The 72,089-nt window shown below is 53.0% G+C and overlaps 1 protein-coding gene across 1 annotated transcript; it reads right to left on the reverse strand.

Annotated features, from left to right (window-relative positions):
* Window positions 1-3,087: 3,087 nt before the first annotated feature.
* LOC144729032 (uncharacterized) lies at window positions 3,088-53,066 on the reverse strand. Its single transcript, XM_078608864.1, has 13 exons — window positions 51,718-53,066; window positions 44,132-44,240; window positions 38,714-38,885; window positions 35,121-35,290; window positions 27,494-27,562; window positions 24,183-24,292; window positions 23,458-23,699; window positions 20,649-20,787; window positions 18,101-18,206; window positions 17,769-17,924; window positions 17,199-17,456; window positions 14,266-16,694; window positions 3,088-6,745 (listed from the first exon to the last, which is right to left on the reverse strand). Exons 1-13 carry the CDS (start codon window positions 53,064-53,066, stop codon window positions 3,691-3,693), a joined length of 8,364 nt encoding a protein of 2,787 aa, XP_078464990.1. The 3' UTR covers window positions 3,088-3,690.
* Between the last annotated feature and the right edge of the window lie 19,023 nt (window positions 53,067-72,089).

Below are 72,089 nucleotides of genomic sequence, written 5' to 3' on the forward strand. Positions count from 1 at the left end.
CTACAAACACATCCACACTTTAATAACGGCGACAACGACGACAAACAACAGCCACGACACCCGTGTTTATATAGTCGTGGCGACACGATCAGACACGCACACACTGCGACCACACAGACACGCGCACACACACCGCATGTGAACGGGGTTCCCTCTGCACCAGCACCACCGGGGCTCCTCGCGCGCATTCGGGGGAAATGTCGCACAGCAGCTACCGGACGGGGTGGGGGTCACGGCACGGGTTGCTACCTGTTCTACTCACTCACTCTCGCTCGCTCACTCAATCACTCACTCTCGCTCGCTCGCTCACTCACGGACTCGCTCACTCACGGACTAACTCACTCACTCTCGCTCACTCACTCGCTCACGGACTCACTCACTCTCCCTCGCTCATTCACTCACTCACGGACTCACTCACGCTCGCTCGCTCATTCACGGACTCACTCACTCACTCTCGCTCGCTCGCTCACTCACGGACTCACTCACTCTCGCTCGCTCACTCACTCACTCACGGACTCACTCACTCACTCTCGCTCGCTCACTCACTCATGGACTCACGCCGCCGCTCGGTCATTGCGCGTACCGGGGATGATCATCCGTGGGAGCGGGCGGCGCTGGAGCCACGCCGCGCCGCTCGGAAGACTCTGAGGTGGGGGGCTCGCCGCGGCCCACGCGGCCCCGCTGTGGGGGGAGCGCGTCCGCCAGGCCGCTGCGTGTATTGCGTCTTGCCTGCCCGACGTTCACATTCATCCCCTGGGACAATATAATCAATCTACATATCTCACGAAGCCACGTTCATTTACTTTCATGGAACGCTAGCAACGAAACATGCAGTCACCTTCACAGATACCCATCTGTCAACGCAGCGTTCATTCATTATTACTGAGCCATGTCCAGCGGTGGACATATAAATACAGAGGTCCCAGCATGACACCTGTTCGCCCTGCACAACCACGTTCACTGCCGTCTCCCTCTGCGCAGACACCGCGGCATGGGAGCAGGAAGCGCGTCTGATGTCGAGCAGTGCTGTCCGGCATTTCTCCCCAACGCTGACCATGTCGATAAAGGTGACATTCACGCTCCAATCGAGCCCTATCGTGCAGGTCCAGAGACATCAATCTCCATAAGTGGCATGTGTTTTTATGAAGAGCTAATCGATTAATTTGTCACGTGGCATTCACTCTCATAGCGACGTCTCTATATTGAAGCGACTTTTGTTGAGTTTAATCGAGCTGAATTACACATACACCGACTCTATCTCCCATCGAGCCACAATGAAGCGACGATTCAAGCCCTAACGGGCTCAACGACTCCGGGTACCGAAGCTCGTTCCTCACCAAAGTGCACAAGATCAGTGACACGCGGCGAGCGTCTGAAAGTCGTGGGCCTCCCCTAGGTCAACTCGGCTTGAAATGGGTACCAGTTGTGGTGTGCGAATATCGCTGATTTGGGAAGACAAAAAGGGCGGCTAAGATGTGGCGCTGGCCACGGCATTCCCTCGTGTGCCGTGCCGGACTTCACAGACGCTCGCTAACGACACTTGCCCCAGCACTCTGTCAGGCCAAATTGGGGATGGTGTCTGTCCATGCGTGAGTGTGAGCAGGGAGTGGAACCCATTGATTTCCGGGTACGGTTCTCATCAACCCAACCCGTTGAACCGGTTACAGTTCATCGTCTTGGTTCTTTCGGTAAAGTCACGTAGAAGGGAAGTAATAAAATAATAAAAATAAAACATAATGAAACAATTCTCACGACGTTTCGGCCACAACGCAAGCAGCCGTCCTCAGGTGAAAACCAGGTCTGTCGAGGCGACAGCGTCTGAATGAAACAGCACACGTGCTTGGAGCATATATATAAGCCGGGTTGGAAGGGGGGAAAAGAGCGCCTTGACAAAAGAATATGCATATCAAGAGGCATTTAGCATATTTATGGGAAATGCAGGTATGTGATTAGTACTACTCATGCCCGTGCATTATGCAGGATTAGCAGCATCAAAGGGAAGGGATATGGGAATGCAGGTATGTGATTAGTACTACTTATGCTCGTGCATTATGCAGGATTAGCAACATTAAAGGGAGGGGATATGCGAAATACAGGTATGTGAATAGTACTACTTATGCCCGTGCATTATGCAGGATTAGCAGCATCAAAGAGAGGGGATAGGGGTAGCATTAATAAAGGGAAGACGTGTTAATACTATGTAGCTGCAGTAACTAAAACCACCACGTAAACAACTAAAGTATAAACTACATAGTATCATCAGTATACTAATGTATTGCTTACTGTTAGTAACTCAGCTTATTGTAGAGTATATTTAGTATACTGATGATACTATGTAGTTTATACTTTAGTTGTTTACGTGGTGGTTTTAGTTACTGCAGCTACATAGTATTAACACTCCTTCCCTTTATTAATGCTACCCCTATCCCCTCTCTTTGATGCTGCTAATCCTGCATAATGCACGGGCATAAGTAGTACTATTCACATACCTGCATTTCCCATATCCCCTCCCTTTGATGTTGCTAAGCCTGCATAATGCACGGGCATAAGTAAAGTAGTACTAATCACATACCTGCATTTCCCATATCCCTTCCCTTTGATGCTGCTAATCCTGCATAATGCACCGGCATGAGTAGTACTAATCACATACCTACATTTCCCATAAATATGCTAAATGCCTCTTGATATGCATATTCTTTTGTCAAGGCGCTCTTTTCCCCCCTTCCAACCCAGCTTATATATATGCTCCAAGCACGTGTGCTGTTTCATTCAGACGCTGTCGCCTCGACAAACCTGGTTTTCACCTGAGGACGGCTGCTTGCGTTGTGGCCGAAACGTCGTGAGAATTGTTTTATTATGTTTTATTTTTATTATTTTATTACTTCCCTTCTACGTGACTTTACCGAAAGAACCAAGAAGATGAATCCCTGCAGTCACGAAAGCTTTAAATCGAAACGGTTACAGTTCAATTGGGTCAAAGCGGTCTCAGACGGTTCGGTTTCTAGTTAACCAATTGCTAAAAACCGGTTAATGTGAATTCAAATTGCATCGCTCCCACGGTTAAAACGGATAACCGAAATATTCACATTTTTCATTTTGAAAGAAACATTATTTTATTTGGGTTTGCGTTTCAGCCGTAGGACACAAACGGTGAAGACCGTTTAGACTCTCTGGGTGTGAGACTGTCACGCTGCTGGGTGTGTGGTTGGGGAGGACTGCCGCTGTTCACTCACGACCACCGCGGGGTATACGCGAGTGGATGTTAACCACGGCACCTCACATTTAACGATCAAAGTTAGCACAGAACGAAAGTCAAAGTAAGAATGTGTGGGTAATGATAATTGAAAGGCCATGGGTCAGGGCAGCTCAATAATAACGAAAGGTCGCTGCTATATTCCTGTGCAGCCCGTGAGCTTGTAATCAGCAACACGCTGTGCTCTTATCGGCTCATCAACACAAAATCTCGGGTGCATACCAGGTCCAAGCAAGAACATCTGTTGCACTGTATCGTAGTAGAACAACAAATGTAAACCCATGTTTTTATTGTTAATTTGTACATGTTTGTGTTGTGTGCTGGTGTCTACGAGCACGTCTGTGTGCTCGAATGGGTGAACGTTTACGTTCATAAGAAAATCATCGGCATGTTCACTGCGCAACATCCCAGGGACAAGCCTTGGGTAAAGTACCACTCTACTTGGTGCTGATTCTACCACCCTCAGTATCTCCACCCTCAGCCTCCCAGGGGCAAACCGAGGCCAGTTTCTCACTGCTCTCGCCACTCTCCTTTGTGCTGATTTTACCACCCTCAGTCTCTCCAGCCTCAGCCTCCCAGGGGCAAACCGAGGCCAGTTTCTCACTGCTCTTGTCGCTCTCCTTGGTGCTGATTCTACCACCCTCAATCTCTCCACCCTCAGCCTCCCAGGGGCAAACCGAGGCCAGTTTCTCACTGCTCTCTCCACTCTTCTTGGTGCTGATTCTACCACTCCCAGTATCTCCACCCTCAGCCTCCCAGGGGCAAACCGAGGCCAGTTTCTCACTGCTCTCTCCACTCTTCTTGGTGCTGATTCTACCACTCCCAGTATCTCCACCCTCAGCCTCCCAGGGGCAAACCGAGGCCAGTTTCTCACTGCTCTCTCCACTCTTCTTGGTGCTGATTCTACCACTCCCAGTATCTCCACCCTCAGCCTCCCAAGGGCAAACCGAGGCTAGTTTCTCACTGCTCTGGCCACTCTCCTTTGTGCTGATTTTACCACCCTCAGTATCTCCACCCTCAGCCTCCCAGGGGCAAACCGAGGCCAGTTTCTCACTGCTCTCTCCACTCTTCTTGGTGCTGATTCTACCACTCCCAGTATCTCCACCCTCAGCCTCCCAGGGGCAAACCGAGGCCAGTTTCTCACTGCTCTCTCCACTCTTCTTGGTGCTGATTCTACCACTCCCAGTATCTCCACCCTCAGCCTCCCAAGGGCAAACCGAGGCTAGTTTCTCACTGCTCTGGCCACTCTCCTTTGTGCTGATTTTACCACCCTCAGTATCTCCACCCTCAGCCTCCCAGGGGCAAACCGAGGCCAGTTTCTCACTGCTCTCGCCACTCTCCTTTGTGCTGATTTTACCACCCTCAGTCTCTCCAGCCTCAGCCTCCCAGGGGCAAACCGAGGCCAGTTTCTCACTGCTCTCGTCACTCTCCTTTGTGCTGATTTTACCACCCTCAGTATCTCCACCCTCAGCCTCCCAGGGGCAAACCGAGGCTAGTTTCTCACTGCTCTTGCCACTCTCCTTTGTGCTGATTTTACCCCCCTCAGTATCTCCACCCTCAGCCTCCCAGGGGCAAACCGAGGCCAGTTTCTCACTGCTCTCTCCACTCTTCTTGGTGCTGATTCTACCACTCCCAGTATCTCCACCCTCAGCCTCCCAGGGGCAAACCGAGGCCAGTTTCTCACTGCTCTCTCCACTCTTCTTGGTGCTGATTCTACCACTCTCAGTCTCTCCACCCTCAGCCTCCCAAGGGCAAACCGAGGCTAGTTTCTCACTGCTCTGGCCACTCTTCTTGGTGCTGATTCTACCACTCTCAGTCTCTCCACCCTCAGCCTCCCAGGGGCAAACCGAGGCCAGTTTCTCACTGTTCTCGCCACTCTTCTTGGTGCTGATTCTACCACTCTCAGTCTCTCCACCCTCAGCCTCCCAGGGGCAAACCGAGGCCAGTTTCTCACTGCTCTTGCCACTCTCCTTTGTGCTGATTTTACCACCCTCAGTATCTCCACCCTCAGCCTCCCAGGGGCAAACCGAGGCCAGTTTCTCACTGCTCTCGCCACTCTCCTTTGTGCTGATTTTACCACCCTCAGTATCTGCACCCTCAGCCTCCCAATGGCAAACCGAGGCCAGTTTCTCACTGCTCTTGTCGCTCTCCTTGGTGCTGATTTTACCACCCTCAGTATCTCCACCCTCAGCCTCCCAATGGCAAACCGAGGCTAGTTTCTCATTGCTCTCGTCGCTCTCCTTGGTGCTGATTTTAAAACCCTCAGTCTCTCCACCCTCAGCCTCCCAGGGGCAAACCGATGCCAGTTTCTCACTGCTCTTGTCGCTCTCCTTGGCGCTGATTCTACCACTCTCAGTCTCTCCACCCTCAGTCTCCCAGGGGCAAACCGAGGCCAGTTTCTCACTGCTCTTGCCACTGCGCTTGCTGCTGATTGTTTTGCTAGATACATTCCCACTCTCAGTCTCCCAGGGGCAAACTGCACCTCGGTTCTCACTGGTCTTGCCACTGTCCTTAAGGGTGATTCTACCACCCTTCATCTTTCCACCATCAGCCTCCCAACGGCAAACTGAGGCCAGTTTCTCACTGTTCTTTCCACTGCCCTTCATGCTAGCTGTCATGCAATCCTGATCTGTGGTAGCTTCCCAGGGGCAAACGTTTGGCGGATTTCTGCTCATGATGCTACCCTGCTTAGTGGCTACTTTATTTCTGGCAGACTTCCCACTCACACTTTCCCAGGGACAAACGTTGGACAGTTTTTCTAGGTCCTCGGTACCAATTTTCCCACTCAAAGTGTCTCCATCACCCGTCTCCCAAGGGCAAACATAGGAGATGTGACTGCGCAAAGAGACCCTCTCTTTGGTGACTTTTCGACTGATGGAAGACTCAGTGGCTACGGTTTCCAATGGAAAAACTTCGGCTACGTGGCTCGCTGGCTGCAGGCCACTCCCAGGCAAATCTCCACTCTTTTTGTTGCTGTCCTTGGGGCTGACTGTGCCACCACCCTGAACGCTGGTGGCCTCCCAAGGGCACACCTCGGCCGCCTTTCTACTGGCCTTATCATCGCCTCCGCTTCCGGTTGCACCCTCGGCCTCCCCGTGGCCTCTCACAGCGGCGCTCCCCGTGGCCACTGCCGTGCACGCTCCCTCATCTTGCCACTTGGCAGACCCCATTCTTCCCCCCGCTCCCAGCTCTGCTCCATCTTCGGCTTTCGAGCCCTCATCCATTGGTAGCAGAAGCGGGGCCACCGGTGGTGCCGAAAGTTTTACGATCTCCGCGTGTAGAGAAGAACTGCGAACGGGGATGGCAGGCGGCCGGGACAGCGGCTTTTTATGCGCCACAATGAGGCAGGGGAGGTTTGGTAAGGCCTGAAGGGGTTCCCCGGTGGCGACAACGTGCCCAGGCTCCCCCTCGTCGGTCGCAGGGGGTCCGATCTCAGTGCTGTCCGTCTGGAAGAAGCTGTGCTGCTTGACGAGCCGAGCTGGCCCACCCTGCCTGCAGAAACATGCACGTGCCTGAATAGTGTGATTGGCTCACAAGTGACGACATAAAATTTACCCCCTCTATTTAAGATCAAAACAGGAGAATTTCTCCACATCTCTCGCTGTCGCCTGATGAGGCTGGTTGTAATAACCAGCTAAACGTCATACTCGAAATCTAAATGTTGTAGATTTACTCTCCAACACACCGGTGTGCTGAACTAGTAATGATTTGGCATGTTTAATTTACGTGCCAAACCATACTAATTGTCGGGTGGTGGTGGGTTTAATGACACATTTATATTTACACGACCTAACCAAAAACAACTCTATTATAGATTTAGTTCACGTATCTGTTAAAGTTCTTAAAGCACTCCGTGATAAGTCATCATGAAGAGTGAATGCGCGTGAACCGTGCGTTAGGCTTCAGTAGCACAAGGAGCCACCGCAGGACTGCTTGGCTGAAATGTGCTTCATTAGCTACCAACTTATCCAGCCGATCGTGTTTAAATAAAACACAAGGCGAGGCCCAATTTGCTCCTTTACACATTTTGGGACATTGACCGAATACGGCCCATGACGAGGCAATTGCCCGGGTGGAATGGGGCTTAAAAGAAGGTGGCAGTGCGACACCATGGACCAAATAGTAGTGGGTGCATTTACGCACAAAGCCAGGCCGACAATCTAGCTTTCGTGGTGGGATGGCCTCGTCAGCTGTTACCGTAAAGAACACATAACTGGCGAGAGAGTTGTAAAAACATAGTCTGCTCTGTATAGGCCTTCAAAGTCGGAGCAATGTCTAATAGATGGAGATCCCGTTGTCCATGGACCAATGGGTCCCAACATAGGACAAAACGTGTGATAATACAATCTGCGGTTATAACCTTCGGTTTAAAGAAGGCATGGTGGCAAAGGACCACTTTATGGGTTGAAAACCTGGAAGGGTTCATGACACCATAAAGCATACAGCGCATAAATATGCACTGCAGATGTGAGAGCTACAAGCAGAATAAGTTGCAATGTAAGGAAGGCAATAGCGATGGTATTGAACAGCTCAAAGAGGGAATCACGCAAGGCATGCAGCACCAATAAAATATCCCAGGGACAGCACCACCGATGCGCCGGTAGATGTTGACAAAAAAAGAGGTCTCAACTGAACCTCCGAATCGATGACTGAGCAGTCAGAATTGCGGTGTCAAAACCACAATGGAAGACGGTGATGGTGGCGAGACAGACTCTTGTGAAGAATGCAGTATGTCCCACCTGGAAATCCACAGCGGGTAGTTTAGCACAGCAGCCGGCGATGCCTGTCATGGTGGAATCTGGCAACGCTGGCAAAACCTCACAAAAGCCCTCCATAGACATGCTACGTGGAGGAACGACTAGCTATGAAGAGCACAGCTTACGCTGGGAGCGTGAGACTAACTCTCCAGACTGTGGGCTTGATAAGACCCAGCTCGGATGGCAGCAAGACAACTCTGTCCAGCAAGTCGCTGCGCTGTGGAAACGGCAGCGGAATTGGAGCACAGACAGAGACGGTGACACAAGACTTCCTGCGGAATGCGCTGCAGAACAAGCCTCACTGCTCACAGCTTTCTCCAAGCGCTGGAGTTTTCTGCCTCAGACGTTGACCAAATGCCTGTACCGTATGGCTGCCACAGATCCGTGAGCGGAGGCGTCGGAATAAACAAAGAACTCCGGCTCGACTTAGCCCAGGGGACACCCCCATCATAAAATGTACCGTCGCTTCCCACCACAGTAGCTGGAGCTTTGTGTCGAGAGTGAGATAGGTTTGATGACCCAGCCGTAGTCAACCAACACTGCTCACGTGCGACGAGTGGCCACAGAGCAGCCATCGGACGTCTCTGCCACCAGCAGCAGATCGACCAGGTAGGCAAAAGAGCAACCGTGTTCACGAACATCTTGGTGAAGACCTGAGGCAAGGACATGAGTCAAAATTAAATAACATTTTGAACCGGAAGTAATCATCCTCAAAAGCGAAGACTAGGAAACACCAATGTCAACTGAAGACTGGAACATGTCGGCAGGCATATTTTAGGTCAATCGAAGACGACCAATCTCATGGTTGGATCGCCGTCACCACCGACTGAACAAATTCCATCTTAAAATGTTATGTGACGATCTACTTGTTCAACGCCTTCATATTGAGAATGGGCCGGAAACCCACCATCTTTCTCGGGTACCACGAAGAGACGGCCGTAGAATCTGCATTGTCGCTGAAGCAGGCGGTGCCATGATGATGGAATGGATGTCGAGGAGGCGTCAAAGCTCGTCGACAAAAATAGTTGTCGAGCCGCTGACTGTAGAAACAGTGACGACTCGACAGCGTTGTTTGCCGGTGGACGCCGATGAAAACGCATGGCGCAGCCGTGGCGAAGAACTTGAAGGTAACTATGCATCGGCCCTCGATTAGGTACCACATTTACCAAAAGGAGGTCAGCCAGGTGCCCACAGGGCGACCCAGCGTGGGCGGCTCAGGCTCGGCATCACTTCGACTACCCTGCAGAATTGGGTGGAAATGAAGCTGTGAGGGGAGGAGCCGTTGCGCCTGTCCCAGCAGACTGGGGTCGTTGTCCATCACCCTTGTTGTTCTGTACCTTGGATCACCCCTGATGGGAAGGACCCGCTTGGAGATGACATTTTCCACAACCACTTCAGGCAGCTGTTTGATGGACTTGCACGAGGCGCAGCCGGCGCCATGCCACTAGGTTTGAATTTTCCAGGTCTTGATCAATGGACTTGATCACGTAGCGTGCTTCTGAACCGAAGAGTTCCATTCTTCCATGGGTTGAATGCCAATTGTCGCACGTGTGGCTAAGGGGACCCATCGCTTGTTGCCATTGCCATAAGGAGTCGACGACCCCACAGCGCTCACCGTAATTCCTCGCACAGACTGCCGCTGAATGCAGACTAAACTGGGCATGGTCGAAGCAGCTGAACAGTTGGAATCCCCTCCCTGGCAAGACCTGCAGTGCATGGAGCTACGACCGATGGAGGGGTGTTGCTGAGGTAAAGACCAAGGCAGTCAACGCCCCAAAGTCCATCCCATGGAAATTCCTTTAAATGTGTAGTGCCATAGGACGTCACTACTGTGTCGGCCGGTACGAGGGCTAGGGGCCCCAAGGGGGTGCCTGGGGGGTCACGTGGTGGAGGACCGAGACCTTCCCAGAGGTGGTGGAAGAGAGGCGTGGCCTTGGCGGAACCGGCCATGCCAGAGCGGTTATAAGCGGGGTGTGAATGCCGAGCGGGGCTGTTCAACCCCGAAGTGAAGACGACATCATCGGTCCTCAAGTCCCGGGTTGTCGTCTGTGACCAGCAGCCCGTTGCCCTTCTGGGTCACACTGTATAGTGTTCCAGGGTGTTAGTGAGTTGAGGGAGGTGGTCACCACCTTATGTACAGTGTTATAGTACTTACTGTTCTAATAAATAGTGTTGCCTCCAAGCTGTGTGTGCACCTAATTCGAACCCACTACATTTGGTGTCAAGAAGTTGCAGAAAAATAAATAATCCGAGGTGTTATCCGAGGGTAGTAAAATGAGCACACGAAGAAAACAACTCACCTGGACGCCTTCGTACGACGAGGACAGCGTGACGACCATCCTTCAGACAGCCCCGGGGATGGCAGCCCCGGTGACAGAGAGAGAGATGGCGCTGCACGTGGAGCGGCAGGACTGGCATCGCACCGCTGCTTCGCCGCCATCGGGAACGGAGCGCCGGAGCCGTGGGGAGAGGACGCCGTCGTCGCTGCGGGGGCTGGCGGGGGAAGCCCGGGCATGCGGGCCACGCGGTAGGGCCGCCATTTCGGCGGCTGGCCAGGACGCTGTTCCCGCCGACATCAACGCCTGCGGAGGGGAAGTTCCACACATTCGGGTGGCGCCCCCGTCTTCTGCTCGAGTGCGAGTGGCACCTGCGGTTCGCAAGAGGAGGCCGTGTTCACCATGCAAGATTCTTCGGGGCGTCCCAGTGTTCCACCTTGCCGCCCTCTGCTCTTCACAGCTTGCCAGGCGAGGCGTGACACGACACACACCGGCTCCTGTTAAACTTCATCCATTTTGTGTGCGCTGGGTTGGGGGGTCGTGTTATATATATTTTTTCCGGTTGCGGGGCGTCAATTTGCTTTCTATAAGTTGTGTCTGGCCACGGCGTTCATGTCGGGTGTCCGCGTGTAACATTGTTCATCTTGAGGGGCCAGTTAATGATTAATTCGGTTATGTGGGTGTACCGAGCTCCGTTAATATCTCGTGGGTTGCCATGTTAATGATCGCGTTGTGACATTTGTTTTGGTTGTTGTTACGGAGTTAAGCTTGTTGACGATGCTCTTAAAATTCGAATGCCCTGAGTCCCATGGTTAATGTTGAAGGGGATTTTGAAATGACAGGTTCGGTGTGTTTCAAACGCACTGGTTGGTTCCTGTCCGTTGTTGCACAGATGATTTATTTTGTGTAGGAATGCCCCTTGTGTTCTACATGGATCGGCGGTACCTTTCTGTTAATTGCCGCCAAATTGCGTTGCTCTATCAATTCGGTTGGTACAGCTTCATGCTGCAATGCGAGTCTCGGAGATGGGTGTACAGATACGGGATGTGAGGTGTATTGTTGTGACCATTGGGTATTCGGGATCGTCACAAATTGTGCGTACCTGTTCAGCATTGGATCAATTCAGTGGGGGATCCTAATTTAAATTGTATGTATTGTGATGGTGTGAAATTGTGATTGTGTGGGGGATGACTGCCTTGGTTTGTGGCTCTGCCGTCATTGGTTACAGAGCATTTAAATTGAGATGGTGACATGCTGCCAGCGATTTGGAATTGTGGTGCGGGCTGTCGAATATCTTGGGGCGCAGATCCTGACCAGGATGGCCCAGTGAGTGTTGCGTGTCTAACACGAGAGTTGTGGTCCCGTCATGCTATGGCTGACGGCTTGACCTGACAGCCCAGAGATTGAGACACTCCGTGGCGTGTCTAGCCTAGTGGGTTGTGCGCTCACATGGCTCTGAGAGTGTGATCCCGTCATGCTATGCTGACGGCTTGACCTGACAGCCCGGAGATCAAGACACTCCGAGGCGCATTGAAACAGTGGGCTTGAGATTCCTAGTGTTCAGGTGGAGTTGTCCCGTTACGTTGGGACTGTATCCCTCAGTTGTTAGGGTGCATGTTGTGCAGTGAGTGAGCGATAGGTCTTCTCAGCTCGGTCGGTACAGCTATATATTGCGATGCGAGTCTTGGAGAGAGACTGGGTTAAAATTCCCCCGATATGGCCAACGCGTGCGCGTCGGAAAGGCGGGGGGTGATACCGAGTGGCATGAGATGTCCTTCAAGGGAGGGCTGCTAAGTTGTGCAAGCGCGGGAAACCGCGCGTGCGGCCGCCATTTTTGTGCGAGCGCGGGAAACCACCAAGATGCAGTTCGCGCGTGCGGCCGCCATTTTGTGAGTGCGGGAAACCACGGGGATGCAGTTCGCGCCTGCGGCCGCCATTTTATACGAGCGCGTGAGGCTGTGGAGATGCAGATCACGCGTGCAGGCGCCATTTAGGCCCATTTTTACGCCGGACTATTTTATTTAACTAAAATGCAGATCCTGGGGGCATCCCTGAAGCGCGACTTCTTCGCCTCAGGACATGGGTTGGCTTTGACACATGATGTCTTGACCCTCGATGTCGGAAGATGTCCGCATTGGGGTGTGTGAGTGTGTGAGCGCTAGGTGGTTCTTCTATCCTCGCTCTATCACCACCTAGTGGATGGAACCGTAGCTGGGGGTTGGGGATCCTTGCCATTCATATTGTGTGGGTGAAGGTGTACATATTGGGTTTCATCGCCGTGTTGGATGCACAACAAATGCGTCTGAATCTGTTTATTATTATCATTATTATTTTCTCTTCTCTCGCGCCGGCTGGAATCCCCTCATCCCCACTACCCAGGGGCCGGGTGACTGTCCTGTCTGATGCGCCGAGGCGAGTGTTCGTGGAGTGATGCCTCAGGAGGGTTTGTGTTCTCGTCACTGGAGGCAGTTTCTACCTGGCACCTTGGAGTCGCCGGTTGTGCTCACCGGCTGTGGACTGGGGGGGGAGTGAGTGGAGCATACGTCAGCTACTCCTGCTCCTCCTGTTCCTGACTCCTGGGGAGGGGCCGTGCCCTTTGGGCCGCTTCTGGTTCCCCAGGGCCTCCAGCGGGGTGGGGGGGGGGGCGTGCGCGCCTCCCCTGGGGGATCCAGCCACATTGACTCGTGGAAGACTGGCTGCTCTACATGGCTCTCACACGCCTTGCTCATTGCTTATGCCGTCGTTACAACGGCCACACTCACATGTCGGTGCATGCGTGATTCTCACATGGGGCGGCTGTGCTGGGGAGTAAACGGGTTAGCCAGTTTTCATGTATATTTGTTGTTCTTAATTCCCCGTTTTCCATGCGTTTACTCTCCTTTTACCCTCGTCGATTCTGTGTATATTAGGTGATGTATTTATTATTGGTCGCTGGTTATTTATTGATGTTGCTGGTTCGGAGGTACACCGTTTCGATGTTTCACAGTTGTGTTACAGCCGGAACGGCTGTGTGTTTATACGGGGGGGGGGGGGGGGGGGGGGGTGGTGATGTTGTGACATACGACGTCACTGTGTTGGCCCGTACGAGGGCTGGGGGCCCCAAGGGGGTGGCTGGGGGGTCATGTGGTGGAGGACCGAGACCTTCCCAGAGGTGGGGAAAGGGAGGTGTGGCCTGGGAAGAGCCAGCCATGCCGGAGCGGTTATAAGTGGGGTGTGAACGCAGAGCGGGGCTGTTCAACCCCGAAGTGAAGACGACATCATCAGTCCTCAAGTCCCGGATCGTCGTCCGTGACCAGGCAGCCCGTTGCCTGCCTGGGTCACGCTGTGTAGTCTTCCAGGGTGTTAGTGAGTTGAGGAAGGTGGTCACCCCCTTATGTACAGTGTTATAGTACTTACTGTTCTAATAAACAGTGTTGCCTCCAAGCTGTGTGTGTGTGCACCTAATTCGAACCCACTACAAATGCACTCCACAAGACAGCACAGTAATCAGGGAAAGCCCCCAGCTGTGGCACTGACTGCAGTGCAGCGATCTTTTGACAAAATAATTAATTACAAATATTATGGCGGCAAAGCCACCAACAGTGACAAAATCGCAAATTATTGCCAAACAAGCGGATTCTCACTGAATTTAAAGATGTGTACTGAAGATCCTGGCAAACCGCAGGTGAAATTATTTTTATCGGAAGAATGTGATGATGTCGTGGATGATTGACGCCCATCTCATCATTAAAATTCATCATTTATTGTATGGGGGAGGACTGTGAAATTCCATCGAGAGTAGAGATAATTTAGTTTTTAACCATCACTCAAAAAAAATGTATTCCAACCTATCCAAGCCCAAATCCTAACCTTGACAACATTAGTAATAATCATACGAACCATCTAAGCCCGAACCATGATCTTGATCAGTCACGATCAATCAATAGTAACAAAGCATGTGGCCACGCATCGTCATTACAGAACCTGACCCACGACTCACCTGTGAACTCCAGGTCTGCGTGGCCCCGAGACCTCCAGGAGCCTGTTTCCTTGATCCCCTTGTGGCCCCTGGGGCCCAGTCTCCTCGTGCTTGGACAAATCCTGTAGTGGAGAGGCCACTTCCTGCCCCTCGCCACCGAGCGCCAGAGGCTGCTGATCTTTGACAATGAGGCTGCCCACAATGGCTCCCTCTTTCGATGCTGGACTGTCCTCTTTGCCATCCCCTGCAGCAGCTGAATTGCCCTCCATCGCCTCCTCTGTGGACACCAGGTTGTTATCAATCGTCTCTCCTTTCATCTCCAGACTGCCCTCCGTGGCCTCCTCTTTCACCTCCAAGCTGCCCTTCCCACCACCCTCCCCTGGCTGTCCTGCCACTCGCAAGCCGCCGCCCAGCACCTCGCCGCCGTGGGTGGTCGTGGCTTGCGCTAGCGGTGGCCTGCTCTGATGCTGCCCTCTCCGTGAGGAGAGCTCCTCGTGGAGGCGGCGCAGCTCCTGCTTGGCACGCTCCATGTCGTGCCGCGCCCGACTGCGGCCCATGGCCGCCATCCCGGCTTGTGAGCCCGGGCTCTTCTTACGAGTGTGCCCCTCCTCCCGACCCCGTGCCCTCTCGGTCTTGCCCTTGGCGTCCGCCCTCGCCTCAGACTTTCCGGCCGCCTTCCCGTCCGTCCGCTCCACTGGGTTCCTTGATCGCCTCTCTGCCCTCTTCTGCTTCGCCTCGCCTTCTGGGGGGTCCCGCAGGGGCCTGCCGGACCCAGTGGGCTGCTCCCGGCCTCGTGAGCGACCTTGAGGGGTGTTGCACGTTTCTGTTGCAGCGGCCCCAACACCGTCGGGAATGACCCCAGGAGACTGTTTGCTGGGTCCTGCTAGGATGACCTCAGCCTGGTATTTAGCCTCCTCTGGCACGGGGTCAGAAATCCCAGCCCGTTCATCTCCAAAAGCTGCCTGATCCTCCCTAAGACCGGACTGATCCTGAGTAATATCCTGATTAATTCCAACCTGATTCTCCTGAACAGCAGCATGATCTTCACTCTTCCCCACCTGCTCGTTTTGAACGCGAGTCTCATCCTCCTCGTCTTTTGCCAGCTCCTCTATAGTGCCTGGCCTTACCTCTTCAGCACGCGCCACATTCTTGCCAACATTTGCCTTCTCTTTAATATCACTCACAGCGTCTTTAACATCATCCAGGCTCCTGCTTATCTTTTCACTGCTGGAGTCCACTCCGATTCCCTTGACCTTCACCTCCTCGGGGCGCATCTTCTGCTTCGTATTTTCCTCAGTGTCTTCTTCCCTTGCAGGGCCAGTCTCCTCATCCACAATTGCCCTCACCTCATCCCCCATCTCCTTGTCACAGCTCACCATGACTCGAAAGTCGTGTGCCTCCTCCTCTCCACCCCTTCCCACTTCATCTTTACCTCTCGCCTCAGCTGCTCCAAACTGCAGTCTCCCCACTCCACCATCCATCTCCTCTTTCAGCTCCGCATCTTTCATTTCAACATCATTCACCTCCCCCTTCAGTTCCAACTCCTGCAGCTCCACCTCTTCCACATTTTTCTTTAGCTTCAGATCTCTCTCCCTTTCCTTCAGCTCCACCACTTTCAACTCCATCTCCCTGCTCAATTCCATCTCCTTCATCTCAAGTGTCCTCCTGATCTTCTCCTCCATCTCCTTTCGCGGCTGCAGCTCAATCTCTTTCTTCAACTGCATCTCCCTCTCGGTCACCCTCTCTTCCAGCTCCACTTTCCTAGTCAGCTCCCCTTGCATCTTCTTTCTCTTCAGCTCCACCTCGATCTTCAACTTTTCGTTCACCTCTATCTCCCACTCCCTCATCATCACCACCTCGTCCTTAATTTCCCTCTCCTGCATCTCTATCCCCATCGACCGGTCTGCCCCACCGGGTTTCCATTTCCCTACAGATCTCCCAGCGCCCGGCACCACCTCCGTCTCCGTCCCCCCTCCCGGGGGCCCCAGGCGCCCTTCCGCCGCCGCCTCTTGCGCCCGTACCATCGTCCCCGTGGCCACCCTGGCCAGTGCCCCTGCCTGGCGGGGGCCCACCAGGCTCAGCGACTTGAGGAGAGGCAGTGGGGGGGTGCGTGAGGTCAAGGGGGGCCTGGCGGGGGCCATGGGTCCCGCGGAGCCACGCAGCGCGTGCGCGCTGGCTGAGCGGCACAGCACGGGGGGGGAGTCCGGTGGCTCGGCCTCCCCACTGCTTCTGCTGCCCGGCTGTTGCTGCTGCTGTTTTTGAGGCAATGCCTCGGGGCCGGGGGGCAGCGCCTTGGGGCCCAGGGGCAGCGCCTCGGGGCCTGGGGGCAGCGCCTCGGGGCCCAGGAGCCCCCCCTCGAGGCCCCGCTCCCCGCCCAGTGAGCTCACGCTGTTCTCGGAGTTCTCCAGCAGCTGGTCGTAGGCGCTCGTGGAGCGCGCCAGGGACAGCACCTCAAAATTAAAATCAGAAAATGTATTTATACTGGAGGAGGAATATGATGAGCCATGAAGCGGGTCAGAACGTTACAACAAAAAAACACAATTGGCATGCAAAATATAGGAAATGGAAACAAATCACTTTGAAAAATTATAAAACTTTTATTATTTTAATCCTACCAGGTAAAGTCTTCTGAGCTATTAGCTTCTTTTTCAGAAGCAACCTGGCCACAAATGATAGCTCAACGAAGTGGCATATCATGTGGACATGACTAGCACCAAATAATCGAAATAATCTATGCTGTGAAAGAAGTTCAACATATGTACATATGCACGTTTCTAAATGTGGAGGACACGGAGAAAAAAATCCACGCGACCACGGGGAGAACATGCAAACTCCAAACATACAAGCATCAGGGTCGAGATCAAACCCCCCCAGACCTCCTGCATACCAGGCAAGGAAGTGAACATCAGACCATCTTTTCGCCCGTTAAGTAAATAAATAAAGCATACGAGTACCTTCTGGCGGAACGTGGCCTCCCGCACGCGGCTCCACGCAGCTCCCACCTCGGGCCCCCCCCCGGCCTGCCGCCCCCCACCCGGCGCCCCGGGCCCCTCTCGGGGGCCCTCGGGGCCGCAGTCGGCAAAGCGGCGCATGAAGGAGCGCGCAAGCCCCCGGCGCGAGGGGGGGCGCCGCCTCGGGAGGTGCGGGTTTCCCAGGCTCATCCGCTCGCAGCGGTAGAGCTCCAGCTGCGTGTAGAGGCGCTTGAGCTCACTCTGCGGGGAGGAGAGCAGGGGGAGCGGGGAGAGTGGGAAGGAAGAGAGAGAGAGATAGAAGAGAGAAGAGAGGGGAGAGATGGAGGAGGGGAGAGAGAAGTGAAAGTGGAGGAAGGCATAGGGTGAGATGTATATAACTTTAAACTCTGTGGCAATGGCCAGAGATGATATCAATAAAAGCTCACTGCTGGGATTCATTCCTTCTTCGACAACACGAACAACCCACAGCCTCAACACCGACTCATGGCCTCAGCCTCCTCGGCCACCCCTCGCACCCCCTGCCCCGCCCGCTTTCCTGAGGGCGCCGCTCACCGTGAGCTCCTCGGCGTCCAGGTGGTCCCACCAGCCGAGCGAGGCAACGCTGCCATTGAGGCAGGACGAGGTGGAGCGCCCCAGGCCGTCCAGCTGGTCCTCGTACACCTCCCCGTCGCCCGCTTCGTTGCGCCGCGGTCCCTCGGCCCTGCACAGCTGCACGAGGGCCGCGAGACGCATTGCAGATCAACTCTCAACCACCATCGCTGCTGCACCGCTGCCGTGCACACGAGTTGCAATGCTGAAATAGTATTCCGATTGTTTAGCCAGTACTTGCCCCGAAAGTCTGTTAATGCCATACGGGGCATTGTTGTCTGAGTGTGTGTGAGCACCTTGGGCAACAGCAGCAGGGCCAGCGTGACGGTGACTGTGAGCTGCGAGTGGACGAAGAACATGATGAACGTCCAGTCGGGGTGCAGCGAGGCCGACAGCCAGAACCTGGTCACACACATAACGCATCAACACAGAGACCTTAACAGACGTTTGAGATGAGCGCTGTTTGCGAGTAGCACCTATTGAAGGCTGGCACAGCACACAAGTGGCTGGGTGGTCATCACCATGCCCTGCCACCTTGTCTCCCTAGTGGCGATGTTTGCACACCACACCCAGTACTCATTTGAGGCGAAGCACACACTGAGACGCACAAGCGTCTCTCGTGAGGACGATATTGAATCCACGGCACAGCGGGCAAGGGCCCGAGGCCGGAGCACCATCCCCGGTGTGCTACATCTCAATCCCTCTCGCACCTCTCCCGCCTCTTGCTCGACGTTTCTCATTTGCGAGTGAACCCTGTCTCGGCGTCTCTATCCGTGTTTCCTCTCCTACTATCCCACGCCGGGTTGAACGTTTCCCTGTCGGGGGTTTTCCGAAAATCTCCGCTCATTAAATATCTCTCAACTGCTGCGGTGATATTCTTTAGTTATGACTTGGCCTGAAATTATTTTATTAGATTTTTCATTGTTTTTTTGCTGCTGGAGGCAGAACGGGGCGAGAGACAGCAACCCTCCACCGATTTATGGATCCGCTTCGTTGATCGCCACGGGGACAGTGCGAGTGGCCAAACTCAGCGACGATGCTCGTGCCAGTGGCGTCAAGAACAAATGGAGAATCACACGGCAAGCTTCGCTCATGTGCATCACTGCCACCGTCTCATCGCTCTGCGGACACGAGGTGAGCAGGCGAGAGAGGCGAAAATACTGGCGGAGGAGCAGCTGGAATGATCACCACCATCGGTTGTAACGAGGTGTGAGGCTGGGTGATATTGCTTTTGTCGTCGACGGTGATCTGTGTGTGTGTCGGCTTTCATAGATGCTAAGAGGACTTGACCCAAAAGTTTTTTCCGGCTATACGGGGGAACTTTGTCTCCATGTTAAAAGACCTTCATGTTAATGATATAATTATCAAGGACCTTGGTGATGGTGGGCAGGCTGCGTGGCTAGGAGTCGCAGCCATTCCCTGTCTCCTTCGGGCTGGGAAAAGGATGTCCTCTGGCCCCTACATTACATAGCATATTTCTTTTACCAGATAGTTCGAAAGGCTTTCCATGGCTGTACCAAAGGGATTTCCATCTGGTACAAATACAATGGGAGGCTGATAGATGCTCAGGTGTGGTCAAAGGTTGGCTCCTCATTGGTCAACCAAATTATGTATGCTGATAATCAGGTAATTGCTGCTCACTCTGAGAAGGAGTTGGAGGCTGGGAATTTACCGTCAGCCCCACCAAAACTAAGCACCGACCTGGTTATTTTGTGTCATCAAAGGCCCCTTCCCTCAACTTCCGGTGAATGACGGGGATATTGTGGAGAGAGTTGAGAAATGTTCGTACTTATTGCAGTGTGCTTAGGACCAGCTCCGGTTTGGCAGCCAAATCAGTGTAGCAGCATTATCTTTTCATCAGATACATAATGCTGTGTGGAAGCTACCTGGCCTCTTGCTCCATACAAAGCTTCAGGTTTTGTTGGCCACAGTTATGCCCTCCCTTCTCTATGCTTCTGAAACGTGGAGCCCTCTAAACATTCAGGCTGGCATGCCTATAATATCCATCCTGGGTTTAACCAGACTGGATTATGTCAGGAGCTCCCAGATCCTTGAAAGTTGTGGACACAGTCCCGTCAATGAGCTCCTCTGGCAGGCGAAGCTGCGTTGGGTGGGTCATGTAGCCCACATACTCAGCCACCGCATGGCCGGATAGAGGAGGCAAACCGGGTGTGGCACATGCAAGAAAAAAGATGGAATGATGTCGTACAAGAAGGATTTGGAGCTGATTGAACTTGTCAATGACTGGTACCAGGAGTGTCAAGACCGGCCTCTGTCCAGGAAGTTTGTGAAGGACGCTGCTGGGGAATTGTAGGTATTCACCCTCCAGCAACAATGGAGGAGCGACACTCACAACAATTACGACAGTGCCTGGCGTATAAAATGCAGAAAGTTGGCATAGTGGGGAGCACATTTGGTGCATTCTACAGTCATTTTAGTCAGTCAACCTATGGCACCTGGGTCTGTTCCATGACCTCCTGCGAGCGGGGAGTCGACACTTCACGTTGCCTCAAAGTAATGCACCTGGCATGGCACAAGTGCTGTGGTGACGTCACCATCACTTAGTGGTGAACGGCGGTTGTTGATGCTGTCGTGTGTGAGGTCGACTCAGCCTCAAAGGAGCACCTGATGTGATGTGTAAACATCGTCACTAGGCAGACAAAGGAGGCCGGGCGTGTTGCTGGCCACCCACATCCTCATGTGCCGGGCTACTTGATAACAGCACTTGCCCAAAGTACAGTGAAGGCTATACCGGGGATCTTTGTCGTTTGAGTGAGTGTGAGTAAGTATGAGTGAGTGGAATGTGTGGATGTAGTGCGGTGAGGAGTGGGGTTGCATGCGCACCGCGTCACGTGGAAGGCGAGCGACACGAGCGCCTCGTTGCACAGCGCCAGCGCCAGGAAGCTCGGCTCGTGGAACGCAGAGGGGACGCGGCGCGCTGCGCGGCACAGGTGCAGGCTCCACACGGTCAGCAGCAGCTCGGCTAGTGTACACGTGCACACGCACGCACGCACGCGTGCACACACACGCGCACACACACGCATATGCATACACATGCACACACACACACACGAGCACACACACACATGCACACACACACAAATATAAATATCCCCCGTGTAGCCTTGAACAGGCTGTTGCGGGAAGTATTCTTCGCGAGTAACACCTATGAAGGCCGGCATAGCACCTATGAAGGCTGGCATGGCATAGCACCTATGAGGGAATGGTGTTGGCTAGTACCACGGTTTCCGATATTCGTCACCAACGTTGGCTCCGAGTGAGAATCGAACTCGAGCCGCGGGTTCCGAGCACAAGTGCGCATTTAAAGATCACTGGTGCACGTGTCCAGTGAATGTAGAACGCCCAAAGTGGGGCCAACATTCACTGGGTGCATCTGCCAGCATTGAGCACCACACAGCTATCCACACATTAACTGGGACACCAGTGATCTTTGTGACATCACCGCTGTTATTGATTAACTCGTGCCCATCTGAACAAGCACAAAGAGACTGGGTGAAAGTGGAGAGTAACTCGCTGTCACCAGAGGCGACCGCTGCGAAGCAGACGCGGAAGAGGCTGGAGCGTATTTGGAAGGAAACTGGTTGCGAGACTGTCTTACTTACTTACAGAGCCGCCTGCAGATCTGACCACCGACTCATTATTAAGGTTCGCAGATCGTTCTATGCTCTGTGCGTCAGTACTTGCGACATTCTTTGCCAATAGATCAAAACAGCAGTTTCTAACTTGAAGGCAATACATTCTCCCGGTCTGCCATCTGAACTTGATCAACCTGGAACCAATGCAAAACTCGAATCAGACGTCGGTGGCAGAGGTGTTGATAATCATCAAACGGCTGCCAAATAAGACATCGCTGCTCGTATACATCCACACGCCAATTCCCAAATCATGCTCGGAAGTGCTCGGGCTGTTGATTGTCCACCTGGCAAATATTTCGTGAAGTGAGGGGGCTGTTTCCCAGACTGGTTCAAAATGGCGTAGGTAACACCGCTCCTGAAAAAGGTTGGCTTGAGCTACAGTGACCCCAAAAACTATAGGTCGATCTCAAACCTGAGTATGATTTCAAAGGTCATAGACCGCCTTTGTCTGAAGCAGTTATGTCCCTGTGTCACTGCGATGGGCAGATTCAACCCGTTGCAGTTGGCATATCGGAAGTTCCACAGCACTGAGACGGCTCTACTAAAAATCACTGATGACCTCTACAAGATCATGGATGACCGGTGGCCTGCAATGTTTGTTGGCCTCGATCTCTCAAGGTGCCTTCAACATCATTGACCACGAGATACTCATCAGGCGGAGAAGGTCAAGATTCGGTGTCTCGGACACAGCACTGGGGTGGATTGAGTCATGGTCGATCAGTTCGTCAAGCTGGGTAATGAACACTCATCGCCTATGCCATGCCCAGTTGACGAACCATAGGGGTCCATCCTTGGGCCCGTCCGATGTTCAACGTACGTCCATCCGATCGTTTATGTCATCTCATCGCCTGACATAAAGTTCAATCAATATGCTGTGAGTGGTACATGTGTGGTTTGCACAAAAGGAAATGCGGCTTAATCCAGGAAAATCAGAAGATCTGCTGGTTGGTACTCAGGCTCAGGTGAAAACATTTGTGGAAGAATCAGGTGTGGCAGTCGCAGACTCCAGGATACATTTTGCTACGCGGATCTAAAGAGCCTCGGCACCATACTCGACCAGAACATGTCGTTTGATCACCACGTGCAAAACCGAGCCAGGTCCTGAAATTTAAATATCAGGGCTCTACGACACATTCGACCATTATTGAGTTGTGACATAGCCAAAATGGTGGCATGTAGCATAGTATCGACAAGGTTCGATTATTGCAACTCACTACTCTACAGGAAGTCTGGCAAAAAACATTACCAAGATGCAGCGTGTACAATATTTTTTGACACGTGTTGTTACGGGTACTGCAAGATACAGCCATGTACATCCAGTGCTCGCTGAGCTGCTTCTGGTTGCCGAACGAATACGTTATGTCACACTCATTACACACAAAGTGCTTGCCATAAAAGATCCACAATACCTTGCTGATCTCGTCAAGGGGCATAAACCATCATGCAAACTCTGGCCATCCTCACAGTGGCATTTAGCTAACCATCGAGCAAAGACGGTCACTGCATTGCGCACTTTCAGAAGCCCTTCTGTGGCCATTTGGAATGCTCTTCCTTCCAACATTTGGAAGCCAATGGAGCTATTCACTATTAAGTCTAAATTGAACATTCATTTCTCTAGAACTGCTTTTTCTGTTTAGTTAGATTTCCTTCCTCCGCACCTCCGATTAGCACGGTTGGCTACGTACGGTGCGAAATAAGTTAAACGTACATATTTGCGTACATACACAAAATGAGCTGCCCAGAGGAGTGAACGTAACCTCCTGTGAGCGACCACACGTAAGGAACCTGCAAAGCAAACCACGTGGTGATGCTGCTGCTGCGTTGGCAGTGATGCACAAGCACAGCCAACAACAATAATTCAACACAAAATAGGCGACGTTTCAGACAATGGCCCTACTTCATAGCACACGAGGCACCAGAGAGACAGCACGAGCCCCGTCGGGTGCCGTACACGCCGACTGGCACCTCCGATGTGCGCGCGTCCACCCGTTTCTCACCCAGGCCCAGCATGAGGTCCCAGCCATCCAGGAGGCACGTGAGGAAGGGGCCCCCGTTGGCCGTGTGTCCACGGCCGACAAGAGGCAGCTCGCGCGCCAGGTTCTCCCACGCGGCCAGCGTCCACGCGGCCAGGAACCACGCGGGCGGCAGCAGCAACGCGGCGAGGCGGCGCGCCACGCCGGCCCACGGGCACCCGGGTCGCGGGCGCTCCGACACGCGCTCCACAAACACCTCCAGCAGCCTGGCTCGTGGGGCGGGGCAAGTGGGGCAAATGGGGGGGGGGGCGGCAGGGCCCGTGGGGGATACGCGGAGGAACACACGTGGGGTGAGGGGGGGCACAGGGGATACATAGGGGTGCACACGGAAGGACACAGAGGACAAATAAGGGACGCACGGGGGGTATACAGGGGGCACACGGCGGACACATAGGGACACACGGGGGGCACACGCGGGACACATGGGGGGGGGGGGGGGACTCGGGCAGACACGGTGGGCACACGGAGGTCTGAGTGCAGAGATGCGTGTGTCGGGCATGCAGAGCGTGTGATGCCCTCATCCAGCAGTGGGCTGACAGAGGGTGTACACGTGCATTGCGTCCGTACACGCGGCCGCGTGACTTGGTGCAACTCTCCCCGAGGAGCTTTACAGGCACGACCGCTGGGTCCTCAATGGCATGAGGGGAGGGAGGAAGAGTGGGCCAGGGGGAGTGGGTGGGGTGCCGGACCTGCACATCTTGAGCGCGATGGTGCCGTAGACAATGCAGAAGCCCAGCACTCGCACCCAGCGCAGCAAGATGCAGCGAAACGCGCTCGGCTCGAAGAACACGATGAACACCTGCGTGGGACCACACAGACAAAGGGCCCTCATGTAGCATTTAACAGACTGTTGGGTCAAATGCTGTTAGCGAGCGCCTATGAAGGCCGGCACGGCACAGGATGGGGTGATGTGGCCAACACCACATCTGAGTTGACTAAGGGGAAGGCCCAAAACAGGTTCGGATAATCGTCACTGGTGCAGGTCGTGAGCGAGATTGGAACTTGGGTCGCTGGGTTCATAGTGCAACGCGCTAACTGTTGCACTACTGCTCTCCACACACACACGCACACAAACGTGGCATGACCACCATGACCACGATCCACCGCTAATGGTACTGATGTCACGGTTCGTGAAGTGCCGTGGTCGGCTTGGGCCCTGCTGCCAGGGGTGGAACGAGGCCCCCTGTCCAATTCCGCCCTCCCTCTTCTTAGCTCGGCTCCTGGGCCCCTGTGGTCTTGGCGCAGTTGCACTGCCTGCACACCACTAGGCAGCTACGCCACCAGCCACGAGTGCATTCTACGCAAGGCTTGTGTCATTGAAAACTTTTGATACTCCTACTGATACTCCTGCTGTTATGGAGTGACTCATGCTGCCAGCTATGTCAGCAAAATTTGGTCGTAGATGTTATGTCAATCGTTTATTGTTAAATTTGAACCACAATTCCTATGATCACTGCTACATTTTTTTATAGCTTTATTTTGGTGATTTCGAAAACGTTTTGGTGTAGCCATGTTTGTTTGTTGTAGTACAGAGTTAGACTGATAACTTTAATCTAAGTTGTCTTATGGTTGTTATTGTTTCACTTGCATCCCACTGGGATTTTTGCACAACATTGATATACGGTGCTTTTTCTGGAAGATTTTGCTGTTTTTTCCAGGATTTTTCTTTTGCGCGTAGTCACATTAAGATGTTTCTTGTTCATGCGTTTGTTTGTTGCGGTTGCACCCGATTCAAGTGCCGCATGGCTCACAGGGCTATACCAAATAAATGAAACTGAAATGTTATCTGGATGCCACCGTGGACAGAGAAACACTCAGAGGGACCGACCCAGGCACTGTGGGTCGAGAGGTTTATAAATATATATCCAGTAGTCCCTCGGTTAACATTTTTTATCTATTCCACAAAAACAATGGTTAACCGAAATAACTTAATCGAATTCACTTATAAGTTGAAACAATAAACAAAACCACTGAATCTGCAAGAGAGCTGTTGTTTTCACTGCCACAACAGAAAACGTAATGTCAACAAAGCCAAGTCGAGGTCTAAACGCCCATAAATGGGTGTCGCTGATTGGCCGAGGGCGTGGCTCAGCCCTACTTATGAGCGCTCGGATTGGTCGAAATTGGAAACCGTATGCATAACGAAAACGTACCGTTCGTCAACATTTTTAAGTTAGTCAAAACCATGGGGTCCTATGGGAGGCTAAACGTTAACCGGAAAACCTTTCACCGATGTCACTGTTAACCGAGGGACTACTTTATACACTAAAGAATTTTGCCTGCAAAATCCTGTGAGATGGAACATCTCATTCGCGAGGGAGTCCAGGGAGAAGTTCTACTAGCGACTGGGAGGTCATGGGTCGTACAGGGCTGGGAAAACCCCACTGCTCACCAAATGACCATGCCATGCACTTTAAAATGTTCACCTGACCCTGGCTGGGGATGCCAATTAGACGCTCGTTAAGGCATTTAGCCAGGACCCCGCAAGAATAGCGTCAGTGACGTGAAAGTGAAATGCCAACGGTGGAATTCACGCACCCTGGATCACGGATCTCCCGTGTAAAATATCCAGGCAAACGGCTCAATGGGATCGTCTGCGTGTAATAAAGGACTCTCTCTCAGATGTCGATCTCCGTTGTCCTTTATTGGGTTCGTAGAATCTCGATACCACGGCGTCTCGCTCAGGCCCGCGTCCCGCTCGACGACCTCTCCACAGCCTCGGCTGCTCCGATATGTAGTCTCCCTGCTACTCCAATATGCAGTCTCCATGCTGCTCCGTTAGGCAATCCTTGCAGCCACACCGCTGCTCCGCTATCTAGCGTCACTGCTGCCCCGTACACAGCTAGCCTCTCACTGCCCCGTTAGCTCTCTCCGTCTGACACCGATGGCTGACGGTGTCGACGTCTCCCACCGCGTGGCGACCGCGCCACTCTCTCCGTCTTTCCCAACGTGGCCTCCTCGTGTTTCACTCCGTCTCAACTCCCCCTTCCCCTTCCAGTTCTCTCCCTAAATCCTCTCACCCACGTGACCCTAACTCCACCCACTCCCCACGTGACCCAGACTCCGCCCCCCCTCAATCCTTGCTCGCATTACATGCGTAACAAATCAAATAAATCTTGATTTAAAGCTTTCGTGACTGCTGGAATCCATACTCTTTGGTTCTTTCGGTAAATTCACGTAGGTAGAAAAAAAATAAAAAAATCACGACGTTTCGATCAAATAAACTCCTGAAACCGATTGCGTGTGCCTGCGACCGCATAACGCGGAGCGTGCATGGTCTCTGTCTCATCTCGGCAGCTAAGCAGGGGGTGAGCCTGGATAGCTGCTCAGATGGGCGACCACCACCGTGCATAACAGGTGCGATAGGCTGCTTCTGCTGCAGGGCTACGTGGCGGACAGCAGAAGGCAGCACAACTACACCTATTGCTGTACCATTCTCCTATGATTCAGGCCTTCACCAAACTTCCACCGTGCCTTCATGGCCACCGTCCAGCCCCTGCAGTTGCATGTCAAGACACGTGATCTCTGCGTGATTCACCAACCCCACCTCAAGTCACTGGGCTATAGTTTCTTGAGGTTCATAATGGCCGTGCTGCACACACAGTGGCGCGTGCCAGCAGTGCAGCACTGACTGTGGAGGTAGCGAGGGTTGGTGGATCACACACAGATTGGTGAAACTTCCTTCCGTCCCGTGGGTGTCAAGGCCCCGATCTCCTTCCTGGCTTGCGGCCAGGGTACGATGATGGCAGCACAGCAGGAGGGTTCACTTCCATCTGGGGTTTGAGTGTTTTTTCTGCAATATATTGCTGTCTTTTCTTGGATTTTCTGTTTGCACTCAGTCACATATTCACTTTAAGATGTTTTTTTGTTCATGTTTTTGTTTTTTGTTTGTTGCGGTTGCACCCGATTCAAGAGCCGAATGGCTCACAGGGCTATACCTAATACATGAACTTGAACTTGAGTGAGGGAAGGGGATGTTGGGAGAGTGTGATCCACTTACAGGGAAGTAGAGGAGGAAGGCCCCAAAGAGAATCACCTCGAGCAGCACGACGCCCGACGAGCGGATGCTCTGTGGGATCAGCACCATCATCTCAACACCATCATCATCAGCAACATTATCATCATCAGTAACATCACAATAAGCAACATCAGTAAGATCTTCAGCAATACCATCAGCTGCATCATCATCAGTAACATAATCAGGAACATCATCATCAGCAACATTAGTAACATTGGCATCAGTATATTCAGCATCACCGTGATTAGAAGCATCGCCGACCGCAGCATCATCAACACCATCATCAGAAACATCATTATGAGCAACACCATTACTGTGATTGCCATCATCACCAGGAACATCATCATCAAAAATATGATTGTGATCATCATCATCAGTCCTCATGTGATCCATATCAACATGACCACTATCACCGTGATCACTTCCACCATTCTTTGCCAGATGTGTTTGCGTAATGACTCTGGACTCGAACTTTAGAGGTTTCTTTTATTTCACTTAACGTAGCTTAGGACCACGTCGTCATGAGATAATGCCGACGTGGAGATCGTATGACCGAGCAGACCGCGATGACGTGAAGACAGCGACGACGTGAAGACAGCGACGACGTGAAGACAGCGACGATGGCCCGAGTCCCTCTCCACAGACCCCGAACATCCCTTCTTGCCTTGCTTTTATCCTTGTGGATTCTCCGGGGGAATTTCCCCAGCTGCCTCTTTTGGACACTCTGGGGAATTTCCCAACCAAGACCCTCCAGACTTGCTGGCACCTTGTCTTTGCATCCAGCCTCGCTGACACCCTGTCTTCACCTCGAGACTTACTGACGCAGTCTTTACCACACCCCCCCTACCCCCTATTAAAAAATTTAGCCGTCTTGGCTAGTAACCATTTTTAGTAGAACCGTGCGTTAGGGCAGAACTGCAGTAAGGAACGCGTGCGACGATCGCGAACTCAACAGGCTATTTTAAGGGGTGAGAAGTGTGACCCCACTCACCCAGTAACAACAACAATAACACATTTAACAACAAAACATCCGCACGTGGCTCAGGGGGGAATGTTGAATATCCCTGATTTGGTTTTGGGCTTACTAGCGCATCCTTACGCAGTTTCAGCGGGTTTTCGATGTCAGTCCCTTGTCTTTTGCAGAATCTTGTGCCATCCCCGGCGTCCCTTGACGAACTCGAGCGGGCTCCCGAGTATGGTCCCTTACATGTAACATATTCTTGGGACACCCCGGGCTTTAGAAGCGTTGAAACTGTCGGCAGCACAACAACTTTCCTTTGGTGTGCAGTTTCTGTAGCTGAGCGCCCCGGCACGTCGGACACACCAGACATTGGCCGTACAGGACATGGGGATGAGCTGTCTGGGTGTGGATGTACATAAGGTTTGAGATGTGACGGGTGGATAAACCAGTGGCAACGCCCTGTCTGTATTCATACACACTGCGACCGTTTCACCTCTATGACCTCCACTGGACCTTGCCATGGGCGGTGCAACTTAGGGGACGTACCCGGCGGTACCTGTGGGCAATGTAACCATGCCCTGTCCCCGTCCACCCACGGAAGCACGTATTCCCACTGCCCGGTGTTCTTTTCATTAGCGGGTTGCGCTCTGGCAATGTTTTCCCTGGCTGCCTTGCCGCCTCTGACACACGACTCAGCGTAACGTGCATTGGCCCAAAATTGATGTTTTTTATTCTTCTTTCCTGAGGCTGTACCCAATTGAGTTTCTATGGTTGGTTCATTCTCCCAGCCATACATAAGGAAAAAAGGGGAGAATCCCGTAGAGGCGTGAACTCCCGGAACATGCGAGTCCCAATCTGGTTGTGCCTCATTTACCACTTAGCAGAGCATAGATATTAGAGTTCTGTGCAAGCGTTCCACCATCCCATCCGTTTGAGGGTGGTATGGTGATGTTTTCATCTTTTTAGTGCCTAGTGCCTCACACACTTCGCGCAGCAGTTTGGATTAAAAATTCGCCCCTGGTAAGTGCGAAGCTGCTCAGGGGCACCCTTGTCCAAAGCGTAGCCATGGAGGAATGCCTCTGCGATGGATGCGGCTGTTTGGTCAGGCAGCAGCCAAGCCATAGGCCAGCGGGTAAAATATACTACTCTAACCAATAAAAACTTGTTTCCCTTTTGTGTACATGGAAATGGTCCCAGGATGTCTAGTGCCACCATTTCATTGATTCGGGACACAGTGATGGATTGTAACGGAGGCTGAGGTTTTTCAAGTTAACAGAGAGCTGTCTTCCATTTGGAGTTGCCCCCATTCCAGCAGCAAGTCGGCTCCAGGAGATCTACAGTGTCCCACACCCAACGCACATGCACACCGTTCTTCCGGCGGCAACTGAGATAATGCATCCGCGTTGCAGTGCCTCAAGCCCTTTGAATAGACCACGCGGTAGGAATACTCTTGCAGTATCTCTATCTAGCGTGAGATCTGACCCGAAGGCTGGTCCACTCGTAGGGAGTACTGCAGGGCTGCATGGTCATTAAGAATAACGAACTCCCTGCCATATTGGTACGGCCTATACTGTTGGGTGAAGTGGACCATGGCCAACAGTTCTCGGCGGGTGTCACAATATCGCTGTTCCGCTGGTGTGAGGACCCGACTTCCGTAAGCAATAACCCTCTCAACCCCGCCTTTAACTTGAGAGAGAACAGCCCCTATGCCTAGGTCACTGGCATCGGTGTCCAAGATAAATGGCAGGGAGAAATCTGGATATCGAGGGGGGTGCATTAGCGAGGCGACTTCGCAACTAAACAAACGCAGCCTCTTCCTCCCCCCATTGAAACCTATGGTTTTTGGCCATCAGGGCGTGTAAGGGTTTTGCAACTGTCGCGAACTGTGGAACAAACCGGCGGTAGTAGGAGGCAAATCCAACGAAACTGTGCACCTCCCCTACCATTTTAGGGGTTGGCCAGTCACGTACACATGCCGTTTTGTCTGGATCTGTCACTATGCCAGAAGCACTAACAATGTGGCCCAAATAACGTAATGAGGTTTGTAAAAGATGACATTTTGCAGGTTTCAATTTTAGATTAGCCAACCGTATTTTAAAGAATACCGCTCGCAACCGTTGCAAGTGCTCCTCGACCGTGCGACCAAATACAATCACATCCAAATAAATGAGGCACGAATCCCATTGCAGTCATTCTAGGACTAACTCTATGAGCCTCTGAAATGTGGCTGGTGCCTAATGTAATCCCATGGGAAGACAATTGAAATGGTCCAGCCCTTGAGGTGTTCTAAATGCAGTTTTTGGTTTTGATGATTCATCCAAGGGCAGCTGCCAGAACCCCGAAAGTAAATCCAATGTGGAAAAAAAACGGGCGCCCGATAATGCGTCAAGGGAGTCGTCCATCCATGGAAGCGGATACGCATCTGCCACTGAGACTTTGTTACATTTTCGGAAAATAACACAAAAATTTCAGGCTTCCGTCCTGCTTTTAACCAATACAACCGGTGCTCCACAGGGGCTTGTTGACCGTTAGATTATATTTGCCGCCAACATTTCCTCTACTGCCAGCTGTATATTTTCCTTTTCGGCAGGACTCAGCCGATATGGGTTCTGTGAAATGGGAGCAGCATCGCCCATATGAATGTGATGCTGTAGCAGTGAGGTATGACCAATGTAGAATTTTCTCTTGCTAAAAATGTCAGAAAATTGTTGTATCAACGACCGCAAATCGTTGTGTTGTGACCCGGATAGATTTTGGTTTTCCCCGTAAAATTATTTTGCCCATCTTTCATTAACCTCGGCCCTTTCATCCACAGTGCCTAAGATTTCTCCCCCAGCGGACTCAACAGCCTTGCAACATGCAGCCGTCGCTTAGACCAGCACCGTATCCGCCTGGACTACCGTGGGTCTCACTCCTACATTTAGGAACTGTAAAAATGGCTCCTGGTTCACCCGGAAAATCATCCGCGCACCCACCAGCGTGAGGCCGCGGGTTGCTGTGTTTGAAGGAGTAAGGAGGACTCCCGCCTCAGGGTCAGCCACTTTAAGGCGGTATCGTAGAGGGACTAACATATGCGTGCCTAGTGGAATCTCTATTGATTATTTTACCAAGGTCACAATGTAACCCTTCGCAACCTGACTTTTAGCTGGGGAGTTCAGAAAAAAGAATCGCTGTCCAGACGGAATTTCGATACATCCTAAATCTGTCAGAATTTTTAGGGGCACCCAAGAGACATGGTACTGCTAGTGCTTTGGAAATCAATACAGGTCCCATAATTTCCAATTCCCCAATCTTTACACGAGCTTCTACCTGGCCCACGATTCCCATGCTCCCTCCGTTAGCCCCAATACACCCATTTCTTACTGGCGTAACGCAAAGGCTCCCTGATGGCAACGTGTCAAAAATTAGTTGTGATGCTAGTGGCCGAGGCCCCCGTGTCTATTAACACACATACCTCCACCCCCTCGATGTAGCCAGCCACTGCCGGTGTGCCGGATGTGCCGGGTGACGCCGCCACAACCCGGAAAGCCAATTTCCTCCATTGAATGCTCGAATGTGGCCAGCCGCCTAGAGTGGGAACTTGCTGTACCTCGTCAATGGCTAAGGGATGAGGGATGTAAATGACGTTCGAACTCTGCAACGTAGATGCGTGAGGTGGTTCGGGCCGGGTGTCTGGTGTGTCACGACTTGCCTGCTTGGGCTGTGTAGCAGACGTCGGCAGAAGGTTGGATGTAGGTGACGCCGCAGTTGGTCGGGCGTCGCTCCGGCATCCTCGGGCGATGTGTCCAGGCTGACCACATCTGAAGCAGGTGATGGCAGGTCTCTGCTGCAGGGGGGGTCGCCTCCGTCCTAGGCCTCCAATCTCGAGGCCGCCGCGAGGTCTCCCCCTGCCACTGAACCCAGCCTTGTACTGCCGTAGTCCCTTCCCCCTCCAGCTACAGATCCTGCTGCGCCATCGTGTGGTTGCTCCTTGCCGATTGGGCGGTCGAGGCACCGCTCAACTGGGGCTCACCTGCCCAGGTTACTACCCGAGGCCGCTGGTTCATACTGTCATGAGCTTGCAGGCACCTGGCCACTCATAGGGACGTCTGCGCTTCTTCATCAACGACAGGCAGCACGATCTCTGTCTCCTACGCAAACACCAGCAATTTCTCCATCGTTAGTGAGTCCAGTGTGGCCAGATCCATACGCGGATAGGCCGCCTGCCCAAGCGCCATCAAAGTGCTGTGGTAAGCGAGGGGCGTTTCAGCCTCCCCCCGCCTCTGTTGCAGGAACTTTTGCCGCGTGTTGGATGGTGGCTCAAAGAAGGCCGCCATCTCCCTGTAGGCCCGTTGAATTGTGGCCCTCGACTCAACTGGAATGGCTTGGAATGCCACAAGAGCGTCGTCATCGAGGGCCATTGGCAGGACCCACAAAGCCTCCTCTTCCGTCAACCCTACGGACTGGTAGGCCGCCTCAAAATGGCGAGTCAAAGCAGCCCAGTCCCCGCCCGCAGTGACAAATTCCTTGACGGGGGGCAGCCGTCGCGGCCGATCTGACGCTCTCTCTTGCATCCACGGAGCCGGTTCGGTCACTCCCTGGGACGCCCATGCCATGGCGGCCGGTTGCCACGTCGCATCAGCTGCTGGAGTAATGGCGGCCGTTTGCCGCATTGCATCGGCTTCGGGAGTAATGGCGGCCAGTTGCTGTATCACGTTGGTCGCAAAAAAATGGCCGCTGGTTCCTGCATCGCGGCAGAAATGGCGACCGCTTCCTGTGTCGCATACGCCGTGGTCGCGGTGGCATTTGTGGTCGGTGATCGCAGTTGCTCTGCCGCAGCAAGCCTCATGGCTTGCGATCGCGTGGGCTCTTCAGTCGCGTCTCGTCCCGTGCTCTCCACGGCTCCCCTGGTCGCCGCCGTCGTGGCCAGCTGCAGTGAGAGCTGCACGATTGCTGTGAGGAGCAGGTCGAGCCATCCTGCAACCTCCTACCACCCCTCCGTGGCTTGCGGCTGCAGTTGCTGGCGTCCAGCTCCGTCTTCTCCCGCCAATCCCGAGCATTCCAGGGTTTCATTGACCGGGATCCCTGTTCCCGGGGCTTCTTGGAAGGTGGCTTCTTTAACTTCCTCTCCTTCGTCCGAAGTTGCACCCGGTGGGTTTTTTCTTCTGCCGTATCTTAACATTTAATTATTGCCACTCATGACACCAGTTGTAATGACTCCGGACTCGAACTTTGGAGGTTTCTTTTATTTCACGTACCGTAGCTTAGGACCACGTCGTCATGAGATAATGCCGACGTGGAGATCGTATGACCGAGCAAACTGCGATGACTTGAAGACAGTGATGACGTGAAGACAGCGACGATGTGAAGACAGTTATGATGTGAAGACAGCGACGATGGCCCGAGTCCCTCTCCACAGACCCCGAACATCCCTTCTTGCCTTGCTTTTATCCTCGTGGATTCTCTGGGGGAATTTCCCCAGCTGTCTTTTTTGGACACTCTGGGGAATTTCCCAACCAAGACCCTCCAGACTTGCTGGCACCTTGTCTTTGCATCCAGCCTCGCTGACACGCTGTCTTCACCTCGAGACTTACTGACACAGTCTTTATATTTGTATGACATCATCAATAGGCCAGGGCTCGGGATAGTTTTTTCTTGTTTTTGGAGTCTTTGACACTGCTCACAATCATTAAGGACCTTCATGATGATGGGCAGGCGCGGGTAAAGCTACGTGGCCGGCAGTCAGAGCCATTCTCTGACAGGGATATCTTCTGGCATCCACATTATTTAACATATTTCTCAACCATGTAGTTCGAGAAGCCTTCCATGGCTGTACCAGCGGAATTTCCATCTGATACAGATACAATGGGAAGCTGATCGATGCCTAGGTGCAGTCAAGGGCTGGCTGCCTATTGGTCAACCATGTAATTTATGCTGATGATCTGATTATTCTTTCTCACTCTGAGGAGTTAGATGCACTGCTGCTGAACGTGGATCATGCAACTAACAGGTGGGTCTTTACCATCAGCCCCACCAAAACTAAGCACCTGCCTGGATATGTTGTACCATCAGACACTTCCACCCCCTCAACTCCCCATGCGTGATGGGACAGTTGTGGAGAGAGTGGAGAAGCTTCCGTACCTGGGCAGTGTGCTTATGGCCAGCTCCGGTTTGGCAGCAGATGTCTCACTCCGAATCAGTTGAGCAGCATTTTCGTTTCATCAGCTGCATCATGCTTTGTGTAAGCTACCTGGTTTGTTACTCCACACGAAGCTTCGGGTCTTCTCGATCACAGTTATGCCCTCTGCAATCTATGCTTGGGAAACGTGGATGCCTATATTGGAACATCTGCGCCGGTTTGAGACATTCAGGCAAGCCTCCCTATCATCCATCCTGGGTTTAACCAGGCTGGATTGTGTGAGCTCACAAATTCTTGAAAGATCTGGAGTCCCATCGGGGAGCTCCTCCAACAGGCAAGACTATGTTGCCCAGCCACCACAAGCCGAAGCAGCTTCTGTTTGGCTGGTTAGAGGGAGCTAAATGGGCACAGCACGGGCTATAGAGGAGATGGGCTGATTTGGTACAGGAGGATGTGGAGCTGTTTGGACTTTCCGAAGACTGGTAACAGCGGTGTCAAGATCGGCCTGCATGTAGTGAGAGTGTACGTGCCTTGCGCTCCCGCAGGCTGTAGGTGAGCGGCATGGCTGCAAGCGCGAGCCCCATGGCTCCAAGCTGCACGAGGAGCAGCGCGAGGCGCAGGGGCCGCGCGGCGCGTGGGGTCACACAGCGGCCCGAGCGCGTTGCGCAGCATGATGGCCCACAGCGCAAACACGGGCCTCCTGCAGCAGACACACGGGAAAGGGACAGGAACACGGGGTGGGGGTAGGAGACACAAGTGGGGGTAGGAGACACGGGGTAGAGGAAGGAGAGACGGGGTAACCGCAGGAGACGCAGGGAGTGGAGAGCAGGAGATATGGTGAGTGTGGTGCGTCGTGAAGTGTCTGCTGCACTGCAATCACCCATCAACGAGTCAGCCCGGTCTGTGCACAGTACTTGTGACGTTCTTCATCAATAAAAATAGTGAACTCAAGATGGCAGTTTCTAACCTGAAGGCAATGCAATCTCTCGGCCTGCCATCTGAGTTTGATCAACCTGGACTTAATGCAAAACTCGAGACCCTGGCACCAACGTCAGTGACAGAGGTGTCGATGTTCATCGCACGGCTGCCAAATAAGGCATCGCCGCTTGATTACATCCACACGTCGATTCTCAAATCATGATCAGACGTACTTGCGCCGCTAATTGTCCACCTGGAAAATATTTCATTTAGCGAGGGGGCTGTTTCCCAGACCTGTTCAAAATGGCGCAGGTAACACCGCTCATGAAAAAAAATTGGCTTGAGCCAGTGACCCCACAAACTATCGCCCAATCTCAAACCTGAGTACGATTTTAAACGTCATTAAGTGCCTGTGTCTGAAGCGGTTACTTCCCCACGTCGCTGTGAAAGGCTGATTCAACCCGTTGCAATCGGCGTACCGGAACTTACACAACACTGAGACGAGTCTACTAATGATCACTGATGACCTCTACAAAATCATGGATGACCAGTGGGCCGCAGCGTTGGTTAGCCTTGATTTCTCAGGCGCCTTCAACACCAACGACTTTGACATACTCATCAGTTGGCTAAGGTCAAGGTTCGGTGTATCGGGCACAGCACAAGGGTGGATTGAATCATACCTATATGGTCGATCACAGTTCGTCAACCTGGGTGTCAAACATTCATCGCCTATGCTATGCCGAGTTGGCGTAGCGCAGGGTCCGTATCTCTGATCGCCAATGTCCTCTGATCACATGAAATCAAGTTCCATCAATATGCCGATGATAAACAATTATACTCCACAGTTAAATGATTTGGAGAGCCTTGGTAGTTTTCACGAAACGAGATGCTGCTTCATCCAGAAAGATCGGAGGTTCTGTTGGTTGGCACTGACAAAAAATAGTGAGATGATCAGGTATGGTGGTCGCAGACTCCAGAATTCAGTTTTCTGCTCATCTAAAGAGCCTCGGCACCATACTTGGCCAGGATATGCCGTATAATCATCACATGCAAAATATAGTCAGGTCCTCCATTTTTCATATCAGGTGTCTACGACTCATTCGACCACTCACTATTCAGTCATGATATAGCCAACACGCTGGCCTGTAGCATCGTATTGACAAGGCTCTACAGGACGTCTGCTAAAATATTACCAAGCTGTAGCATGTACAAAATTCTTTAGCACGTGTTGTGATGGGTACTACAAAATCCAACAATGTCCATCCAGTGCGTGTTGAGCAGCATTGGCTTCTGGTTGCCAAACGAATATATTATGAGCTTCAACTCATTACACACAAAGTGCTTGCCACAAAAGAAACCACAATACCTTGCTGATCTCGTCAAGGATCATAAACGATCATGCGAACTACGGACATCTTCGCAGCGTATTTTGCAAGGACGTCGGGCCCCGAGGGATCCAGGGTCGCACCACTGGCCCACTCAGATCTGGCCCTTACAAGGACGGCGGGTCAGGGGAGTTCCAGGGTCCTGGCTAGCTGGCTGCCCCGAGCCGTCCAGAGGTCCAGTTTTAATACAGCTCTGGAGGCGTGCCCGCCCCCGGCCACGCCTCCCTTCCAGAGAGTTCCAAGGGGGGTCCCGGGGGATCCCCGCACACCCCGCAGCCTTCCCTTGCCTCGGAGTTGGGGAATCTAGCAGCCCCTATCCCGATCCGAGGTATTGCCCCTGATGGTCCCCGTCTACAACTGCAGATAAGTAACGCGACCCATTTAGTATACAATGTAGAGGAGTAATATGGGGACATGACGTCATGTGCGCTGTCCAGTGCGATGACGTCATGGGACGTGATGTAATGCGCGCTGGGCGGGGCGATGACGTCATGTCTCCTCTAGGTACTTAAGGAGGACCCCGTGACGAAAGCGGGGTCACTGTGGGAGCCCGGGATAGAGAACGATCGAAGAGCCAGCCAGGGGTAGAGCTCAAGGAGTCTGGAGAGAAGCCGGCTGTAGTGATAGAAGGTGCTGCTCACCCTGGTCGGTCAGTGTTGGCTGAACCCCCGATCCGACTCGAGGGAGAGAGCCCTGGAGCTAGCCGAGCTTGGAACAGACAGAGTGCAGGGTCGTGTGAAGGACTCAGTATAGGACCCCTACCCCTGGGAAAGTTATCTAAACCCTTAATAAATAACCGGCGCAAGCCCTTACCTGAAGACCTGCCTCCGCGTCGTCATTTGCACCTCAACACATATATATATCCCTATTTACAGTGCTACATAAGGAAGCCACTGCAGCTATGCACTTTTAAATCTCGATTGAAAACTATTTCTTTAGAACTTCGTTTTTTGTTTAGTTTGTTGTCCTTCCCCCACACCTCCGATTATCAGGGTTGGCTACGTATGGTGCGAAATAATTTCAACATACATACGTTACAAGGATGGCCACAGCCCAAGGTCGTTGGTAGTGGCCACAGCTACAGGACACTGCAGTTACATAGAGAGCCATAGCGTTACATAGAGATGCATAGGTTGCATAGAGGTACATAGAGTTACATAGAGAAACATAGTTATAAAGATCTTCTTAGGTTTTTTCGGTAAAGTCACGTAGAAAGTAAAATAAAATAAAAACAAAAATCACGACGTTTCGGAGGCAACACAAGTCTCCGTCATCAGGTGGGACCGTCACAGCCAGATTAGCTGTATCAAGTGAGGTACTTAAGGAGGACCCCACTTGATACAGCTAATCTGGCTGTGACGGTCCCACCTGATGACGGAGACTTGTGTTGCCTCCGAAACGTCGTGATTTTTGTTTTTATTTTATTTTACTTTCTACGTGACTTTACCGAAAAAACCTAAGAAGATGATTCCTTGCAGTCACGAAAGCTTCAAATCTAGAATTAGTTATAAAGAGTTGTACAATTACATGGAGATCTATAGTTATATAGAGTTGCATATAGATTCATAGAGTTACATAAGAGATGTATAGCGTTACATAAAGATATATCAAGATACATAGAGAGCCGTAGAATTACTCATACTCTCAGACCACAGCCTAAGTCGATTAATAGTCGTGGCAATTGCATTAGATCGCAGGGTGGAGGGAGTATGCAAACTATCACGAACAACAACATTATTTACACAACAAACAGTGCACGTGGGTTTGGTTGATCACGCAGTAGGAGTTGGTGGATGACGCGGTAGGTGTTGGTGGATCACGTGGGTGGGGTTGGTGGATCACGCGGAGCTGTCGTTCGTGCTGTGCTGCCTGTGGGGAGCGGCACTCACTGGCAGGGCCATCCCTGGCAGTGTGGTTGGGCCGGTAGAAGCCCGGGAGACACACGCACTCGTAGCCCTCCAGGCGGAACCCGAGGCCCTTCAAGGGGACACACTACAGGAGGGAGGAGAGTGGAGACAGGTACGGGGCATGGGGTCGGACAGAGAGCCGATGTGGTGTTACAGGGCTAAGGGGATAAGGGGTCTTCATCATTACAGTCACTGTCCCTGCTCCTGTAAACATGGGTGGCAGTGCAGTTGTGATACTCGTGCCTCACAGCAAGAAGGCCCTGAGTTTGATTACCGACTCTTTCGCATGTCTGTGCGGAGTGTGTACTGTATGTTCTCCCCCTGTTCTGTATGGGTTTCCTCCGGGTTCTCCGATGTCCTCCCATAGCCAAAAAACACAATGTCACCGGTAGTGGCTGAAACATCCCCAATACTGAACACTACCTGCAAATAACTGAAAGAGGGATCACATACAGCAGCAGGAACATTGCCCCTGTACAGCGAAAACTTGCCAGGACGCTCCTGAAAAAGATCCTTGAGACTCAGCAACGCTTTCCTGGGTGAACACAAGTCTACACACGTTTACAATAACAAAAACTTCCCTTTGCCAATAAGTGGCGGTGACGTCACAACGACACTTGTGCCATGCTAGGTTCGCTTTGAAGCCACGTGAAGTGTTGAAAGCTCGCTGCTGGCAGGTCACAGAACAGACCCAGGTGCCATTGGTTGTCTAAGTGAGATGACTGGCAAATGCACCAACTATGCTCCTCACTGTGCCATTATTCTGCGTTTTAGTTACTCGGCGCTCTGCTTGTTGTCATGAGCATCACTCCTCTGCCCTCTGTTGTTGCTGGAGGGTGGCTCTAGCGGTGTCCTTCACAAACATCCACAGAGGCTAATCTTAACACCGCTGGTACCAGTCATCGGCAAGTCCAATCAGCTCCACATACTTCTGTGCCACATCAGTCCATCTCTTCTCTAGCGTGTGCCATGTCCATTTAGCCCCATCTATCCAGCCAAACAGAAGCTGCTTGGGCATGATGTGGCTTGGCACGCAGGCTAAATGACCCAGCCAACAGAGTCTCACTTCTCAGAGGAGCTCACTGATGGGACTATGTCCAGATTCTTCAAGGATCTGTCAGCTCCTCACACAATCCAATCTGGTTAAACCCAGGATGGATCACAAATGTTTATTAAGAGGGCTCCACATTTCAGGGAGAGCATTTCACCGAGAAGACCCGAAGCTTTGCATGGAGCGACAGGCCATGGAGCTTCTACACAGCATTACGCACCTGATGAAAATATAATGCTGCGTGACGGATTCGAAGTGAGACCTTGACCGCACCCGGGCATCGATCAGCCTTCCATTGTATATATACCAGATGGAAATTCCACCGAGGATATCCATGGAAAGCTTCACGAACTAAGTGGTCAAATATGATTTTCAAACGTGTACCAGCCAGAGGAAATTCCTGTCACACCCCAAAATGAACAGAACCTGGCTCCAACACCTGGCCATGCGAATTTACCGGGGCTAGCCCACCATAAAAAAATATCCTTAATGGTTGTGGGCAGTCTGGGATTTCTAAAGTATAAAGAATAACCCAGATCCCTGGCCTATTGATGGTATTATAGGCCTTGACCAGGTCAATAAAGCAGAGAAGTAGAACCTGTTTAAATGCTATATACCACTACTGCAGCATAAGGAAAGAGAAAACGGCATCCATGCAGGACCACCCCAGTCTGGAACCACATTGGGGCTCTGCAAGCTTCTCCTTAGCACGTCTGGCAAGACGATGTTGAATACTTTTGCCAGGTCCTTTCCCGGCACACTGAGGAGGGAGATACCCCGGTAGTTGTTGCAATCAGTACGGTCCCCATTTTTTTAAATGGAGACCACCAGGGCATCCTTCCAATCCTGTGGAACCCGTCCGTCCTGTGGACCAGACAGTTGTAATTATGTCAAATCGGGCCATCTGCACACAAATGCCACCCTCCCTCAGCAGTTCGCTTGAGAGGTCATCTCTCACGGGTGCTTTACCTGGTTTCAAGATCCGGATCACCCTTCGCACTTCAACAGATGCCAAATCAGCCAACCACAAGGAGTGCCTGCTTCCTCTACTATTTTAGGCACAGAAACACCAGCAGTGTCAAACCTACCTTACGCTATGATGTTGTTTGAGCTGATGGGTTTCCCCTCCAACAAGACCTCAGAGAAATCCTCAGCAAACCTGCGAACCTGTTTTTGGGGGTCAGAGATCTGATCACCATTATTTCCCTTAAGGGTGGTGATAGGTGGCGCGTTGCAAGTTACTTCTTGATAGTGTTAGAAAGTGATTTGTTCTCGTGTGCTACTGAGGCAGTTCCCATTTCCTCAGCAACTCCAGACTGCCACTCATCCTTGCAGTGCCGCACGGCTCTCCCAAACTTCCGGGCGAATGATGCGGTAAGCCTTCTTGTTCTTTGAAGTGGGATGTTGTACACAGTGAGGGTTCGCTTGCCACTTACTTTCAACCAGCTGGAACACCTCCTCCATTAGCCAGGGTTTCTGGGGAGGTTTGGACTGCGTTCCCAATGCACCCATAGCAGCTGCATTAGTCGCTGTCTTGAAACTCACCCATTTCCCCTCAGTGTCATGAGGAGGGTGTGGGGGTAATGTCAATCCCAGTTGCAAGCAATGGCGAAATTTCCACTTGCAACCTTCATCACCTATAGAAGACCAGGCTATTGTGGGCTTTATCCTGGCCCTTGATGGATGATTGCCAACAAAGTGAAAGTATGGTCGGAATATCTTACAGATGACAAGCCGATGGCCAGTAGGAAGATCACCTCGACGGTAGGTCCTGGTGTCAAAAGACATGGGCCCGCATTCGCTGCTCCGTAACTTAAGTAGTCGTCTTTGGTGGGGGCGTAAGCCACCACCACCAGCATCCCTCTCCTCCCGTTGATGGGGAGGCGAGCTCACAGTAACTCAGCTTCCCACACCTCGCCTCTGCGCTCCCCCTTCGTTCTTTAGTCCACACAGGCATACACGCCGCCTACACACATCTCACTTATACACACCACACCTACACACCCCACACCTAAACACACCTCACACACACCTCACACACACCTCGCCTACACACACCACACGCAAGCCTAGCACACATCTCACCTACACACCCCACAAATACACACCCACACACACCACACAAAATAAAGACAAAGATCCCCCATACAGCCTTTAAAACACTGCTAGGGAAAGTGCTGTTAGCGAGCACCTATGAATGTCGGCACGGTACACGAAGGGGTGGGTGGTCAGCACCACGCCCGGTCGCCTTTGTCTCCCTAGTAGTAGCGATTTTACACACTGCACCAGGTAATCATTTGAGGCTGAGTAGACCTAGGGGAAGCCCAGGACCGGTTCAAATAATTTCCACTGGCGTTAGACATCAGGGGGAATCAAACTCGGATTCCCAGGTTTGTAGCGCAATGTAGTAACCACTACCCTACCACGCCCCCAACACCACACACACCACACATCCACGACACACACCTCTCCCCCAGTTTAGCCTCGGCTGATGTGCTGCGAACTGCCACCCCTATCACTCATCCACCCAGTGGCAGAGTCACTGCGCTCCAGCCCGGTGCGGGAGGTCACACACAGAACTGTGATGTGATGCGCATCACAACCATAACTCTGAACCAGACACCAATCGCCCAGCTCGCTGTTCTGGCACACATTCTGCCACCGAGTATCTGCCAATGGCAACCGCCTTGCCATCATCAACCAAGAGCTCAAACGATGTTCCTCACCACCTCCGACTCAAGTCCAGATCCCCCTTCTGGGTTTGTGTTGTCACCATTCTGTAATCTCACCCAGATCCGGAAGAATGCGGCCAACAGAGTTAATCAACGCGGACGTCCAGAATAAACACCTCATTCTAGACCCGGACATGATTGCACCTTTTGGCTTTGATATTCCTTCACCTGTTCCAATAAGACATCGGTAGAACCATCAACCTCATCATAATATCATTTAAGGGCCGATGTGCATAAATGGAAACTTAGAGACACAAACCACAACAGTACGACTGTGGCCATGCAACACGAACTATGGACCGCATCGTGAACTACTGTAGTCTGCGCTTCTTTAACAGAGGAGGAGGAACAGCACCACTACACAAGCTCTCTCCTAAAACCCTCACATCGTGGTCAGCAGAGCCTGACATTGGCGTTGAGCTCCTGAAGCACATTGCTGCCATACTTAACACAGAAATTCAGCCTTGGTCTATCAACACTCTACGGTCTCCTCTTACGAAGTTTAACTAATTTCATGCGTAACGTAAAGACAGCACTGGAGGAGCGGGGTTACACGGGTACAGCCACGGCACCTGAGGACAAGGGGCAGGTGGAAGCAGCTCAGCATAGCAGGGGCAGTCGAGAAGACGTGGGGGAGGGATGACGGCGTCCAACGACACGAGGAGGAGAGTCGGGGTCGACTAGCCAGAGGAGAAACTGGTGGCAGTTGGCATGGCAATAGGCCGCGAGTGACGGGATGGAGAGGGAGGCCCTGGATAGTCCAGGGGGTGTATGACCCAAGGGGCCAATGTGTATGAAGATATAGGGGACGGATAATGCGTGAAGACAAAAGGCAGAGGCTAGGGTAAGAGCATTAAAGCCGAAAGGACCAGAGGGGAGCGGTCCCAGGGGAGCAGTGTGAAGCGGAAGGGGCAGGGCCAGGGCAGTGAGGAGAAAGTGCCGGGTTGGAGGAGGTTGGCGTGACTGACGGTATGGGGAGTCGGAGAGGGAGGGAGAGAGCAGGAGATCAAGTAGCCGAGTGAGTGGGTGATTTTGGAGAGAGCGAGTGGTCTATGGGCCGCTTGGACAACGTGCAGAGTTCTGAGCAGTGTGGACAAGGGGCACGGGAGCCAATATACACTGGAATAGTTTGCTGACGTTATTGTTTGTGGAGTTCTGATGAACCCGCCCGAAGTACGTCGCAGTCATACTTCACTTCTACTTACACCGACCATCCAAACACAGACGCTAGTTCCCAGACCATCATCCCGAGTTAAACCCAGACCCAGACAAGTGCCCCACCGCCCACCCACCCCCATTTCCATGTCTCTGTGTTTCGTGCCCCTGCGTTTCGTGCCCCTGCGTCTCCGTGGCTCATGTCCCAGTGTCTTTTTGTCTCGTTTTCCCGTGTCCCCGTGTCTCCCTGTCCCTGTGTATTATGCCACCGTATCTCGTGTTCTTGTGGCTCATGTCCCCAGGTTTCCGTGCTTCCATGTGTCTATGTGTCTTATGTCCCCGTGTCCCCGTTTCTTATGAACCCAGACAACTGACACCCCCCCCCCCACGCACCTGTGTGGAGTTGGCTGGGCAGGAGTGCGTCCCTGAGAACCACCCGCCGCGTGAGGCACACTGATCCACATCCACGGCCTGCAGGTCCAGGTCCAGGCGGATCCCACCCCTGGGAGCCAGATACATAGGACCCGAAGACGTGGTGACGTGGAGACATGGGGACACGGGGACATGGGGACACAAGATAAACCCAGGATGGCTCTTAGGCAGGCCAGCCTGAATGTTTCTAACTGGCGTAGATGTTCCATGGTGGGGGGTCCACGTTTCGCAAACATAAAGAAGGGAGGGCATGACTGTGGCTGAGAAGATTCGTTAGCTTCGTGTGGACAGACCAGGTCGCTTCCACACAGCTTCAGCCGATGAAAAGAAAATGCTGCTCGACTGATTCAGAGTTAGACCTCTGCTGCCCCACCAGTAGGGAGTTGTGGGGGTAGAGTGTCCGATAGTACAAATTACCCAGGCAGGTGCTTAGTTTTGGTGGGGCTGATGGTAAGGCTCCACCTCTTAGTAGTATGCACCAGGTTAAGCAGCATAGCCTCCAACTCCTTCTCTGAGTGAGCAACAATCACCAGATCATCAGCATATATAACATGGTCGACACAATAGGGAGCCATCCCTCGACTGTACCCAGGCATCAATAAGTCACCCAATGTATCTGTACCAGATGGATATTCCTCCGGTATAGCAATGGAAGGCTTCTCGAACTATGTGGTCAAAAATATGGTAAATAATGCAGGCGCCAGAGGACATCCCTGTCACACCCCAAGGTAAACAAGGAATTACTCTGACTCTCGGCCACGTAGCTTTACCCGGGCCTGCCCACCATCATGACGGTCCTTATTGATTGTGAGCAGAGAATCATGGATTCTGAAAGCAAGAAAAACAGCCCAGACCTATTGATGGTATCATAGGGCTTGACCAGGTCAATAAAGCGGAGATGTAGGTTCTGCTGGAATTCCCTACACCTCTGCTGCAGAAGGCGGACAGAGAATATGGCATCTGTGCAGGACCGCCCTGGCCTGAAACCACATTGGGGCTCCATAAGCCTCTCATCAGCGTGCGATGTTGAATAATCCTTGCCATGACCTTTCCCATCACACTGTCTGGACACAAAAGCCACCCTCCTTCATCAGTTCGCTTAGGATAACATATCTGCCCGGCGCTTTTCCTGGTCTCAGACTCTGGATCGCCTTCCGTACTTCCTCAACAGATGGCACCTCAGCCAGCCACTCGCAGGGGTTGGCTATTTCTAATATTTGAGGCAGTGCAGCCTCAGCAGGGTCGTCCCCACTTTGCCCAATTATGTTTTCTGTGCTGAGGGATTTCCCCTCCACCAGGACCTCACAAAAATTCTCAGCACAGAGACACACAGGCACACAGAGACACACAACAACAACCGCCATTCGCCACTAAGTGGCGGTGACGTCACCACGACGCTTGTGCCAGGCCAAGTGCATCTTGAGGCCACGTGAAGTGTCGAACGCCCGCTGGCAGGAGGTCACGGGGCAGACCCAGCAGGTGCCACGGGTCGACTGACCGAGATGACCGAGATGACTGGCTGATGCACCACCTGTTCCCCCTACTGTACCAACTTGCTGTGCTTAAGCTACCCGGCACTCCGCTCGTTGTTGTGAGCGTCGCTCCTCCGCCCTCCGTTGTTGTTGGAGGGCGACTGCCTCCAACTGCCCAGTAGCGTCCTTCACGAGCCTCCTCCACTGAGGCCGATCTTGACACTGCTGGTACCAGTCATCGGCAAGTCCACTCAGCTCCACGTCCTCCTGTACCACATCACTCCATCTCTTCTCTAGCCCGTGCCGCGCCCGTTTAGCCCCCTCGATCCGGCTGAACAAAAGCTGTTTAGGCATGCGGTGGCTGGGCATGCGGGCTACATGACCCAACCAACGCAGCCTTGCCTGCCGGAGGAGCTCACCGATGGGACTTTGCCCAGATCTTTCAAGGATTTGTGAGCTCCTCACACAATCCAGCCTGGTTAAACCCAGGATGGATCGTAGGCAGGCCAGCCTAAATGTTTCCAACCGGCGAAGATGCTCCATTAGGGGGGTCCACGTTTCGCAAGCGTAGAGAAGGGAGGGAATGACCGTGGCCGAAAAGACCTGAAGCTTCGTGCGGAGCGACAGACCAGGTAGCTTCCACACAGCGTTACGCAACCGATGAAAAGATATTGCCGCTCGACTGATTCGGAGTGAGAGAGACACACAGGCACACAGAGACACGCAGGCACACAGAGACACGTGCGAGACAAAGAACCCCATACACACTGTTGGAGCAAGTGCTGTTGGCGAGCAACTACGACGATTGGCGAGTTCCTACGGGCACATGAAGAGGCAAAGATCCCCAGTGAAACCTCCAGGGGCTGTTGGGGGAAAGTTGTGTTAGCAAGCACTCGAGGGAGTGTGTGCCGCGTGATCCTGTCTCTGTCATGGGTGGTGGTACTATCTTACGGGTAAACACGGAACATCGGTCCAAGGGTGCCAACCACATGCCAATGTTGGGCCAACGTTTCACGTTCACCGAGTGGATGTTTGGGGACTGCCATTGGTGATCCACCAATCATCATTACCCTGTTACGTCCACTGCTCTAGCGCTCCCAGTGTTGATCATGGCATCTTCTCTCTCTCTCTTCTCTGTTGTGTTTACTGACTTCTCAATGTTTTCCAAATAATCGTACAATGTTCTGTGCATTATTGCTTGCGTTTAGCATGTGTAACGTTTTCACCCCTCTCTCTCTCTTCCTTTTGGATGGACAAACGCAGAGAGGATGGAGGGGGGTAAAGACACAGAGATAAAGGATGAAGAGAGACACAACGAGTGAGGGATTGGAAAGAGCCAGACAGAGGATAGAGAGCGATAGAGACACGGAGAGGATGGAGAGAGACATAAAGAGATGGACACAGAGAGAGGATGAATGGGTTGGAAAGACTGAGTAAAGAGAGCGACACACAGACTGACAGTGACGGCTAGCGTGACTCTGTGGTTGAATGACATTGGTGGTGCGTCGCCCAATCGCCCTAATGAAGAAACCGCCCCTGGAGAGATAGATACGATGGAGAGAGAGAGAGACACAGAGATGATAATGGAGAGAAAGAAATGATGATGGAAGGACAGGGAGAGGATGGAGAGAGAGGAGATGGAGAGAGAAATACACACACACGCAGAGGGGATGGAGAGAGACAGACGCGGAATGGAGTTGGGACGCTGTGCACGTGCGCATAATGCACGGAGCTGAATTCGGCGCTGTGCATGATGCAGCTGATGATGCTATTGCTGATGTTGCTGATGATTATTATATTGCTGCCCGTTGTACTGCTGATGATAATACTGTTGCTGGTCTAGCTGCTGCTGCTGATTGCTGCTCATTGAGCTACTCATGATGATAATGCTGCGGTTACTGGCGGTGATGATGATGATGAATATGCTGCTGCTGTTGCCATGCTGCTGATGAAGTGCAGCGTGGATGGCGGGAATAATGATGATGAAGCGCACTGTGACGATGACGATGGAGCGCCCAGTGATGATGATGGACGATGCTGAATTTTGGCCGTGAGCGCGCGTTATTTTTGGAAACAATTCCTCATTAGAAAAGGGGAGGGGGTGAGAGGCGGGGTGGGGGGTTTTAGGATCAGCGCTCAGGGTGTGGAGGTTGGGGGATTAGAGTGTGATGGTGGGGTGAGAAGGGAGAGTGTGTGAGGGGAGGGTGTGAGGGGGTGAGGGGAGAGAGTGAGGGTGGGAGGGGAGGGGGTGAAGGGAGGGTGTGAGGGGAGAGTGTGAGGGTGTGAGTGGAGTGTGTGAGGGTGGGAGGGTGTGAGCGCAGGGTGTGAGGGGGTGAGGGGAGAGTGTGAGAGTGGGAGGGGAGGGTGTGAGGGGAGTGTGTGAGGGTGTGAGCGCAGGGTGTGAGGGGGTGAGGGGAGAGTGTGAGGGTGGGAGGGGAGGGTGTGAGGGTGGGAGGGGAGGGTGTGAGGGGGTGAGGGGAGGGTGGGAGGGGAGGGTGTGAGGGTGTGAGTGGAGTGTGTGAGGGTGTGAGGGTGGGAGGGGAGAGTGTGAGGGTGTGAGTGGAGTGTGTGAGGGTGTGAGGGTGGGAGGGGAGGGTGTGAGGGTGTGAGTGGAGTGTGTGAGGGTGGGAGGGTGTGAGCGGAGTGTGTGAGGGTGTGAGGGGAGAGTGTGAGGGTGGGAGGGGAGGGTGTGAGAGGAGGGTGTGAGGGTGTGAGGGGAGGGTGTGAGGGTGTGAGTGGAGGGTGTGAGGGGGTGAGGGGAGAGTGTGAGGGGAGAGTGTGAGGGTGGGAAGGGAGGGTGTGAGGGGGTGAGGGGAGGGTGGGAGGGGAGGGTGTGAGGGTGTGAGTGGAGTGTGTGAGGGTGGGAGGGGAGGGTGTGAGGGTGTGAGTGGAGTGTGTGAGGGTGTGAGTGGAGTGTGTGAGGGTGGGAGGGGAGAGTGTGAGAGTGTGAGGGTGTGAGGGGGTGAGGGAAGGGCGTGAGGGGAGGGTGTGAGGGTGGGAGCGGAGTGTGTGAGGGTGGGAGGGGAGGGTGTGAGGGGGTGAGGGGAGAGTGTGAGGGTGGGAGGGGAGGGGAGGGTGGGAGGGGAGGGTGTGAGGGTGTGAGTGGAGTGTGTGAGGGTGGGAGGGTGTGAGCGCAGGGTGTGAGGGGTGAGGGCAGAGTGTGAGGGTGGGAGGGGAGAGTGTGAGGGTGTGAGGGTGTGAGGGGGTGAGGGGAGGGTGTGAGGGGAGGGTGTGAGGGTGGGAGCGGAGTGTGTGAGGGTGGGAGGGGAGGGTGTGAGGGGGTGAGGGGAGAGTGTGAGGGTGGGAGGGGAGGGTGGGAGGGGAGGGTGTGAGGGTGTGAGTGGAGTGTGTGAGGGTGGGAGGGTGTGAGCGCAGGGTGTGAGGGGTGAGGGGAGAGTGTGAGGGTGGGAGGGGAGAGTGTGAGGGTGTGAGGGTGTGAGGGGGTGAGGGGAGGGTGTGAGGGGAGGGTGTGAGGGTGGGAGCGGAGTGTGTGAGGGTGGGAGGGGAGGGTGTGAGGGGGTGAGGGGAGAGTGTGAGGGTGGGAGGAGAGGGTGGGAGGGGAGGGTGTGAGGGTGTGAGTGGAGTGTGTGAGGGTGGGAGGGTGTAAGCGCAGGGCGTGAGGGGGTGAGGGGAGAGTGTGAGGGTGGGAGGGGAGGGTGTGAGGGTGGGAGGGGAGGGTGTGAGGGGGTGAGGGGAGAGTGTGAGGGTGTGAGGGGAGAGTGTGAGGGTGTGAGGGGAGAGTGTGAGGGGAGGGTGTGAGGGGGTGAGGGGTGAGGGGAGGGTGTGAGGGTGTGAGTGGAGTGTGTGAGGGTGGGAGGGGAGGGTGTGAGGGTGGGAGGGGAGTGTGTGAGGGGAGAGTGTGAGGGTGTGAGGGGGTGAGGGGAGAGTGTGAGGGTGGGAGGGGAGGGTGGGAGGGTGTGAGGGGAGGGTGTGAGGGTGTGAGGGGAGAGTGTGAGGGTGGGAGGGGAGGGTGGGAGGGTGTGAGGGGAGGGTGTGAGGGTGGGAGGGGAGAGTGTGAGGGTGGGACGGTGTGAGGGGAGAGTGTGAGGGTGGGAGGGGAGGGTGGGAGGGTGTGAGGGGAGAGTGTGAGGGTGTGAGGAGGTGAGGGGAGTGTGTGAGGGTGGGAGGGTGCGAGGGGAGGGTGTGAGGGTGGGAGCGGAGTGTGTGAGGGTGGGAGGGGAGAGTGTGAGGGTGGGAGGGTGGGAGGGTGCGAGGGGAGAGTGTGAGGGTGTGAGGGTGGGAGGGGAGGGTGTGAGGGGAGGGTGGGAGGTGGGAGGGTAGAGTGTGAGGGTGGGAGGGTGTGAGGGTGGGAGGGGCGGGTGTGAGTGTGTGAGGGGAGCGTGTGAGGGTGTGAGGCTGTGAGTAACGGTTTAAAGGGAGGGTGCGACGGAGGGGGCTATGCTGTGTGAGACGAGGGCTGTGTGAAGTGGTGTGTGAAGGTGATGCGGGTGATTCTGTCATCTGGCAATGTAGATGTCTCTCTCTGAATCTCACCGTGGCGCTGTCTCACCACGAATCAGATCTTTGGCTTTTTAACGTCCATTTCATAGCGAGCGTTTTGTAAATTTACCGTGGAACGCACTGGGCGGCCGTGACGGACATTCAACCGTGGGCTCCGGCTCAGCGGTGAGTGAGCGGAAAAGGTTTTCACGACCAGGATCATGATTCATAACAAGTTCAGAGTGGGTTAGATCATCGTCTTGATGCAATATCAATTATTTAACGATAACCCTCCACCACCCGACATAGGCGAATCAAGTTGTCACGTTATTTGTTTTTTTGTTTCAGCAAACCAAAGGAATGTTTAAACAACAAGCAAAATGTTGACTATTTAATGCTGGCCTTTTGAACATTCCTCATCATCCAGTTTCAACTGGGGGCTCTTTGCCCAACTTGAACACTTAATTTGCTTGGCTCAGTCGGGTGGTGGAGGGCTATAGTTAAGTAATTGACGTGATATCTACAGGACGATCGAACCCGCAAAAAATTAATCAGAATCAGAATATTTACTCATACCGGAGGGATCCGATGCGCTATACATCTCTTTTTCACAGATGTATTCTTTAAATGAATTACGAATCACTGGCCCATTCATCATCAAAATACTCATCATGAACATCACCATCAGCATCTCGTCGTCAGCATCATCATTACCAACCACGTGACCTGTAGTTGATCATGAGTCCGCGTGCCCCGCTCAGGGTCCCGCTCACCCACGCCTCACCTCCCCTCACCCCGTCTCACCTCCCCTCACCCCGTCTCACCTCCCCTCACCCCGCCTCACCTCCCCTCACCCACGCCTCACCTCCCTCACCCCGCCTCACCTCCCCTCACCCACGCCTCACCTCCCTCACCCCGCCTCACCTCCCCTCACCCACGCCTCACCTCCCTCACCTCGCCTCACCTCCCCTCACCCACGCCTCACCTCCCCTCACCCACGCCTCACCTCCCCTCACCCCGTTTCACCTCCCCTCACCGCGTCTCACCTCCCCTCACCCACGCCTCACATCCCCTCACTACGTTTCACCTCCCCTCACCGCGTCTCACCTCACATTTCTCACCTCGTCGTACCTCATCTTTGCGTAGTGCGTCACAACTGACCTCTTCTCTCCTGAAGTGTCGCCTCAAATCACTTCACCCCGACCTTCACCTCGTCTTATATCACCTGACCTTAATCTCACGCCCTTGACAGGGAGTCGAACCGATCGGTTGTCGTGGACGGTTCGGGTGAACTCAGGGGTCAGCAAACCAAAATACAAGAAGAGCCATTGTTTTAGAATTCGGTAAAAATGTAAACGCAATGCTTCACGAGCCGCGTGTGAATACGAGACTGTCCCGGATAGATACATAAATAACGCCCTCAATGCGACCGCGTGCGGCTCCCGCGCCGCAGGTAGCAGACCTCTGGCGACCTCCAAACACCAACACAAACCCGAAAGTTCGGTTACGGTTATTAATTGCCTGAAACCGGTTCAAGGTGCGTATCAGCTCAAAATAGACGAACAACACAATGACCTTGCGTGGCTTTCGGTTGGGTTGCGTGCGGCGGGGCCGTCCGAAGCCGCGGCCACTCACTTGAACTCGGGCGTGAGCTCGGGCGTGAGGCCGTAGAAGGCGGCGGTGACCGTGAGCAGCCACCCGGGCCGCAGGCGCCCCGCGTCGCACGCCAGGTACGGGGGCGACCAGCGCAGGTGTCCGCGCTCCGCCAGGAACGCGTGGCCCGTCTTCCAGCGCGGCGAGCGCAGCGACCTCACGTCGTTGGCGAGGGCGCGCATGCGGAGCGGGGGCGCCACGGGCAGCGGAGCCGCGCGCAGCTCGCGGAGCCACCTCCACTCCTCCTCCCCCTCCTCCACGGCTCCCCAGACCCGGGCCCCAGCAGCAGCGGCGGCGGCGCTTCCAGCAATTCCAGCAGCAGAATCATCATCAGCAGCAGCAGCAGCGCCACTACCGTCATCGGCACCGGCACCACCGCCATCAACGCCATCGCCCGCAGCGCCACCGCCCGCGAGATCCTCGAGAGCGATCGAGTGGCCGCTGCGCGACGCGCGCAGGTACAGGCTGGGCCCCCCGGGCGCGCCCGGGGGGCCCTCGCCCCCACCCGGCGCGGGCCCCCCCGGGTGCAGCGCGAGGGCGGCGCGAAGTGCGCGCGCGTCCCCCGCGCGCAGCAGCAGCAGGGAGCGCGCGAGCGCGTGGTACCACTCGGCCTCGTCGCGCGCGCTCGACTCGCGCAGGTCGCTCGCCTGCAGCGCCAGGTTGAGGAGATTCACGGCGCCCAGCAGCGACCACGCGGGCCCGCGCAGCGCCTCGTACAGCCGCGACGCGGGGTCCCCCTCCCCGGGACCCCCCTCCCCGGGCCCCCACCCCTCTCCGGCGGTGGTGGGACCCCCTCTCGCTCCTCTCTCATGACCGTCCGCCTCGGCGGCGCCTCTCGTCTTGTTTTCCTTCATCTCCTTCTCCTCGCCGCCGCCGTCGCTGTCGACTCCCGACGCGGAGGGGGAGTCTCTCCACCACGGAAGGTCGCGCAGCTGGTAGGGCCCCGCGCAGGGAGGGGAGGGCATCACCGCGGAGAGGGCCGCGGGGTCGCCGCTGAGCAGGAACCTCCGCGCCAGAACTTCCACCGTGAGCGGCACGCGGCGGCGACTCGCGTTACAGCGCGGGTCCTCCTCCTCCCACGGCCGCTCCGCGCCGCCACCACCACCGCGTCCCGCGCTCGACGCCCGGCCGCCCGAGGTGATGCGGGCCGCCGGGTGTCGTCTCACGCCGGTGCCGGCGGTGCCGGGGCCCGCGGCGGGAGAGGCCCCGCGTGAGATCCGCGTCGCGCGACCCGCGCCGGGACCGGGCAGCAGCAGCGCACAGCAGAGCGTGGCGCAGAGACAGAGCGCGCAGAGACGCCAGCCTCCGGCAGCAGCCACCATCATCACCATCAGCGCGACGCGGCGCCACGGAGAGAGGGAACGAGGAGCGGTGGTGTCGAGGCGAGAAATGGGAGAGAGGGGCGGGAGGAGAGAGGGTGGTGTGGACGGAGAGAGGGGAGGAGAGCGGTAGGGAGAGGCGGCAGAGAGAGAGCGGATGAGAGTGAGATACCCTACTGTATTGAGAGAGAGTGCGAGAGGCCGAGGCAGGAGTAAGAAAAATTGGAGAAATGAGAGGGAGAATGGGAGGAGAGGGGGTGGGGGGAGACGTGGGTGGAGAGGGCAAGAGGAGATAGAGAGAGAGGAAGGGGTGCAGCGATGGAGTGAGAGGGAGGGGGTGGGATGCTGGAGTGAGCAGGGCTGCGCGTGCGTGTGGATGTGTGATTGCGTGTGGCTTCGTGAGTGAATGCGTGTGGGTTCGTGAGTAAATGTGTGCGTGTGGGTTCGTGAGTGAATGTGTGTGGGTTCGTGAGTGAATGTGTGTGGGTTCGTAAGTGAATGTATTTGTGTGGGTTCGTGAGTGAATGTGTGCGTGTGGCTTCGTGAGTGAATGTGTGTGGGTTCGTGAGTGAATGTGTGTGGGTTCGTGAGTGAATGTGTGTGGGTTCGTGAGTGAATGTATGCGTGTGGGTTCGTGAGTGAATGTGTGTGGCTTCGTGAGTGAATGTATTTGTGTGGGTTCGTGAGTGAATGTGTGTGGGTTCGTGAGTGAATGTATTTGTGTGGGTTCGTGAGTGAATGTATTTGTGTGGGTTCGTGAGTGAATGTATTTGTGTGGGTTCGTGAGTGAATGTGTGTGGGTTCGTGAGTGAATGTATTTGTGTGGGTTCGTGAGTGAATGTATTTGTGTGGGTTCGTGAGTGAATGTATTTGTGTGGGTTCGTGAGTGAATGTGTGTGTGTGGCTTCGTGAGTGAATGTGTGTGGGTTCGTGAGTGAATGTGTGCGTGTGGGTTCGTGAGTGAATGTGTGCGTGTGGATTCGTGAGTGAATGTGTGTGTGTGGGTTGGTGAGTGAATGTGTGCGTGTGGCTTCGTGAGTGAATGTATTTGTGGGTTCGTGTGAGCGCGTCTCTTGATGTGCGTGATAATGTGTGAGTGTGCGCGTGAGAGAGTCTGTGTGCGTGTGTAGTAAGTTCGAGGAAACGAGGTCGGAGTTGAGGCACACACTGTTTATTAACTCAGTGACAGGCACAATCGTTGAAGGGGTAACGGCCCCTTCACCCGTACTATGGGAAACCCACCCTAGTACTAAGCCCTCTGTCCTGTTCCCCAGTCCTCCTCTAGTGGGCTACGGGAGGCTGACTGATCTGGCCCTGGCAAGCACAGATCTCGGCACCAGCTAAGCCGGCCTTGCCCTGACAAGGGCAGAGGTCCGGGAGCTCTTGGTCCGCGCCGCTGGCTTACCCAGCTCGGCCCTGACAAGGGCAGCGAGACAGGGGAGTCCCAGGGCCTAATCTCCGAGTCTTCGATCTTCACTGGTCAGCTTCGTGTCGAACTGGCCTCGAGCTCTCTGGCTCCCCGCCTTTTATAGGGATCCCCTCAGAGGGCCGGGGGCGTGGGGGATAACGGATGTGGACGTCGGTGTGACCACCCGTGTGTGTGAGTGCAGACACCCCTGTGTTTCTCGTCCGCCGTTTCTCCGTAATAACCCCTACATCACCCCCCCCCCCCCCCCCCCCTGTACAGCTCGCAGCCGTCCCGGCTGCAACAATCCCTCAACCCCCAAGAATAAAGATTAACCCCAGACAACACGCGTGTGCCTCGTAACCGTAACAATAACAAGAACAAGTGTAACAACAACAACAACCGATGGTCCCCTATACGTACCCACTTCCCCAAAATGCAACATATATACAGAACGTGGTACCCCATCCCCATGCACACAACATGAAAAAAACAGGTGAGTGAGCCCACCAGCAGCGGAACGCGCGCGGAAAGCACTTTACAATAACCGGCGCGTCCTGGCGCGTGTCCGTGCAGCGGGCCCGTCACAAAGGCCCGACCCGGTAGGGTCGGCGGCAGGTGGTGAATGTACAGGTGCGCGGCGCACCGGCATCCTGGACGAGCCAGCGTCGACCTCCTCGGAGGAGGCTGGCGGCAGAGAGGGCATCAGTCCTCGGACCCCTGAAGATGGAACAGTTAGCAGCGGATCAGAGGCAGACGGCGACCCCGCCCTCCCGGAGTCAGTGGACCCCCCACATGTTCGGCCATAGTCATGAGAGGAAGCATGTGGAGCAAAGAACAGCTTCAACCGTGAAGGGTGAACAAACCACCGACGTTTCCCCCATATAATGCGAACACATTGCGGCCGCATAACCTGCACAATTTCCACGGGGCCCCTCCACGGCCTCAACAACTTAGACGAGGTGGCCAATGGCACCTGGGGGCAGTGCAGCCACGCTCTGTCACCCGGGTGCCATTCGTGCGTGTGTGACCGGCGCGATCGCAACTTTTCATTTTGCTTCTGGCGCGAGGCAGAGTTTTGCATGGCCGCCTCCCGTGCCTCAGCCAACCGGAGGACGTTAAACTTAACATGGTCCGCCAACTTAGATTTAGCGTGCGGCGCGGTACACGTCAGCTGAGTCGCGACAGGCGGGTCAACTTCGCGGCCATACATTAAAAAAAACGGCGAGAATCCGGTCGCCGCGTGAGGAGCCATTCTGTATGCTGCTAAGACTCCAGGGATCTGAAGGTCCCAGTCGGTTTGGGACTCAGATACCTGGTGGGATAGCATGGACGTAAGAGTCCTATGCAGGCGTTCTACCATCCCATCCGTTTGTGGGTGGTAAGGCGAAGTACGAATTTTCTTCGTACCCAGAAGCTCACACACCTCGTGTAAAAGGGCACTAGTGAAATTCTTCCCCTGATTGGTTAACAACCGTTCCGGAGCGCCCTTGTCAAGGACATAGCAGTGAACAAAAGCCTCCGCAACGGCCGCTGCTGACTGGTTGGCGAGGGGCCAAGCCATAGGCCATCGCGTGAAATACTCGACGCCAACCAGCAGGTACTTATTACCCCTCGGTGTGGAGGGAAACGGCCCCAAAATATCGAGGGCGACAAGCTCATTAACCCGGGTGACCGAAATAGACTGGAGCGGTGGGCAGGCTCCCCTCGCCGGCGGTTTCCATTGAGCACACTGGGTACAAGATTGCAAGAGATCGTCCACATCTCTTGCCATGCCCGGCCAAAAGAAATTAAGCTGGAGCATGGCAAGGGTTTTGAGGGTGCCCAGGTGCAGGAGCCGCTCGTGAGCGGCCCATACAGCCCTACCCCTCAACGCGGAAGACACCACCAGCCTGTGGCGGCGGATCGTACCGTCCCAATGCATGAGGAGGCCCTGGCACAACCCCCATGAGTCAACGCCCGACTTTCCCTGAGCGGATCCTTCCACGCGACGCCGTAGCGCCAGGAGGGAAGCATCCTCCATTTGGAGGCGTCCCCACCCCACTTCTGACACCAGATGTAGTAAGTTCGAGGAAACGAGGTCGGAGTTGAGGCACACTCTGTTTATTAACTCAGTGACAGGCACAATCGTTGAAGGGGTAACGGCTCCTTCACCCGTACTATGGGAAACCCACCCTAGTACTAAGCCCTCTGTCCTGTTCCCCAGTCCTCATCTAGTGGGCTACGGGAGGCTGACTGATCTGGCCCTGGCAAGCACAGATCTCGGCACCAGCTAAGCCGGCCTTGCCCTGACAAGGGCAGAGGTCCGGGAGCTCTTGGTCCGCGCCACTGGCTTACCCAGCTCGGCCCTGACAAGGGCAGCCAGACAGGGGAGTCCCAGGGCCTAATCTCCGAGTCTTCGATCTTCACTGGTCAGCTTCGTGTCGAACTGGCCTCGAGCTCTCTGGCTCCCCGCCTTTTATAGGGATCCCCTCAGAGGGCCGGGGGCGTGGGGGATAACGGATGCGGACGTCGGTGTGACCGCCCGTGTGTGTGAGTGCAGACACCCCTGTGTTTCTCGTCCGCCGTTTCTCCCGTAATAACCCCTACACGTGTATGATAAATGATGGGGATAGGGATGGCGCTGCAAGTAATTTCACGGCACTAATCCGCGCTTTGCGACTGAAGCAGTGGAGGCAGTTTTATCCCTTGCAGCAGCAGAAATCGGCGCTGCAGCAGCAATGCACCAATAACAACAATACGAAGACAACTTGTTACTCGCACTAATTGGCAAACGGACTTAAGGGGCGATATGTTAACTACCTCGCCTGATATGCAGGAGGTGGCTTCGATCGTGACCCTGACGCCTGCTGTGTTTTTGGAGTTTGCATTCTCTCTCCCCTTGGGTCGCTTGGATTTTTCTCCAGGTCTTTCCCCCCCCCTCCACATATAGAATCAACATCACGCCTTTAGAGTATTTGGATGCTATAAATTCCCACTTGACGATAAGCCACTCAGTTGAGCGATCATTTATGATAGCCAGGTCGCTCTGAGCTACATAGCTCAGTGGGGCCTTACCTGGTCAAATATAACCTAGTTGAGTTTAGGTTCGGACGCGACTCGGAGGCGCGGAGCGCCGATCAGTCACGCAAAGCCTCCGGCGGAACTGATGCGCCGTCGTCCCTCGGTACTTCCTGGAGTTGGAAGGTGACGATGACTCAATCTCGAAGAGGGATGGCATTCCAGGTGGCATGGGCGGCCTGGAGAACCCCGACGATCAGCGGTGACGGCCCGTGATTTGGAATCGAAGAGGAAGATCGAGGGACGTGTTGCTCAGGACGCAGCGGTGTTAGAGGGAGGGGAGGAAAGGTGAATAATACTACGACTGCCAGGCGTTGCCGGAAGACCCCCCGAGTGTCGAATATCGTGCATAGCCTCCCCATTGCCGGGCCTGATGTGCAGTCGACGTGGAGGATGAGCCCCCTACTTTCTCTCAACCAATTGGAACACCTCCATCAGCCAGGGTTTCTGGGCGGGACTCGTGGGGGGGGGGATCTAGATTGGGTACCCAGTGCATTCCTAAATTTCACCCATTTCCCCTGGCGAGGGGGTGGTGATGCCAATCCCAGCTACACACAAGCAGACAATGATCTCCACAAATACGTCTATCCACATGACGTTACACGTATTTCGATTTAAAGCTTTCGTGACTGCAGGGATTCATCTTCTTGGTTCTTTCGGTAAAGTCACGTAGAAGGGAAGTAATAAAATAATAAAAATAAAACATAATAAAATGAAATAATTCTCACGACGTTTCGGCTACAACGCAAGCAGCCGTCTTCAGGTGAAGAATGAGACACTACCAAGCTAGGAGCTTATATATGAACTGGGTTGTAGGTGGAAGAGCGCCTTAACAAAAAAGAATGTGCATATGAAGAGGAATTTAGCATATTCATGGAAAATGCGTAGGAGGTGGGCGGGTGGGGGTTTCAAAGGCATATTATGCCCATGCATTATGCAGGATCAGCAGCACCAAGAGGGGGTGCAGGGAGTAGCATTAACAAAGGAAAGGAATGTCATTGATATGCAGCTGCAGTTACTAAACAACCACGTAGAAAACTAAAGTATAAACTACATAAAAAACTAAAGTATAAACTGCATAGCACCATCAGTATACTTACTATACTCTACAATAAGCTGAGTTACTAACAGCAAGTAATACATTACAATTCTACGTCGTAAAAATTATATAATATGCTTCCATCTGAACTTTATTCTCTTACATCACATGAGCATATACCGTACTATATACTGCCATAGATAAACCCAACATTAAATTATATACTGTATTACTATAAACCACCTTATACATTTCAACATAACACTATGTATTATTCTACCCACCCTAATGTGTATCGAAATGGTTTATTACGTCCTTCCAATGATTGCTAAGCCAGAATCCATCTTCTCGGTTAAAATTGTCTCTGTGTTTGTATATGTGGATCGCCTCATGAACGAATCTCTCATGATAGCCAGATGGCTTGCAGAGAACCTCTGTCTTGGAGAAGTCAATGTCATGTGAGCCCACTGAGTTGCAACAGTGATCTGCCACGGCTGAGGTGTTTGTCCTACCGTGTTTCAGGTCAGCTTTATGTTCACGGATGCGGTCCGAGACATGTCGTTTGGTTTCCCCAATGTAACTGCTACCACAGAGGCAACTTAGTTTGTAGACACCAGGGTACTGTATGTCTGGAACCACATCTTTTACAGACGGTACCAGATCACGGATTTTATGTACTGTGTTGAATCGGACCTGGATCTTGTGTTTAATCAGGATTTTGGAGATCTTTTTTGTGACCCCAGCAATGTAGGGTAAGGTGATGGTCTTGAAAGGCTCCTCAACAGGATCCTTCTTGATGGTTGGAGTGATGGCTTTGCGGATTGTGTAGTCGGAGTAACCATTAGCCTTAAGAGCTTGGCGTACGTGTTTGAGTTCACTGGAAATGTGTTCATGGTCGGAGATGCATTGGGCTCTATGATATAGAGTCTTGATGAGAGAATTCTTCTGGGATGGATGGTGGTGGGAATCTGGTTTTAGATAAGCATCCGTATGGGTGGTTTTCCTGTAGACAGAGTGGCTCATTGAACCATCAGGTCTCCTTTTGATTAGGACATCCAAAAAGGGTAGCTTGCCATCATTTTCGACTTCCATGGTGAATCTGATGGCTGGGTGTATGGAATTGATGTTGTCGAGAAATTGGTCTAGAGCAGGCCGGCCATGTGGCCAGATGACAAAAGTGTCGTCTACGTACCTCTTCCATAAGGTCGGACGTAGAGTGGCAGTCTGGATGGCGTCCGTCTCAAATTTCTCCATGAAGATGTTGGCTACAACCGGAGATAGGGGGAGCCCATTGGGGTGCCCTCAATTTGCTTGTAGAAAGTTTCATTCCAAGTGAAGTATGTATTGGTTAAGCAGTGTCTCACCAGGGGGGGTACCCCAGCATTCAGTCCTTCATGAACCAAGTCTTCAATGATTGCGATGGTGTCAGGTACAGGAACCTTGGTGAATAAGGAAACCACATCAAAACTGACAAGCAGGTCGTCTGGGGACAGGGCAATCCCCTTGATTGTCGATACCAGGTCAGTAGAGTTTAGTACTGCAGAGGTGGTTTTTCCAGTGAAAGGCCGTAGAATTTCAGACAAAAAACGAGCCAATTTATAGGTGGGGGAGTTGATAGTAGAAACAATGGGACGAAGAGGTGTATCTTCTTTATGTATCTTATACGGCTTGCCAAAGATACATAAAGAAGATACACCTCTTCGTCCCATTGTTTCTACTATCAACTCCCCCACCTATAAATTGGCTCGTTTTTTGTCTGAAATTCTACGGCCTTTCACTGGAAAAACCACCTCTGCAGTACTAAACTCTACTGACCTGGTATCGACAATCAAGGGGATTGCCCTGTCCCCAGACGACCTGCTTGTCAGTTTTGATGTGGTTTCCTTATTCACCAAGGTTCCTGTACCTGACACCATCGCAATCATTGAAGACTTGGTTCATCAAGGACTGAATGCTGGGGTACCCCCCCTGGTGAGACACTGCTTAACCAATGCATACTTCACTTGGAATGAAACTTTCTACAAGCAAATTGAGGGCACCCCAATGGGCTCCCCCCTATCTCCGGTTGTAGCCAACATCTTCATGGAGAAATTTGAGACGGACGCCATCCAGACTGCCACTCTACGTCCGACCTTATGGAAGAGGTACGTAGACGACACTTTTGTCATCTGGCCACATGGCCGGCCTGCTCTAGACCAATTTCTCGACCACATCAATTCCATACACCCAGCCATCAGATTCACCATGGAAGTCGAAAATGATGGCAAGCTACCCTTTTTGGATGTCCTAATCAAAAGGAGACCTGATGGTTCAATGAGCCACTCTGTCTACAGGAAAACCACCCATACGGATGCTTATCTAAAACCGGATTCCCACCACCATCCATCCCAGAAGAATTCTCTCATCAAGACTCTATATCATAGAGCCCAATGCATCTCCGACCATGAACACATTTCCAGTGAACTCAAACACGTACGCCAAGCTCTTAAGGCTAATGGTTACTCCGACTACACAATCCGCAAAGCCATCACTCCAACCATCAAGAAGGATCCTGTTGAGGAGCCTTTCAAGACCATCACCTTACCCTACATTGCTGGGGTCACAAAAAAGATCTCCAAAATCCTGATTAAACACAAGATCCAGGTCCGATTCAACACAGTACATATAATCCGTGATCTGGTACCGTCTGTAAAAGATGTGGTTCCAGACATACAGTACCCTGGTGTCTACAAACTAAGTTGCCTCTGTGGTAGCAGTTACATTGGGGAAACCAAACGACATGTCTCGGACCGCATCCGTGAACATAAAGCTGACCTGAAACACGGTAGGACAAACACCTCAGCCGTGGCAAATCACTGTTACAACTCAGTGGGCTCACATGACATTGACTTCTCCAAGACAGAGGTTCTCTGCAAGCCATCTGGCTATCATGAGAGATTCGTTCATGAGGCGATCCACATATACAAACACAGAGACAATTTTAACCGAGAAGATGGATTCTGGCTTAGCAATCATTGGAAGGACGTAATAAACCATTTCGATACACATTAGGGTGGGTAGAATAATACATAGTGTTATGTTGAAATGTATAAGGTGGTTTATAGTAATACAGTATATAATTTAATGTTGGGTTTATCTATGGCAGTATATAGTACGGTATATGCTCATGTGATGTAAGAGAATAAAGTTCAGATGGAAGCATATTATATAATTTTTACGACGTAGAATTGTAATGTATTACTTGCTGTTAGTAACTCAGCTTATTGTAGAGTATAGTAAGTATACTGATGGTGCTATGCAGTTTATACTTTAGTTTTTTATGTAGTTTATACTTTAGTTTTCTACGTGGTTGTTTAGTAACTGCAGCTGCATATCAATGACATTCCTTTCCTTTGTTAATGCTACTCCCTGCACCCCCCCTTGGTGCTGCTGATCCTGCATAATGCATGGGCATAATATGCCTTTGAAACCCCCACCCGCCCACCTCCTACGCATTTTCCATGAATATGCTAAATTCCTCTTCATATGCACATTCTTTTTTGTTAAGGCGCTCTTCCACCTACAACCCAGTTTATATATAAGCTCCTAGCTTGGTAGTGTCTCATTCTTCACCTGAAGACGGCTGCTTGCGTTGTAGCCGAAACGTCGTGAGAATTATTTCATTTTATTATGTTTTATTTTTATTATTTTATTACTTCCCTTCTACGTGACTTTACCGAAAGAACCAAGAAGATGAGTTACACGTATTCTTTACACATCCTATCAGCTATACGGCCTTCTGGGAGCACACCATTTCCCCAGAATTAGTTGAAGACTAACAAAGTCTAGACCGGTTTCGACCAGATATTTTTTTTCCAGAGTTTTCTGAACCCAAACGGGGTGTATATAAACACTCATCATTAAATGGACTGAAAGCACCTTAAAATAATTAAAACAATGCAGTACCCTCCCGTGTGGCTTCCTGGTTAAACATGTATATTCATATTATTATCATTATGTCAATTCTGAGTTTGTGGTGGGGTGTGTCGGAGAATGTGTGTATGAATTTGGCTGTGTGTAGGAGACTGTGCAGATATGAATGTGCCTGTGTGTAAGAGACTGTGTGGATATGAATGTGCCTGTGTGTAGGATACTGTGTGGATATGAATGTGGCTGTGTGTAGGAGACTGTGGATATGAATGTGGCTTTGTGTAGGATAGTGTGTAGATATGAATGTGGCTGTGTGTCGGAGACTGTGTGTGTGTGGCTGTGTGCATGAGATTATATATATGAATGTGGCTTTGTGTAGGAGACTGTATGAATGTGACTGTGTATATGACTTTGGCTCTGTGCAGGAGACTATGTGTGTCACCAGAGACCGTGCGCTTCAATGCACATATCGATAGGCGGCAAGAGCAGCGTCTTGTGGAGCGGTGGAGTGGGAGAGGAGTTGGAGGTAAGGGGGAGGAGGGTGAGGTGGGGGAGGTGGAAGTGAGGGGGGATTCTACTCTGCACAAGTAAATCAACACATACGTGAATAATGTGTGTGTAAAGCCTGAAAATGAGAAATATTTAAAAGGCGATATTTGGGGCAATGGCCGCTCTTCATAGCACACAATACATATGTAGTGCTGATAAATGGAGACACACACTACTGGTTTAACACGTAGGCTTTCGCGACCAATATTATGCATAATAACAATTAAGTGATGTTTAATCTATGAGATAATTACAATAACCATCCCTCCGCCACCTCTGATTTCTGCACATTATTGGGTATAGTGATTGGGTTGAGTTATTAAATAATACACATTACAACTAATTACTAATCTACAACTGATTACTAATTATAACAATTAACTGATTACTAATTTATTATATAATTACAATACCCCCCCTCTCCGCCTCTGATCTCTGCATATGATTGGGTTTATTGATGACGTCACCCTGCTGCTGTATTTAACACCGGGAGCAAGTGAGGGCGTCACAATTCTGGCAAATTGCCCGATTATGCTGGATGTACTTACAAGCGAAACGTCGTACTCAAAAATTGTAAATGTTGTGGGTTCACTCTTCAACACACTGGTGGGCTAAAGTAGTGAACTATTTGTCTTTTGTCAACGTGACACATGTTTTACTGATTGGCCGTGTCAGGTGGTGGAGGGTTACGACACATTTATAAATAACGCGAACACACTACGTGGTTGGAGGCAATCCGTTTATTAACACTTCCTTAAATCGGGACTTTTACGGAACTGGTTCTATGATCGGTGGTAACGGTCACTACGTAACCCCCTATACACGAGGCTATTGAAGATCCACGACCCGACGACGTGACCGGACCCACAGAACGTTACCCACTAAATCCCTTTTATCCTGTTCAGCGCTCTATCCCCCTAGTGGCGGATATACCGTCACTACACATACAAGTTATTGAAAGGCGGTGTTAATGACGAAGGTCGTATTCTTTGCATCATTTGTGCACGTGCACGTACTCACACCCTGCACGTGCACACCCCGTGCACGTGCACGCGGATTCAGCTGTGCCCGCGGACGGGAGATAGTGCGCAGTGCGCAGTTCCTTCTGCACGCCTCACTGCGCGTGAGCGGGAGTTAGAATCACGATCATTACCACTGCGCTTGTTTACCCAGAAGAGCCTCACCGAGTCTCAAAATTCTTACTCAGGCAGGTGCTGTCCAGTTTGTCGCAGTATGGGGCGAGTAGTTTTGAGGTTATTTTTAGCACTGGGGATGTGGTTTTGGGCCAATACCGGTTACATGTGTAGTGAGTCCACTGTGTCGCAGACGTACTCTTTGGAGGCAACACATTTATTAACACCAACACACGGGGTAACTGCCCCTTAACAGAATAACAACCTATGGTGGTGGACCGCCAGGCTAACTACACGAATTACTCCGTAACTGGCTACAACGGACCGGACCACAGCTTGGGTCCAGGTCCACGTGTTGGAGATTCTGTAGAACGTAGAATGTAGACAAAAGATTATTCAGGATGAACAACAGCAGCCGGTCCCTCTGGGGGACCCAGCTTATATCCTCTGTGGCTTGGCTGGCTCCGCCCTTGGCCACGACCACCTGCGAGAATCCTCGAGCAGGATCTCGACCCTGACACGTGACCACCTTTAGCCCCCACTTGGGGGCCCCTGTGTAGACTCAACCGGTCACATGTCCTCTGGGGTAGGCCTCGGCAAGGTAAGGTAATTTACCCTTTTTACAGCGTAAAAGGGTAAAGGGTAAAGATGTCGACATGCCAAGAGGTAAGGTAAAGGGTAGGGTGAAGGTAGCTCGGAAGAATTACCTGGTACGGTAAAGGTAGCGCGAAATATTACCCGGTAAATACGGTACCTTGTTTAACGCTAAAAGCTCTGTGGCGCAGTCCGTGGCTTCCATTTAATAAGTCATATTTAAAAAAACTTTTTTTAAAACACGCTTTTATGAATGTACTAGTAATGGCAGAACTCCACTACTCCAGAAAGTGGCCCCGAAGCTTGCCATAACGTAAGGGGCCGTGGCCAATTACAGCCAATGTCAGTTGACCGTGGACAATTAGACCCAAACCAAAACATAACATATAAAAAAGAATGTTTAAAAATATGTTTTTTTTAATGACAGAATATAGTATTGTCATCAGTATGACATAAGTATACCAAGTTTGCAGTCGATACCACAAAATTGAGTTACAAAATTTGAGGATACAACAACGACAACAACAAGCGTGTAAAATTGGAATAATCGAGAGTATTCTATATGAATCAAGCGCTCTACCTAGCATTTACCGTTATAAACCTTTTTCATGTGTAGTACTCCAGTAAATACCCTGTAATCGGGTGATTTGTATGGGGTAAGGGTAAAAGGTAGGGTAAAGGTAGGCTCGTTGCTTTTTACCTTACCTGCTAAAGGGTAAAAGGCAGGGTAGAGTGATTATATTGTGGTAAGGTAAAAGGTAGGGTAAAGGTAGGCTCGTTGTTTTTACCTTTTACCTTATCTGGCCGAGGCCTACTCTGGGGTAAACCAGAGTGCCACGGCCTTTAGTAACCCCATTCCCATGGCCGGCACTCCCACACCCTATCCTGTAGGGGTCTGCACTGCACGCCGAGCGTGGTGCCACTCAGCGCTATCGATCAGCGCTCACCGAGCCCCTCTAGGGCCGGTACTGCACTCACATGTAAGTGGTATCTGCGATGACGATACATCGCACGCCGTGCCTCTCTCGGGCCGGCATTACACAGTGACAGTGACAGATGTCACCCCCCCCCCCCCCTTGTAGCACTCAGCCGTCCTGGTTGTCAACTCCCCCTTTAAGAGCAGCGAGGTGAACAAAGTGAGCAAACCCCTATGTGTGCCTCAACAAATAAATACCCCAACCCACCTATACAATATATACACTATCTACACATGTACAGTAACGGACGGGGAAAAGGGGTGGAAGTACAGAACAACAAAGCAAGGGCAGAGAGAGAAAAAATAAAATGCAGTAAAAACGCGAACGCTCGGGACCCCCTCCATCACCACCGTGCCTCTCCAGGGCCGGCATTACACAGTGACATTCCGGCATGTCACGACACATGCGCGTGTGTTTAGCTTTGGAAGGAAGCTCACGCAGAAGAGGGGGGGGGAACATAAAAACGCCACACGCACTCACTCTAGCTCAGAATCACACACACACAGTCTGCAGAACTGGGGGAGTACATGCACCCTCCATATAGAAAGGCGATCGAGTCGGGAATCGAACCCAGGTGCTCGTTCGTTGTGAGGCACGTGTTTTACCACTGCGCCCATCTGCCGCCCTATGCCAGCCGAGGTGTGTAGCAAGAGCCGGGTATAGGTTGAGGAGGGCACAGCCGTGGTGTCCCTGGCACACGCGGGGGCCAGGGCTGCCTCTGTGGCCAACCCGGAAGAAAAAAACAAAGACACTGAACACTGTCGTCAATTACTCTGTGGCCTTCACAGGATGAGTATGTAATAGGCGACGTTTCGGGCAACGGCCCTTCTTAATGCTCAAACAGCTTCGCGCGTACATGCGTTCACACGTTAACATGCGTGTACATATACGTATATACTCTTACACATACTCCACCCTCAATTCCACACACTCCACGCTCAATTCCACACACTCCACAATCAATTCCACTGCCAAGCGATCGTGTGCAGGACAGAATAATTTATAATCGTAATTGTTTTACACTCGTCTCTTTCCCACCATTTACTAATTATAAAATATAATTATCCTTAACCGCTTTACGCGCAAGGTTTTTGCTACGATGCAAATTCCCCCCGCCCTATCACTCTTAATTGAAGTCGCAGTGGCTACTAATTGAGTGCGACCCAATGCAGGGAATTCTCCGACTCTCTCTCTCTCCCTGCAGCCTCCAGAGACCCTGCAGCCCGAATCCAGAGCAGTCTCGACTCGCAGCGGAGCCCCGAGCACACGAGGGCCCCGAGCACGTGCTTGGGACAAACACGTGGGGTCAGGGCACTGGGCACGGCACTAAAAGCCCGCAGGACACGTGGTGACCCGGGTGACAGAAAGACAGATTCACAATTTTACATGATCACAAAATTACACCCGCTCTCTAGCCCATACCACCGAACAACACACACCTCTTTGCACACGCTCACTCTCTGCACACTCCTCTCTACATCAGTTAAACAATGATTGTGTTTATACACGGGAGAAAGAATAAGAGTACCCGGAGAAAACTCACGGGTGTGTGATGCCACTGCCCCAGAGCCGATCGCCGGTGCCCCTACCTATGATCTCGCCGCCCCCGAGCAGCGAGGCCGACGCTGCTTCCCCCTCACCACCCCCCCACCTAAACACACACTCACGCATTCCCCCCACACATAGAGCGCGAGGGGAGATCCCTTGGATAATCTTCACGGTTTCCTGCAGCCAGGGAATTAGACGGTCCCCTCCGACGCTAACGCACACCGCGGCGTCATGACTCGAGTGGAAATTACATGGTCACGACGGGGCTGCCCAGCCACCGCGGTTAGGACACGCACCACACACACACGGATCGGCGGGGCAGATAGCAAGGCAGGCAGGGGTCCGCAATCCACAAACGGACGGCGGGAAAACGGGACCCCGCCCACTGTTCGACTAGACGACATAATACACAAGCGAACGGCGGGAAAACAGGGCCCCGCCCACTGATCAATGGGACGACGTAATCAGTCGCACTAACCAGACTCGAACCGCCCGAAACCAGCCAGGGGACAGGTGATTGGCCAGCGGAGCGGGACCCATTGGGAGGTGAGGAGGATAAAGAGAAGGGTGAGGGAAGCAGAGGGAAGGTCTTCTCCAGTCAGCTCCCGTGCCATCAACTCCGGCAACCAGCCACGCGAACGTCCGTGCGACGTGTCGACGTGCAGCAAGGACAAGTCGACAGGGGCGTTTAAACTGTGAGTAAAGAGAGAGAGAAAGAGAGTGGTGAGACTTAGTATAAAAACCAATGCAGTTTAGATCGCATCAAAACTAGATAAATCAGGCACAGACAGTCGGGAAATAGTATAAGCCTGCCTCGCCGATCCCTACTGACGCAACAGTGGTTCGCTAATACGCCAGAAATAAATCGTTAGGATCAATAACAGCCTGGTGTGGTCTTTGCGGGTGTGTGGGGAGAGCGTGCGAGCGGGTATCCGCTTGCTGTATCGCGTATGATTGGGACCCGCGAGTAAATATCAGCCTGGTGTGATTTCCGACGAGCGAGTGAACGCGTGGTGCTGGGTGTACATATGATCACAGCGTGTACGGTCGGCGCCCTGCGAGTGTGTGCTCTAACCCGCATCTGCGGGCTCCCACGTTGCGCGTGTAGGGGTGTTACGGAGGGGCTATTATAGAATGGGATCAGATGGGAAAGAAACACAGTGGGCGTGGCTATGTCGGTGCACGGGAAGGTGCTCCCAGCGACGTCCGCATCGGGCAGCCTGGGGGGCTGACTCGGAGCTGGGATCCCCCGGGGCCCCACCCCTCAGCGGGGGTTTTGGTATATAAGGGGATGAGCCGGAGGGCTCAGGGAGAGATGTTGAAGCTAACCAGTGAAGGCTGAAGATCGTCGTAGATAGAGCCCTGGACTCCCCTGGATTGCCGCCCTTATCAGGGCCGAACAGGATCGAGCCAGCGGCGTGGTCCCGAGAGCCAGAGCCGGTGCTCTTGTAAGAGCTGGTCTGGGACTCCGGGTACCGTGAGACCAACTTACCAGTGTCGGGCTAGCTAGCCTCCCCTAGCCCGTTAGTGGAGGACCCAGAGGTAGGCTAGGCGTAGCTAGAGAGTGTATCCCCAGTTAGACGGGTGAGGGGGCCGATACCCCCTCCAGTGTTGTATGTCAGTGTTGTGCTGTACCGAGGACGTAGCCCTGGACAAAGGCCTCCGCGATGGCTGCTGCCGACTGGTTGGCGAGGGGCCAGGCCATAGGCCATCACGTAAAATATTCTACCCCGGTCAATAGGTATCTATTTCCCCTAGGTGTAGCGGGGAATGGGCCCAGAATATCAAGCGCAACGAGCTTGTTAACCCGGGAAACTTTGATAGACTGCAATTGTGGGTTGGACCCCCTCGCTGGTGGCTTCCGTTGCGCGCACTGAGTACACGACCCTAAAAGATCATCCACGTCCCTTGCCATGCCCGGCCAAGAAAAATCCAGCTGGAGCATGGCAAGGGTTTTGTGAGTCCCCAGGTGAAGGAGTCGCTCGTGCGCAGCCCATACCACTCTACCCCTCAATGCGGAAGGCACCACCAGCCGGTGGCGGCGGGATCTCCCGTCCCAATGCATCAAAAGACCCTGAAATAACCCCCACGAGTCGACATTTTCCGCCCCCCAACCAACTCCCCCGATGCGACGGCGCAAAGCGAGGAGGGAGGTGTCCTCCATTTGGAGGCGCCCCCACTCCGCAACAGACAACCCCAGCAAAGAATCCCTCCCTTCTTGCTCAATAGGACCCACAATCGAAGGCGCATCAGCGGCGGCCGCAAGGACCGAATCAGAGATCACATTCGGAGGTCTGCAACGCCCCGAACCCAGGAGGCAAGCGCACTCGGAGGTGGGCGGCAAATGTGACAGAGCGTCTGCGTTCGTGTGGCGAACGCCCTTATGATATGTAGTCTCAAAATCGAAATCTTGGAGAATCTCCAACCATCGAGACAATTGTCCCGATGGCTGTTGAACCCGCAAGGCGTACTGCAGCGCCGCATGATCTGTGCGGACGGTGAAATGTTGACCGTACAGATATGGGCGATATTGCTGAATGAAGTAAACGATTGCCAATAGTTCCCGACGGGTAACACAGTACCTTTGTTCCGCCGGAGACAACACCCGATTGCCGTACGCTACCACATGCTCTACGCCCCCAACAACCTGCGAAAGCACGCCCCCAATGCCCGTGTTGCTTGTGTCTGTAATCGAGCAAGAAGGGTTTTGTGAAGTCAGGATAACGCAATGGCGGAGCCCCCACTAGGGCGTCCCGAAGGGAGCGAAAAGCAGCCTCCTCCTCCTGTCCCCAATGAAACTTGACCCCCTTTGATGTCAAAGCATGTAAGAGTTTCGCAATTGTAGCGAAATAAGCGACAAACCGTCGGTAATATGACGCAAATCCAATGAAACTCCTGACCTCCCCCACCGAGGTGGGAGTCGGCCAGGAGCTGACACATTGCGTTTTGGCGGGATCTGTGGCAATACCTGAGCATATGACAATGTGACCCAAATACCGCACCGATTCGCGGAGCAAATTACACTTCTGGGGCTTGAATTTCAAATTAGCAGCCTGCATTTTGAAAAAAACGGCACGCAACCTCTGGAGGTGTTCATCGAATGTTTTACTAAAGACGATGACATTGTCTAAGTAAATCAAACATGAATCCCATTGCAACCCAGCCAGGACCAATTCCATTAATCGCTGAAAAGTTGTCGGCGCTGAATGGAGCCCCATCGGCAAGCGGTTAAATTGGAAAAGGCCGTGCGGCGTACGGAAAGCAGTTTTAGGTTTAGATTCATCATCCAGAGGGAGCTGCCAGAACCCTGACAATAAATCCAATGTGGAGAAGAACCGCGCCCCCGCTAGGGTATCAAGCGATTCATCCATCCGAGGAAGCGGGTATGCGTCGGCTACAGAAATCTTGTTCAGCCGACGAAAATCGACACAAAACCGCAATGAGGCGTCGTGTATTTTAACTAAGACGATCGGTGCACCCCAAGGGCTGTTAAAAGGGGATATAATATCCGCAGCTAGCATGTCGTCCATGGCCGATTTGACATGATCCTTTTCGGCGGGACTCAACCGAAAAGGATTTTGGCGGATTGGCACGCTGTCACCCGTGTCAATATGGTGTCGCAGCAGTTTAGTACAACCAATATCGTATTTGTGTTGACTAAAAACGTCGGAAAACTTGCGCAGGAGGATTCGAAGCCTCTCACGCTGTGAGTCGGACAGGTCCGATGATCCCGCACAAAGCGCATCCAGCCACCCCTCATCACGGTCCGAATGCGGTCGCGACGGAGGAGCGGTGCTCACCTGACCAATGACCGGTTCCTCACAGGGTACCGGCGTCGCGTACGCAAGCATGGTCCCTTGAGGAACCACAGCCGTTCGCGATCGCACATTGAGGACCGCGATGAAGGGGTCCCTGTCCCCTTTCACAATGATCTGGGCCGCTATCAAATCAGGTCCGTTGACCCCGGCCCTAGATGGTCCCAACAGAACCCCCCGATCCCCAATCCCCTTAGCAAATGGTCGCCGCAGCCTAAGAGGCACGATCATCTGAGCTCCCGGCGGTACGCGTACCGTCCTCGCAACCAGCGCCTGTACCGTCGCAAATGCCGTACGGACAGTAGCGGGGGAGGACAAGAACATCATACGTCGGCCCGACGGGAGTTCGATGCAACTGTGATGCCGCCGCCACGAAGCCGCTCGGCGGGCGCCCTAGCTACAACCTCGCCACCACCAAGCGACGGAGCCAACCCCGCGTCCCCCTCACCCCACCTCACATGAACACACCCGCACGCATTTCCCCCCCCCCCCATAGAGCTTCGAGGGGAAGTCACCTGGTCGACCGGTTTTAATCCGAGAAACCCTAATCGGGATAACTTTCACGGTTTCCGGTGACCAGGGAATTGGACGGCCTCCGCCGATGCTACTTCGCGGCGCTGCGACCGGCATTAAGATTGCGGGGTCGCGGCGAGGGGCCATTCGGCCACCGCGAGTGAAATGCACCACACACACGCCACACACGCAGCGCATCTGACGGCGAGCCTTTGTGATGGACGCCGCCGCATAATGTGCATAACTAAGGCACCCTACATAAGAAAGCGATTGAACAGCACATGCCCCACACATGGCAGGAGGGGGAGCGAAAAGTACGAGGGAAGGGAGGGGGGGCCTGAGTCTGGGAATTAGGATAAAAGGGAGCGTAGCGAGGTAGAGGGATCTCACTTCGCTTCAAGAGGCCCGCGTGCAAGTCGGTTCCCAGCTCTGCCCTCCGGACGTCCGCGTGACATGTCCAGACGAGCATCGAGGAAAAGCCACAGGACGCCGA

This window comes from Lampetra planeri, chromosome 31, assembly GCF_965212315.1.
Source record: "Lampetra planeri chromosome 31, kcLamPlan1.2.h2, whole genome shotgun sequence".
Taxonomy (NCBI): domain Eukaryota; kingdom Metazoa; phylum Chordata; class Hyperoartia; order Petromyzontiformes; family Petromyzontidae; genus Lampetra; species Lampetra planeri.

Bases quoted from the DNA above. Each gene is read 5' to 3' on its own strand.
- LOC144729032 (XM_078608864.1), bottom strand. From the start codon at position 53,066: ATGGTGATGATGGTGGCTGCTGCCGGAGGCTGGCGTCTCTGCGCGCTC. The intron at 38,886-44,131 runs GTGCGTGGGGGG...TCCCTCCTGTAG, and splicing joins GCCCAGCCAACTCCACACAG to TGTGTCCCCTTGAAGGGCCT. The intron at 6,746-14,265 runs GTGAGTCGTGGG...ATGTTTCTGCAG, and splicing joins CGCAGACCTGGAGTTCACAG to GCAGGGTGGGCCAGCTCGGC.